This window comes from Phyllobates terribilis, unplaced genomic scaffold (assembly GCF_046119375.1).
Source record: "Phyllobates terribilis strain yellow unplaced genomic scaffold, ASM4611937v1 Scaffold_47__1_contigs__length_9908305, whole genome shotgun sequence".
Taxonomy (NCBI): domain Eukaryota; kingdom Metazoa; phylum Chordata; class Amphibia; order Anura; family Dendrobatidae; genus Phyllobates; species Phyllobates terribilis.
Genome location: NW_027362807.1, coordinates 3,157,965 through 3,218,912, shown reverse-complemented (window position 1 = coordinate 3,218,912; position 60,948 = coordinate 3,157,965). Strand labels below are relative to the sequence as shown.

General features: G+C 44.0%; 1 protein-coding gene and 1 long non-coding RNA gene across 2 annotated transcripts; both read left to right on the top strand.

The window, feature by feature from the left end:
• Positions 1-11,675: 11,675 nt before the first annotated feature.
• Positions 11,676-12,309, top strand: LOC141191546 (uncharacterized). Its single transcript, XR_012265435.1, has 3 exons — positions 11,676-11,808; positions 11,938-12,114; positions 12,198-12,309. It is a non-coding gene; the product is annotated as an uncharacterized lncRNA (long non-coding RNA).
• Positions 12,310-12,411: 102 nt separating this feature from the next.
• Positions 12,412-31,994, top strand: LOC141191542 (uncharacterized). Its single transcript, XM_073661439.1, has 2 exons — positions 12,412-12,502; positions 26,466-31,994. The coding sequence occupies exon 2, from the start codon at positions 26,615-26,617 to the stop codon at positions 27,983-27,985; it is 1,371 nt and encodes a 456-aa protein (XP_073517540.1). The 5' UTR covers positions 12,412-12,502; positions 26,466-26,614; the 3' UTR covers positions 27,986-31,994.
• Positions 31,995-60,948: the final 28,954 nt, after the last annotated feature.

Below are 60,948 nucleotides of genomic sequence, written 5' to 3'. Positions count from 1 at the left end.
AAATCTTCGGCCAGACAAGATTTTGTCCACAGCCGTTCGGCACACCTGGAGCACCACTGGAAAAAATGTGTTTGCAGCGTGTTCCAGGGTTGTCGCCGTCTGTGCCGAATTGTTCTCTGTCTAGGAGGTGCGCCTTCATCCAGGGCGCATTGCAATATTTTGTTATAATGCTTCAGTGCAGAGTCAGGGCATGAGAGGGAGGAGATTGGGGCCAATGATCATTGCAACGTTTTCATAAATTTCTGGGTGTTAATGGCATGTATATTTCTATAAGTGTGGAAAGTGGGGGTGTCTTGAGCAGGGTGACAGTTCTTGACAGAGAATGAGAGAAGGTTGTGATCAGAGAGCGGAAGAGGAGAGTTAGTAATGTCATGTATTGAACAGAGCCGGGTGAAGATCAGGTCAAAGAGTATTTCCATCTTTTAGTGTAGGAGAATTAGTAAGCTGTGAAAGGCCGAAGGAGGAAGTTAGCGATAAAAGATGAGCGGCAGATAGGTAGAGGGAATCGCCAATTGGGATGTTAAAGTCTCCCATGATGAGGGTGGGGATGTCATAGGATAGGAAGTTTGGAAGCCAAGTGGCAAAGTGATCCACAAACTGACGGGAGGGGCCCGGAGGGCGATACACAACCGCCACTGGCAGGGAGAAGGGCCGGTAGAGTCTGACTGTGTGGACCTCAAAAGAAGGGAAGAAAAGTGAGGGTACTGGGGGGATAACCTGAAAAGTACATTTTGTTTAAAGGAGCAGACCAACACCAATTATTACCAGTTGCCTTTCCTGTATGTACTGATCAAGAAGGATTGTAATGGGACCATAGGGACACTCATCTACCATAAACCTTCAAGCACTAATAAACTATTGAAGTGGGATAACCACCACCCCCATCCCCATAAAAAGAGGAAAACCCAAGGGCCAAATATTACGGTTGAGAAGGTACTGCTCGAATGTCACAGATTTTAATATACAGGCAATAGACCTGAACACCAGATTAAGGGATGAAGGGTACTCGTGGTACATTTTGGATTCCGCATCATCGTTTGCAGAAAAATGGTCTTATCCATCAGCTTATCTTTTTCTCATTCAGATCTCTAAAATACCGGATCCTCTCAGTGAAAGTCGTCTATATAAGAACATTTTCCTGATTTATCCAGGAAAATGATGGACAAGATGGTGGAGAGGATATTACACCTCACCCTAGAGATCCTCTTCCGGCTTACTGGAGAGGTGAGAGATTCTGATGGCATCACATTACATCATTCTTATCTATGGGAATAACGGATGGACAGAACTGAAGAGGTGAGGACTCTGGAAATGTCTGTAGTGAGATTTATTAATGTGTCTCTCCATAACCAGAGATTAATCACGGGGCCTCCACCTCACCCCCTGATACATGAGGACATCAATGACCAGAAGATCCTAGAACTCGCCTACAAGATGATTGAGCTGCTGACTGGAGAGGTGACACTGCTGGGAATGCTGGGACATTATACAGTAACGCTATGAAGGGATCTGGGGGATGACTGTATCATTATATGTGTCAGGTCCCTATAAGGTGTCAGGATGTCGCTGTCTATTTCTCCATGGAGGAGTGGGAGTATTTAGAAGGACACAAAGATCTGTACAAGGATGTCATGATGGAGGTTCCCCAGCCCCTCACATCACCAGGTAATAGACAGGACTAAATACACACGGCCTATAATTATCTGTATGTAAAGAATGAATTCAGTCCCTGTATGTGTTTCCTCCAGATCTATCCAGTAAGAGGACACCAGAGAGATGTCCCTGTCCTCTTCTTCCACAGGATTGTAAACAAGAAGATCCCAATGTTCCTCAGGATCATCAGGTAGATGGAGAGAAGGTGTCATGAGATCTCCCCTATGATGTGTAGACGGCTGTGAAGGTCTTGTGCTCAGTCTTGTTTTATCCACCAGTATTATATGTTTTATACTTGTGTAATGAGAACGGTGGAGATGGCAGGATTAGAGCTGATCATAGATGTGACTTCTCCATCTGTCTGTGACTTTTACAATATTTGTTTCAGGTTGAAGATCTGACCCATATTAACCCCTTAAGAACCAGAGCATTTTCCGTTTTTGCTTTTTTCCTTTTTTGCTCCCCTTGTTCCCAGAGCCATAGCGTTTTTATTTTTTGGTCAATATGGCCATGTGAGGGCTTATTTTTTGCGGGACTAGTTGTACTTTTCAACGCCATTACTAGTTTTACCATATCGTGTACGGACAAAAGGGAAAAAAAATCCAAGTGCGGTAAAATTGCAAAAAAAGTGCAATACCACAGTTGTTTTTTATTTTTATTTTTTACCACGTTCACTGAATGCTAAAACTGACCTGCTGTTCTTATTCTCCAGGTCATTACGAGTTCGTAGACACCAAACATGTATAGGTTATTTTATATTTAAGTGGTGAAAAAAAAATCCAAAATTTGGTAAAAAAAAAAATAAGTAAATAAAAAAATAAAAAAAAATAGCGCCATTTTCTAAGACCTGCAGCGTCTCCATTTTTCGGGATCTGGGGCTGGGTGAGGGCTTATTTTTTGTGCGCCGGGCTGACGTTTTTATTGATAACATTTTGGTGTAGATCCGATGTTTTGATCGCCCGTTATTGCATTTTATTGCAATTTTGCGGCGACCAAAAAACTTAATTCTGGCATTTAGAATTTTTTTCTCGTTACTCCATTTACCGATCGAATTAATTCTTTTTTTAGATTGATAGATCGGGCGATTCTGAACGCGGCGATACCAAATATGTCTATGTAGGTTTTTTTTTTTAATATTTTATTTTGAATGGGGCGAAAGGGGGGTGATTTAAACTTTTATATTTTTTTAATTTTTTTTATATTTTTAAAAACTTTTTTTTTTCACCTTTTGCTTGCTTCAATAGTCTCCATAGGAGACTAGAAGCAGCAACTATCCGATCGCCTCTGCTACATACAGGGATCAGGAGATCCCCTGCATATAGCAGAATTGGTCCTGTGCTATGAGCGCCGGCCACTAGGTGGCGCTCATAGCGACCAGCTCATGACAACCACAGGCGTCTGCTACAGACCCTGGGTTGTCATGCGCACCCATCGGTGACCCGCAGTCATGTGACGGGGTCGCCGATGGGCGGGGCTTAGGACGCGCTTCCCGGAAGCGCGCGTTAAATGCCGCTGTCGGAGATTGACAGCGGCATTTAACATGTTAACAGCCGCGGGTGGATCGCGATTCCACCCGCGGCTGTTGTGGGCACATGTCAGCTGTAAGAATCAGCTGACATGTGCTCGGTTCAGTGCGGGCTCAGTGCAGCAGCCCTCACTGAACGGGGGGATGCAATTTGTGCGTACTAATACAGCATGGGTTGCAAAGGGGTTAATACTACAGAGACATATGTGAGGGGTGATGAACGGTGTAAAGAGGAGATTCCTACATATGACTAATCCTCTTCACCCTCGTCCACAGTTTATGGACTAGGCCACAGGTCGGGTATGACCTGCCTTTCTTCCCAAAAAATCCCGACTCTAGGCCCACCACCAATGGACTTTTTTTAAGATGAGCTTCCAAAACCGCCTGAATAGTCCCTTTCACCGCCCTCAGCGCCCACCCTCTAATATGTTGGGACTGTGCTGCCAAAAAGTATATCCACGGGGTTGGTAAGGCGAGACCCCCCTCTTCTTTCGGCCTCTGGAGAGTCTCCAGCTTAATCCTGGGTTTTCCTCCACTCCAAAGCAGATCCCTAAATATTGAATTAATACGCTGGAACACCGACCAAGGAATCCACACAGGGGAGTTATGTAAAACATATAGCAATTTTGGCATCATCACCATTTTAAGAAGATGGTGCGTCTCACCACCGAGAGGCGCATTTTGCTCCACGTAGATGCTTTATCTTTTAATTTCCCAATTATTGGGTATGCATTCAACTGAAAGTACTCCTTTACTGGTAGTGTTATTGTAATTCCAAGATATGTAAACTCTCGTACTAATCTAAGTTGTGTACGTTCTACGTGTTCAACATCTAAGCCATCCAAAGTATCTATTTCCATAATATGAGATTTATCCCAATTAATTTGTAACCCAGATAACAGACCAAATCTAGTGATGATAGCTATTGCACCATGTAATGATGCCTGAGGGTCCTGTAAGAATAATAAAATATCATCTGCGTACAGCGCTGTCTTCTCCTCAACCATTCCATACCAAAATCCCTTTACCACGTCTGACTGTCTTATTACAGAAGCAAGCATGGCTCGGGGGGCTGTTCCTGGAGGCTGGGGTCTCAGTGGGACTCTATGAGCTCGCTCTACAACAAAGACCTTCGACAGTTTATCAGCTCAAAATTTTTCCAACAGCAAATTCTCAAAAAATTCTGTACGGTTTGATCCTTCTGCTTTTTCCGGGACCCCCACTATCCTGACATTATTATGTCTCGACCTGTTTTCCAAGTCGTCATTTTTAGCAATAACATCAGTTAACAGCTTGTCCTGCTTTTTTTGAGCAGCTTGTACACATATTATAGTGTCCTCAGCCGTGCTCACTCTTTCCTCCACCTCTCCTGTGTGGACATCGGCTTTCTGCATGACAGCTTTAATATTAGTAATTTCTGCTTGCACACCAGTAACCTGCTTTGACAGCTTAGTAAGCGTTTGTTTGCAATACGACACCACAGTAAACACATCTTTCAGGCTATGTGCCCACGATGCAGAAAATTTCTGCAGCATTTCTGCATCTCCCTGGCAGAAAAAACACATGCAGATTGTACATGCATTTTCCCTGCAGAATACATGTGGAATACATGCGGATTCACTTGCGTACCCACATGCGTTAACGCATGTGTTTCCGCATGCGGACTGACAAGCACTTTCCAGGCGATAGCATCACTTGGAAAGTGCTTGACAACTAGGTCACACTGTATAAATCCATGCAAAAGGCATGGATTTATACAGTGTGACCGTAAAAATAAAGCTATACTTACCCCCGATCCCCCGCCGCATGTGCTGTCGCACTCGTCCTGGCTTCTTCTGGGTTGCCGGCATCTCGCGAGACAGCCTGCGGTCACATGACCGCGACGTCATCTCAGGTCCTGGAAGGAGAAGCGCTGCAGGGGCCGGCGGACAAGTGAATATAAACTTTATTTATTATTTTATTCTTTTTTTTACAGGTACAATGGTACCCAGGTCTGAATGAGAGTCTCCTCTCCTCCAGAACTGGGTACCATCCGCACATAGAGACGCATATAATCCGCTTGTACAAATGTACAGACGCGCATTATATGCGTCTCAATGCAAGTCAATGGCGGCGCTTCCGCAAAATTAATGAACATGATGCGGATTTATTTGCGCTGCAGAATCGCTGCGGAAAAATCTGCAGCATGTGCATTGACATTGCGGAATGCCATTGGGGACCATGGGGTGCGGATTACCATGCGTTTTTGATGCGTTTCCGCTGCGGAAATTCCGCAGCTGAAATGCATGAAAAACGCATCGTGGGCACGCAGCCTCAAAGTGGGTTCTCCCACATCAGGATCAACATCAGACTCCACATTTTTGTCCTGCCCATCATCTCCAGAGCCATCAGCCTCACAGTTCACTGTACCTATTGTACTCTGCTGATCCTCCATGTCATTATCTGCCCCAGCCTCCCACTCTGAGAGTCCAGCTTTATTGTCACTTGCTTCCACCCTCGCAAACTTCTCCAGGCGTGCAGCAGCCGACATCCTCCTGGAGCATGCTGTGTTCGCTCTGGACGCCTCCTCCTGAGCCACGGCACCATCTTGGCCCCTACCTCCTCTTCCAGGGTCGGGATCCCGCTGCCTGGTGCGGGTCATTGCGGCAGTCTTGCTTTCCAGGAACGCTCCCCGGGATGTCAGGAGACTTTCCCCCAGGATCCGGCGGTATTTGAAAGGTTTTGCGGTGCCCTGGCTCAGCGCATACAGCTACGGTCGGCAGGAGAGTTCCAGACCTTTAGATGTGGAGAAAGTTGTACATGTAATTGGATGAGACCATGTAAATCTTTCTCGAGTTCCTCTACAGGTAAAAATTTTTTCCAGAGGGATTATTCCAACTGTAAAACCTCAGGACTTTTATATATGGCCACATGCACCTGTCCCCTAGATTATGTATGCATGACCAAGAGGGAGTATAGGAGGAGGATGGAGTGCATTTGGGCGAAATACTCCATGTTCGGGATACCCCATTAATGAGACACATGAACAGTGTACATTGAGGTGAAACCGGAGACATCTCCTTTTGTATCATTGAGATAGTTAAACCCAATGTGAGAGGAGGTGATCTCAATAGATGTATCCTCAAAAAGGAAAGTACCGTATTTTTCGGACTATAAGACGCACCGGACCATAAGGCTGAGTTCACACGATGCGTATTTCATGCATTTCCGCGGCGTTTTTGCAGTTTCGTAAACGCCGCGGAAACGCATGAAAAACGCATGGTAGAAGGGAAGCAATGTTCTCCAATTGAAATCCGCATGTGCTGTGCCCATGATGCGGATTTTTCCGCAGCGTAAACGCTGCGCTCAAAAATCCGCAGCATGTCATTTAATTTTGCGGAAACGCGGCGTTTTCGCCGCCATTGACTTGCATTAGAATGCGCCAATTCCGCAAGACTGCATCTGTACTTGCGTAATTGGTGCGTTCTAATGTGCAGATGGTACCCGGGTGTGGAGGAGAGGAGAGTCTCATCCACATCCAGGTACCATTAAAAAAGCTGTAAAACAAGAATAAAATAAAAAATATATATATACTTACCATCTGTCGGCCCGCGCACCGCTCCTGCTTGCTTCCCGGCACTTGAAGTGAGTTGTAGGACCTGCGGTGACGTCAGAGTCATGTGACGGGTCACGTGACGCTGACGTCGGCAGGTCTTTCAATTCAAAGTTGCCGGGAGAACGGAGTGAGCAGGACAGCGCGGGCCATCGGAGGTAAGTATATACACTCTCTCGGGTCACACTATATAAATCCATGCTGTTTGCATGGATTTATATAGTGTGACCTAGTTGTCAAGCACTTTCCAAGTGATGCTAAAATCGCCTGGAAAGCGCTTGTCAATCTGCATGTGAATCTGCATGTGGATCCGCATGTATTCTGCAGGAAAAAGGCATGCACAATCTGCATGCGTTTTTTCTGCCAGGGAGATGCAGAAATTTTCTGCTTCATTTCTGCATCGTGTGCACATAGCCTTAGAAACACCTAGGTTTTAGAGGAGGAAAATTTAAAAAAAATTAAGCAAAAAATGTGGTCATGATGCACTTTTAAGGGGGAGGGGGTCTTCTGCTGACACTGGTATAGGGGTATTGTCCCCCAATTCTGACAATATCCCCCATCCTGGTATATATGCCCCCCCTTTCCTTTTATACGTGGTCCCCATCCCCATCCTGGTATTCCTGGCATCCCTCCATTCTGGTATGCATGGAACCCCTCCATCCTGGTATGCATGGCACCCCTCATCCCTATCCTGGTATGCATGGCACCCCTCATCCCTGTCCTGGTATGCATGGCACCGCTCATCCCTATCCTGGTATGCATGGCACCGCTCATCTCTGTCCTGGTATGCATGGCACCCCTCATCCCTATCCTGTTATGCATGGCACCCCTCATCCCTATCCTGTTATGCATGGCACCCCTCATCCCTATCCTGTTATGCATGGCACCCCTCATCCCTATCCTGTTATGCATGGCACCCCTAATCCCTATCCTGGTATACATGGCACCCCTAATCCCTATCCTGGTATACATGGCACCCCTAATCCCTATCCTGGTATGCATGGCACCCCTAATCCCTATCCTGGTATGCATGGCACCCCTAATCCCTATCCTAGTATGCATGGCACCCTTCATTCTTTATCCTAACATGCATGGTCCCCCTAATCCCCATCATGCTGGACATAAAAAAATAAATAAACACTCCTACTCACCTCTCTTCTCTCCTCCAGCGCTGCGTCCTGTCTGCCCACACTGATCTCTGCATGTGAGCCGCGCATGACGTCACTGCCATGCGCGGCTCACAAGGAGAGATGAGCTGCTGGAAGTCATTGCTCCCCACGCTGGGACTGTGTGCGCGGGGAGCAGTGACTTCACTCTCCTTCATAGCCGGCACACAGCGGAGCCGCCCTACGGCTCCTGCTGCTGCCGGCTATCTCGTGTGCCCGCTCATTAAAGGGCATGAATATTCACCCCTCCCCACACCCATGGGCTTGGAGAGAGGTTGAATATTCATGCCCTTTAATAGCGGCACAGGCGATTCCGGCAGTAGCAGGAGCCACAGCGCGGCTACACTGTGTGCTGCTATTAAGGAGCATGAATACTCAGTGCTCCCCACGCCCCATGGGCGTGGGGAGCAGTGAATATTCATTTTTTTTAGCAGCGGGGACAATGTAGGCTGCAGCAGGCGGCTGCTGCCTCCTGTGCCCCGCTCCTCCACCGCTACCACTGCCCCCACACCCCATGTGTATGTGTATGTGTGTGTGTATATATATATATATATATATATATATATATATATATATATATATATATATATATATAATATAATATACACACACCCCCAACATAAGCCGCAAAATTTTGGAGGAAAAAAGTGCGTCTTATAGTCCGAAAAATACGGTAAGTGGATTTCCAGACTTGATTCATAAACACCTAAGGGACTCAATGAGCAAATTTCCTATGCCTGTTTTGTGTGAATACAGCCCCATTCTGGATTACATTTTTGGGTTTTATACTCTACCCATTGCTAGTCAGTTCCCTGTGAATGAGGTTCACATATTGTTTTACCTCATTGAGAGCTCTGAGCTTCTATATCAGAATTATTTCCACTTATACTATTAAGTAACTAACAAGTGTGGTGTTCCTTGTGTATCTCTAATTATGCAATAGGGGTCAAATATGACCATTTAGGAGTTTACTGTGGGCCACCATCCCATATATTTTGTAGTGATAAAGTAGATCTACATGCCTATTACATGATGGGAGGATGTGCAATACTTGTTTTTAGTCTCCCATGACGCTGATCTCAGAGATAGGATTTTTCATTTGGTGGAATGCAATCCAATACCATATGTGCTCCCGTGTGGAGCGCAGACATCTGGGCATGCGCAATCGCGGACAATATGCGCTCCGGTGTGGAATTATAACTACGGCCATGCACAGTCACAGGTACGAGTGGCGTGGCGGCAATCAGTTTATCTGGCATTTCAGTGTAAAGCACGTCACTTCCGGACATGCACACTAGGGAATGGACATTATCGAACCTCTAGCTCATGAGAAGTAGTGCAGGTGCAGTACATTATTGTAGACAGACTCCATTCTGTATATCCTGTGACAATTCACCTCTAGGAATGGGAATGGGCCTCCTAGTCTGGGAGGGGTTTTGGATGAAGTGGGATATTTAAACATGGACACCTGGCTATTAGGCAGACTATGCTGAACATCATGAATTATCATCCCTGTATCAAGCCTCCTAATGAACCTGTTGGGGAATTGCGTTGAGGTGGATTATTGAAACATTCTCTGAGTACCATACCCTTTCCTTTATACATATTGTAGGGGTTTTACTCACTTGGATGCGACGGGAGGAAAACATGAGGCATGTTCCTTTAAAAGTTCATGTGGGTTTATTACTTCATAAACCCAGAAGCCAAACATAAAAGCAAATAGCCTTTAGATCAGGCAAACAAAGTAATTGTCCTTAGCATGTGTCTGCTCAGCCAGGCCTGTGTGGCACACAAGCTGGGGTAGCGTCCAGTGTCCTGGCTTGGTCTGAAGACAAACATACACAGGAGGCTGTCTACCTCCAAACACACAGACCATGTGCCAAACAACAGCCTTCATTTTATAGGCTGTTAACCACACCCAGAGGTGAGGTATGTGGGTAGCTGGACTCACCCATTCTTTTCTAGTTACCCGTAACCCGGCTCCCAGGTGCACCAACCGATCCTCTTAGTGCTTATGTGCCCTAGAGAAACACTCCAGGCCAGACCAGCCATCTCTGTGACACATACCTCCCATCGACTACGCGACCATTAGCCACCTTACAATACCCAGATACGTATCTGGTTTTATGACTACCCCACGGCTGATTAAAGGGAATCTGTCACACCCTGGGACTTATCTGACTTCTACTATGGGCATACAGGTCATAGCAATGTGAATCTATACATCTATGCCTCATATTAGAGTTTCTTTTGCTGTGAAATGGCTTTTTATTATTCAGTGAAGATTCCAATGCTTGCTGGCCGAGGGACGGGAAGAAATCCTCGCCTACTGTGTTAATTAAAATATTTCCCACCTCCCCTGCACGTCACAGTGCCCTGTGACGTGCAGTCACCATGTCCAGATCCCGCAGCTGAGTGATTTTTACGGTAGTGACGAACTTGTACTGTGTACTAAGCAGTTATAGTACTGAAGGGATCTTGTGCCCAGGCGCCGGGAAGTCACCGTCACTCACCGGCACCTGCACACAAGATCCCTGCAGCACTATGATTGCCTACTACACAGTACAACTGCGCCTTCCATAAAAAGTGAAGTGCGCGGGACCTGGACATGGTGACTGCACGTCACCGGGCACTTCTTCCTGTCCACCGGCCCACAAGCATCGGAATCTTCACTGAATAAAAAGCCTTTTCACAGCAAACAGACCTCTAATATGAGGTATACAGGTAACTATAGATTCACATTTCTATCACCTGTATGCCCATATTAGAGGTCAGATAAGTCCCAGCGAGTGACAGATTCCCTTTAATCAGCCGTGGGGTAGAAGGTGGAGTGAATTCCCTTTAATAAATATCCACTTAGCCCCATTCTTGGTGCAGGTACTAATGAATCCAAATGATAGTTGGATAGTTAGGGGTGTATCATCCATAGCATCGGCCCACACGGCCACTATGGTGCCTGTGAAAAAACACAGATTTTGAGTTTGGTTTAAATTGGTATCCATGCGGCACATAGACGCATGTTTACTATGGCCATAAATCAGAAAAAAAATATAAAGAAAATTGATCATAAACCCTGCTGTAAATAAATAAATAAAAAGTAAAAGTGCATTTAAATAAAATAGGGTTCTTAGTAACACTGTTTTTGATCAAAAATAGCATGAAAGCTATCCCACCATGGCATGGTGAACCCATTCGAGATAGTCCTATTCTGTATAATATTAAAAACCTTACCATGTGTGAAAGCCTCAAACTTCTGCGCGTTAATCAGACATGAGATCTAACGTGATAGAAGATTACAGTCCGGGGAAGACGGGAAACATTCATATAGACGACCGGTGGAGATGTAGTCAGTGAAGCACTCTGGCCAAATATGTTTCTAGAGCCGTAGTAGAAGATGAAGATGTCGTCCTATTCATGAAGTAATTATTTCTCATGTCACGTGTAATGAATATCTCCTGCAGTATTGCTAATGCCGATTGCAGTGTCGGTAAATGAGACGAGAATTAGCATTATGGAAGGTGAGTCTTTGAGAAACGAGTTCAGCTACAGACTCCGAGGAAGAAACTGCTTGTTTTATATAGGTTTTATTAGTAGATGTAAAGAAGAAAACTAAATACTGTAAAATAATAAATCTCCTCATATGTTTTCCCTTATTATCTCCAGTAATTGTATTATTACACAGGATTTTTATGATGTTACATCGGCTCATCATCTTCTCATTCAGGTCCCTACAATATCGGATCCTCTCAATGAAGATCTTCTATTTAAGAGAATTTTCCTTATGGAACCATCAAAGATGGATATGGACAGAGACAAGATGGCGGAGAGGATATTACGCCTCACCCTAGAGATCGTCTTCCGGCTTACTGGAGGTGAGAGATTCTGATGACGTCACATTACATCATTGTTATCTATGGGAATAACAGATGGACAGAACTGGAGAGGTGAGGACTCTGGAAATGTCTGTAGTGAGATTTAATAATTTGTCTCTCCATAACCAGGATTACACAGTAGTGAAGACCTCTAGTGAGTGCTGTCAGGCCCCTGTGTCTGATGGATGGGGAAGACCACAGAGCTCAATCACCGGGGCTCCATCTCACCCCCTGATACATGAGGACATCAATGACCAGAAGATCCTAGAACTCACCTACAAGATGATTGAGCTGCTGACTGGAAAGGTGACACTGCTGGGAATGCTGGGACATTATACAGTAATGCTATGAAGGGATCGGGGGGATGACTGTATCATTGTATGTGTCAGGTTCCTATAAGGTGTCAGGATGTCGCTGTCTATTTCTCCATGGAGGAGTGGGAGTATTTAGAAGGACACAAAGATCTGTACAAGGACGTCATGATGGAGGTTCCCCAGCCCCTCACATCACCAGGTAATAGACAGGACTAAATACACACGGCCTATAATTATCTGTATGTAAAGAATAAATTCAGTCCCTGTATGTGTTTCCTCCAGATCTATCCAGTAAGAGGACAACACCAGACAGATGTCCCTATCCTCTTCTTCAACATGACTGTAAGCAAGAAAACCCCAATGTTCCTCAGGATCATCAGGTAGATGGAGAGAAGGTGTCATGAGATCTCCCCTATGATGTGTAGACGGCTGTGAAGGTCTTGTGCTCAGTCTTGTTTTATCCACCAGTAGTATGTGTTTTATACTTGTGTAATGAGAACGGTGGAGATGACAGGATTAGAGCTGATCATAGATGGGACTTCTCATCTGTCTGTGACTTTTACAATATTTGTTTCAGGGTCAAGATCTGACCCATATTAATACTATAGAGGCATATGTATGGGGTGATGAGCGGTGTAAAGAGGAGATTCCTACATATGACTACCCAGGTGAGTAGTAACCACTAGTAATGAGCGAGTGTATTTGTTAATATTCGCTTTTCACACGGATAGAACGGTATTCGGGTTACTCGTTATTCTGCGAGTATTTGTGTACTCTCTTCGCTATGTTCGGATGTCCCGCCCTGTAGTTTTGGCGCCTTCTTTGCTGCCACTAAGCATGCTGGGCTTCTTAACCAATCACAGTAATGCCGCAGACATCTTGGTTGTGGCATTACTGTGATTGGCTGGCTGCCCAGCGTCATTTGGTCTATTTAAGCCCTGCCGCCACCATTTTGTGCACATTGGATCTGGAACCTGCATTGTAATAGCCTAGGAAGAGATCGCTGAGCTGCTAGGGAGTGTGTTTAGGCCTCTTGATAAAACAAAAGCCCTTGTAAGGGCTACCTGGAGTGTATACTAGTTCTGCGTTTAAAGGAGCCGCTCACTAGCTCCATAATACCATTAAAAATAGCTCTTTTCAGAGCTGAAGGCACAAAAACTTAATCAGAGAACAGGGAGGGAGAGATTGTGTATTAGGTAGTGTTCTTTCAGTGTCCATCTTAAAACAGCTCTTGTCAGAGGCAAAGCAATATTTTTCCAGCACACACAGAAGTAGCATTTTGTGCTGCTTTTTTTTTTTTAGCACCGGTCTATTTTCCCTGCTGTTTCAGGGGTCAGAGCCTGGCTTCTGCAGTCCACATTAGTCCACTTAAAAAGGTGTTTGGTGCCCTACGCAAAGCAGTAGTCCAAACATTTCCTACTGCCTGCTACAAAAGAAGCATGCACCAGCCCATTTTAACCGCTATTTTGGGGTGTCAGCCTGCCTTCTGTCCCTATTAGTCCACTTTCAAAATCATTGAGTGCCCTGCACAAAGCAGTAGTCCATACATTTCCTACTGCCTCCTACAATGCACGCACCAGGCCATTTTAACCACTATTTTGGAAGCACCATCCCAAGGACCACCAATCACAAATAGTAGTTAGGCTGGAGTAGGAATACTGTCCTGGTTTGTCCACTGCACATTCTGCATAGGGTTTGTAAAATTTAGCCCTATGGGCTGAGTCATGGTTGACGCAGGAAGCCACCATCCCAAGGGCCTCCAATCACAAATAGTAGTTAGGCTGGAGTAGAATACTGTCCTGGTTTGTCCACTGCACAATCTGCATAGAGTTTGTAAAAATTAACCATATGGGCTGAGTCATGGTTGATGAAGGAAGGAAACGGGTTCTTATGGGAAGGGGTTGACGTTAACAGCAGTAGCATGAATCTGCATTTTTGGTGAAGTTAGGTTGGCTTGCTCTCATCTGGAGGGATTACAAACTGTGGCGATATCCAGTCCTTGTTGAATTTAATCAGAGTAAATCGCTCTACATTTTCTGTGGAGAGGTGTGTGCGCCTATCAGTGATGATTGCCCCAGCGGAACTGAAAACACGCTCAGACACCACACTAGCAGCCGGGCAGGCCAGCACCTCCAAGGCATATAAGGAGAGGTCGGGCCAAGTGTTTAGCTTAGACACCCAATAATTAAAGGGAACTGAAGCGTCAGAAAGGACACACGGATGGTCACTTAAGTGCCCCTTGACCATGTTCTGCAACTTATTCCTCCTTGGCATTGTTACAGGCACAGATAGCCTTTACTGTTGTGCTGGTCTATATAGATAAAAATTATTATTATTATTACTGTTGGATAAAATGTGTATCACGCGAGGGTCTTGCCACAGACACCTATACATGAACTGTGCAATGTGGGTCAAGCTGCAAAAAGGCAAATGTTCAGTGTCCCCAACAGTAGAAACAGTACCCACCCTCTTCTCACGCTGACTCGCTTCCTCCTCCTCCACCACCTCCTCCTCTCCAGCCCATCCAGGCTAGGCAGACATGAAGCTTGGGTTGGGTGTCCCCTCTGTAGTATTACCCCTCGGTAGCACAGAAAAACAAGTCCTCTCCCTCCTCATCACCCAATGTTGCCTCAGAATATTGGCTGGGCTGGGTAGTATCACCCATTGGGAAATCTGGCTCCATACCAACATGCTGGGCACTCAAAGATTCCTCTTTGAGATTATGCAGTGATTGTTTCAAGAGACACAGCAGCGGGATGGTTACGCTGATAATAGCCTGATCACCGCTCACAAGGCTGGTGCAGTACTCAAAGTTCTCAACAACCTCACAAATGTCAGCGATACACACTCCCTCAACAGATTTTATGTGTGGTGGCTGACTCTCAGTCTGACCTGTATGCTGAAGCTGGTATTCAGCTACTGCCCTCTGCTGTTCACTAATCCTCGCAAACGTATGATAGGTGGAGTTCCACCGCGTGGGCAGGTCGCAAATGAGTCGGTGACTTGGCAAATTCAAGCGCTTATGCAGCACTGTAAAAGCAGAAAAAGTTGTAGAGGAATGGTGGAAATGGGCGCTAATATGGCTCCCCTTCTCAAGTAGGTACAGCAAGTCACGGAAAGTTTTCAGAAATTTCTGAACTATGTTCAGCACGTGAGCCATGCATGGCACGTGTACCAGCTTGCCGATCTTTAAAGTCGCCACCAGGTTACGCCCATTATCGCAGACGACCGGAGGCCACTGATTGGTCTGTTGTTTTAAAGCTTGCCGCAGCTCTGTTGCAGTGTGTGCTTTCTGACCTAAACAGATCAGCTTCAGCAGAGCGTCTTGCCACTTTGCCGATGCGCTACTGCACAGGTCCCAGCTTGGCAGTGATGGGGAGGATAATTCAGCAGAGGATTAGGAGCAGGAGAAGGGGAGAGAGGAAGTGGAATTTGAAGAGGTGGAGACCCTGACAGAAGTTGGACCCGCTATTCTTAGCTTGGGTGGGATGTGTGATCTTCCACTTTGCGCCTTTGTCCCACCCTCCACCAGGTTCCCCCAGTGTGGCATGACAGAAATGTATCATCCCAGTACACAACAATTTGTCCAGGTGTCTGTTATTAGGTGGACCTTCTCGGTTATGGTGTTGGTGAGAGCACGGTTCAGATTGTTTAACACTTGCTTGTGTAACGCAGGGACGGCACATCGGGCAAAATAGTGGTGGCTGGGAACACTGTACCGTGGGGCAGCCACAGCCAAGAGATCACAGAAGACTGTGTTCCCACAAGCCCAACATCTCCATAGCTAGCAATTTGGCAATGTGCGTGTTTAGTATTTGTACCTGTGGGTGCGTGGCTGGGCATTTACGCATTCTTTCCAAGCTCTCAGGCACGGACAATTGGACACTTTGCTGGCACAAGGAAGTGGATGTGGTTGATGTTTGTTGTGTGTGAGCAACCGCTGCTTGTGGGCAGCAAGTATGAGCACCTGCTTCTTGAACAGCAGATTCTGAAGGACATAGCCCAGGCGACATGGCATAAGTTTCCACCGAACCCAAAAGCACTACAGATACTGGCTGGTGATCAGCTTATGCAGCCTTTGTCTATCCCTTATCCCCTCAAGATGACTGGACTATCATTGTAAATAAGTCCCTGTCCTTTGTGTCACCCCCACCTCATTGTAGATCGTAAGCTCTTACGAGCAGGGTCGTCATTATTTTTCCTTTAATTATTATAGTAATTATATTATTATTATTAATATAATATTATTATTTTTATTATCTTTAGCTGTGTTACTTATGACTGTTGAAGATGAACCTCTGAATTGTAAAGCGCTGCGGAATAGGTTGTCGCTATATAAATAAAGAGTATTATTATTATTGGTTTGACCCGCAGACACAGATTTGGTACCTTGGTGTTCCGCCCACCTACTGGGCTGCTTGGCTGCCATGTGGTTTCTCATACTCATGGTGCTCAGGTTGCCTTTTCCATGGCCTCTGCTCAACTTGGTATGGCAGATGCTACAGACAACAATATTTTTCTCTGAAGGACTTTCAGAAAAAAAAATTCCACACAGCAGCTGAACGCCCTCTTGCCCTGACTTGGCGCACAGCGGGGGTTCTCTTGGGAACAGTTGACCCAGTTCTCACTCTGGGCAAACCACAACCCCTTGGTGCCTATGTTGGTCCATCTTCCTCTGTGTTGCTGTCATGGCTATGCGTGCCAACGGTCCAGGTCGGATCAGTGGACTCATCATCGACCACCTCGTCTTCTATCTCATCCTCCTTCCCAGTTGATATTGTAGGCTGACCTGATGGCAACTGTGTCTCATCATCATCAGCCTCCACCTCTGGAGACAGAAAATGACATTCCTCCAAGTGGCTGTCTTCTGGTCGTAGGTCCTAAAATACTTGAGCATCAACGCACGCCACCACCTCTTGTCCCTCTTCAGTGCTGCACAGTGATAGTCCAGAGCCAACCAAAGGATACTTACCAAGCAGATCCTCGGAGTGGCCAAGCTTGGGGTCATATGTCTCCTGTGACTGATAATGGTGGGAGGAAGGAAAACCAGCTTCAGGATTGGAAGGGCCAGCCTTCTGTGTATCCACAGTAGACTGTGTGGTCGTGGAAGTTTTGGTGCTGCTTGACAAATGCGTAGAGGCCTTGTCTGCTATCCAAGACAGAATCTGCTCTCACTCTTGTGGCTTCCACACACGTTTACGTTCCAGACCGGGAACTTTTTCCAGGAACATTGTGGATGCATCAAGCTTCTTCTGACCTGACACAGACTGAGTGCCTTCTCACGCACCACTGACAACACCACGTCCACATCCCTTAACAACAGGCTTTTTTGGTATTTTGGGTTTTGTTGACAGATTTTCAGATGTTGATGGCACAAGCCAAGCTAGCTGTCAAAGGCACAGCCAAAATAATGAGTCAACCATGACACAGCCAATAGGACTAATTTTTACAAATCCTATGTACATTGTGCAGTGGACAAACCAGGACAGCATTCCTACTCCAGCCTAACTACTATTTGTGATTGGAGGCCCTTGGGATGGTGGCTTCCTGCGTCAACCATGACTTAGCCAATAGACCTAATTTTCACAAACCCTATGCACATTGTGCAGTGGACAAATCTGGAATGTACAGTAGTCCTACCAAACTAATATTTGTCATTGGAGGCCCTTGTCACAGGTTGTGCCACATTGTGAGATAGGGAATACATATTCAATAGAAATTTACACTGACTGTTGATGACCGACTGATGGCCCTCTGAAAATTTAAACTGAGGATCACAACTACTACAATACTCCATCGTAGATAATGTTTGTCAAGGGAGGCCCTTGTCATGGAATCTTCCTGCACCTATGACACAGCCCCCAGCCCCAGAAGTAATTTTTGGAAATACGATGCACATTCTACTGGACCAAGTAGTACAGTATCAAGAAGTCTTCTCCTGCTATATAACCTGGGGAATATTGACAATCAAAATCTGTAAGCAAACCTCTAAGAAGCTTCACCAATCCATCCTGGAGGGGGGGCACCATAAATACTTTGTCCAGTGACTTGCACAAGTGATATATTTGAGCTCGTCATCGAGTTGACTAGTGCAGTTTTATTTTTCCGGTTCACTGAGTTCAGCCATACCTGAGGGTCGTAGTTGGCACTCACTGCTACTTTCTAGTGCTCCATGTATCTTGCCCATTTTCTCTGTAGTCTCTGCCCTTAAATTAGTTAAATAATAGTGAGGGCCCTACAGTATGAATAAGTGAGGGCACTCTCAAGTGTACACAAGAGGCACCTCCAAAATTTCTAGAGGAGGGCACTTCAAAATGTGTGTTACAGGGCCACACAAGGGCTCTCACAAAACTCAGCTTTCCTGCTTACTGCAGGCAATCTGAACATTTGAATTTAGGGCTCGAGTCTCACATGGTGGTGGAGGAGGAGGGTCAAGCCCAATGCTACAATGAGCATATTGTAAACTGCTATGAAATATGTATTCCACTATCTGAGTGTAAGTGATGGAGGGACCGCCCAAATGTCTAAGTAATAGCTGTCCATCCAAAACGCATGTTACAGAGCCACCTGAGGCCTCTCAGGTCAAAGATCTACATACATACTGGTACTTTCTAACTGCTTTTAAAGTGCTGGGGAATAGCGAACTAAAAATGATGTATGACAGACGGACCTACAAAATGTATAAGTCAGGGCCCTCCCAATTGTAAAAGGCGAAAAAAAGCCACAACAGTATGTGTGAACAAACGCTAAGGCTGTGTGCCCATGATGCGTTTTTCAAGCGTTTACGCTGCGGAATTTCCGCAGCGTAAATGCTTGGGAAACGCTTGGTAAACCTTCCCCCATGGTCTCCAATGCAATTCCGCACTTTCAATGCCCATGCTGCGTATTTTTCCGCAGCGTTTAAGCTGCGCTCAAAAATCCGCAGCATGTCCATTAATTTTGCGGAAGCGCTGCTTTTTCGCCGCCATTTACTTGCATTAGAACGCGCTAATTCCGCAAGACTGCATCTGTACTTGCGTAATTGGCGCGTTCTAATGTGCGGATGGTACCCGGGTGTGGAGGAGAGGAGAGTCTCCTCCACACCCAGGTACCATAAAAAAAAGAATAAAATAAAGATTATATTCACCTTCCGACGGCCCCCAGACTCCTTCTCTTCGCTTGCCGACAGATCGCGCAGGACTGAAGGACCTGCGCTGACGTCACAGTCATGTGACGGCAGGTCTTTCAGTACAGTGTACCCGCGATCTGCCGGCAGCCAGCACAGGAGCGCAACAAGTCTCGGGGCCCATCGGAAGGTAAGTATAGGTTTATTTTTTTATTTTTAACCATTCTCTCGGGTCACAATATATAAATCCATACCATTTGCATGGATTTATATAGTGTGACCTAGTTGTCACAAGCACTTTCCAAGTGATGCTAATCGCTTGGAAAGCGCTTTTCAACCCGCATGCGGAAATGCCAGTGAAGACCGCTTCATTTCCGCATGTCCCTGGCAGGAAAACGCATGTACAATGCGCATGTACAATCCGCATGCGTTTTTTTCTGCCAGGGACATGCAGAAACGCTCAGGAAAAAATCCTGAGCATTTCTGCATCCTGGGCACATAGCCTAAAAGGGGTATTTTTGGGTTTCTCTGATTTATTTAGCCTTATATACAAGTGATTGTGCAGGAAAAACTGTTTCTTAACCTTTTTGGCCTGTTAAATGCAATTTAGGTTAGGTTTGGTAGTTGTTCTTGTGTGTCTGTAAAAGTGGGGTAACACAGCGACAAACTTATTCCCTGAAACCATTTGTGAGTCTGAAATGCATGCAGGCACATTCCCCAGGCTCTTCCCATTCTGTTTCATCACTTTCCCATCCATTTCAGCCTTTTCCTTAGGCCCCCAGACCTCTTTGTAGGGTCCAGCAGAAAATTACTCGCATTTCCTATTGACTTACATTGTACTCGCTATTCGTAACGAATACGCGATTATTACAAAGAACTATATATTTAGCGAGTATAGCGATTACGAATATTATGGTACTCGCTCATCACTAGTAAACACTAAATGCAGAGAAGTCACAGATTCTTCTCGAAAATATAAGAAATATTGTATCTGGACTAATGTCACTTTGAAAAATGAAGGTTTTTTGCGCATAATTTGGCCAATTTATGTGTGCCCATCAACCATGACAAGGTCACCTTCGTATGATGGGAAACTACGCTACACTACCACTGGATATGCCACTCTTGGGCTGTAAGCCTGTATGGACAATATGTCTCTGCTTGGGCTTTTAACCTACAATGTATGGGCTGGTAGAGCTAGTTAAAACCACCTGTGACTGAATGGGAGGGACACATGGTCAGAAAAAAGGCTGTCAAACTTCTAATAGTGTGAACACGTACCTGCTGCAATGCTCCAGGAGCGGGATCCCAAAAATGATTAATAGAAAAAAAGAGAGGGGTCGCTCACTGGTCTATTCGGGTGCTCTGAAGAAAAAAGTAATCTCAATTGCAAAAAGAACTTCGGCACTCCTCACATGAAAATATAAGAAATATTGTATCTGGACTAATGTCACTTTGAAAAATGAAGGTTTTTTGCGCATAATTTGGCCAATTTATGTGTGCCCATCAACCACGACAAGGTCACCTTCGTATGATGGGAAACTACGCTACACTACCACTGGATATGCCACTCTTGGGCTGTAAGCCTGTATGGACAATATGTCTCTGCTTGGGCTTTTAACCTACAATGTATGGGCTGGTAGAGCTAGTTAAAACCACCTGTGACTGAATGGGAGGGACACATGGTCAGAAAAAAGGCTGTCAAACTTCTAATAGTGTGAACACGTACCTGCTGCAATGCTCCAGGAGCGGGATCCCAAAAATGATTAATAGAAAAAAAGAGAGGGGTCGCTCACTGGTCTATTCGGGTGCTCTGAAGAAAAAAGTAATCTCAATTGCAAAAAGAACTTCGGCACTCCTCACATGAAAATATAAGAAATATTGTATCTGGACTAATGTCACTTTGAAAAATGAAGGTTTTTTGCGCATAATTTGGCCAATTTATGTGTGCCCATCAACCACGACAAGGTCACCTTCGTATGATGGGAAACTACGCTACACTACCACTGGATATGCCACTCTTGGGCTGTAAGCCTGTATGGACAATATGTCTCTGCTTGGGCTTTTAACCTACAATGTATGGGCTGGTAGAGCTAGTTAAAACCACCTGTGACTGAATGGGAGGGACACATGGTCAGAAAAAAGGCTGTCAAACTTCTAATAGTGTGAACACGTACCTGCTGCAATGCTCCAGGAGCGGGATCCCAAAAATGATTAATAGAAAAAAAGAGAGGGGTCGCTCACTGGTCTATTCGGGTGCTCTGAAGAAAAAAGTAATCTCAATTGCAAAAAGAACTTCGGCACTCCATACATGAAAATATAAGAAATATTGTATCTGGACTAATGTCACTTTGAAAAATGAAGGTTTTTTGCGCATAATTTGGCCAATTTATGTGTGCCCATCAACCACGACAAGGTCACCTTTGTATGATGGGAAACTACGCTACACTACCACTGGATATGCCACTCTTGGGCTGTAAGCCTGTATGGACAATATGTCTCTGCTTGGGCTTTTAACCTACAATGTATGGGCTGGTAGAGCTAGTTAAAACCACCTGTGACTGAATGGGAGGGACACATGGTCAGAAAAAAGGCTGTCAAACTTCTAATAGTGTGAACACGTACCTGCTGCAATGCTCCAGGAGCGGGATCCCAAAAATGATTAATAGAAAAAAAGAGAGGGGTCGCTCACTGGTCTATTCGGGTGCTCTGAAGAAAAAAGTAATCTCAATTGCAAAAAGAACTTTGGCACTCCATACATGAAAATATAAGAAATATTGTATCTGGACTAATGTCACTTTGAAAAATGAAGGTTTTTTGCGCATAATTTGGCCAATTTATGTGTGCCCATCAACCACGACAAGGTCACCTTCGTATGATGGGAAACTAAGCGTAGTTTCCCATCATACGAAGGTGACCTTGTCGTGGTTGATGGGCACGCATAAATTGGCCAAATTATGCGCAAAAAACCTTCATTTTTCAAAGTGACATTAGTCCAGATGCAATATTTCTTATATTTTCATGTATGGAGTGCCGAAGTTCTTTTTGCAATTGAGATTACTTTTTTCTTCAGAGCACCCGAATAGACCAGTGAGCGACCCCTCTCTTTTTTTCTACAGATTCTTCTCGGTCACCGGCTGTGGCTACTTTATCAGTGGTGTAGTCCGGCCGTATCACAATCGTGTGATCACCATTTTGCCTCTAGACCACAACATTCTCTTCCACCCAAAACTGTTCAAATGATTTTGGGCATTGCAACCCTTTTCTATAGAACTTACAACCTGGAGGATCCACCTACCCCCTGGGATTAGGAAACGCTGACTGTTACCTGCCCAGATCTGTAAACTATAAAGCCAAATGACAGCGTACGTAGAATGTGCTGACAAGTGAGAAAATCACTTGAAGAAAAATATTATGATGGGCCTGTAAGAGAAAGCGGAGGATAATGATGCTGTTGGCTTCCTAGATTCCTGTTATCTTATTGGATGAATCTACCTTCTCTCCCTTCTGTGCTGCTGAATGTCCTCATATGGTCCCTACAAGACCAGGTCCAGTCTTTCTGACCAAACTTCACTTTTATGATCGACAACATTAAATGTGCAGTGAGGGCCAAGTGTGAATTTCTGTACAATAACAGCAGAGTTTCCCTTTATCCTGATTTTCAATATCTTTTAAAACCAACTAAATTCAAACAGGATTTCTATAACCTATACAGAAAACATTACACCTGTGCCATGATATATCTCTAAGCTAAATTTAAGACACCTCAGCTCTGCACTATTATAAAAAGTTCTCTTTAAATGTCTAATATTTCTTCTTGAAACTCATCTGACAGAAAATATTGTCCCTTACGATAGTTTAGATTGCCAAGAGCCACCGAGCCCCATACTCCAATTACCCCAGAGAGGTTTCACCACTAGTTACTCATTTATTACTGATGAAGACTGTTGAGATTGGTCATTTCAGTAGATGTGTTATTGTCTATACTCACAGTTTTGACTATAGTAGTTAGTGCCCAAAATACTCTGATTTAACCCCTTCCTGCAGCCAGTTTTGTGTTCCTATCTGGACCCATTTTTCAAATCTGACGTGTGCCACTTTATGTGGTGATAACTTTGGAATTCTTCACAAAGGATAATAGGAAACAAATGGATCTTACAAATTATTTTCCAATTTCTCTTGAATCTGACAATACCCTATATACGGTTGTACACTACTGTCTGGGCACATGGCAGGTTAAGAAGGGAAGGAGCGACATTTAGCTATTTGAATGCAGATCTTGCTGGAATAGTTTGCAGACACAATGTATTGGGGACACTGTTCATGGTCACCTGGCAGCTCAAAAGATGGCTACCACAAACAGGCTTGGCCGTCATCTACTCCATTTTCCAGATCCCAGGGTTTGCCTTGCTCATCACCATTTAACCCCTCTACATGGATTTGGACTTAGACAGAGACCCCTAGGCTTGGGCCACAGTGTCACCTGGCGTTCTATTAAGTGAGATGGGAAGAAGAATAGTCCGATAGCCGGGTCAGAACACAGAGGATAGAGAAAATACAAAATCAGAAGACACAAGAGTAGTCAGTAAACGGGCCGGGATCACAGCAGAAAACAAATACACAAGCCGGGAGCTGAGCACAGAGGACTGAACCAGAGGAGAACAAGGCTGGATCTGGCAGCTTCTGGTAATATGCACAAAAAGCAAAGCTACACTAAAAAGAATTAAAATTCCCCCAATATTCAAGAAAAAACACAGCAAAAAAGGGCAGCAGTGTTTACCTGACCAGATGTTCAGAACTAAATGCACTACCAGGGTGCAGTATACCCACATACAGATGGCGGCTACACAGGTGCAGAATACTGATGAGACAATCACTCACAACCAACCTACAATCACTCACAACCTACCATTTCATGGAGGGGTGACTGCTTGGTATTTGAATTACTCACAAAAAGGTTTGTATAGGGTGCTGTTCACACTTAGGTAGTGCACAGTATCGGCTTACAGCCTATTAGTTACGCCCATACTATTAGATTATGCGGGCTGCCCGGTACTATCCATATATTATATATATGCATTTTTGCACTTTTTTATTCCAGGGTGCAGCCAGGCCCATCAGTGCGGGCATTGTAAACTGTGTCTGTTCCCATGGAGTGCACTTGGATAGTACTGGGCAGCCCGCCTAATCTAATAGTATGACCGTAACTAATAGACTGTAAGTCGGATACTGTGCACTATCCAAGTGTGAACAGCTCCATATACAAGCCTTTTTGTGTGCAATTCAAATACTACGCAGTCACCCACTCCATGAAATGGTAGGTTGTGAGTGATTGTCTCATCAGTATTTTGCACCCGTGTAGCCGCCATCTTTATGTGGGTTTGCTGCATCCTGGTAGTGCATTTAGTTCTGAAGATCTGGGCAGGTACACACTGCTGCCCTATTTTGCTGTGTTTTAGCTTTTGGCAATATGCTTCCAGCTTTAGTAGGGTGCGGTACTTTCCAATTGGCTAAAGCACGGAGCAGATTACTCCAGCTGGACAGCACACACACCCATACTGCCAGACTGGATGGTACTACTGGTCCCAGGCACCCTAATCTTAGTGGCTGGACAGAGCCTCCGCCGCCCAGAGCTTCTGGTTCTGACGTCTCTTCCATCACCAGCGCCTCCTGCAGGATGAATAAGGCGGCTCCTGGTGACAGAAGCAGACATCCCAGGAGCAGATCCCAGAGGAGATGGGACCCACCATTTGCAGAAGCCCTAATGTGGCCAAATTGCAGAAAACCAGAACAGTAGAAATCCCCATAAAGTGACTCCATTTTGGAAATTATAACCCTCAGTCAATTAATCTATAGGAGTAGTGACTATTTTGATTCCACAGGCACTTTCTGGAAATTAGCCCGCAGTGGATGTTGGAGAGTGAAAATTAGGGTGAAATTTGACTTTGGGGGAGCAGATATTGCTGGATTGGTTTATAGAAGCCATGTTGCTTTTCAAGAGCCTTTGAGCCACTAATAATGTGGAAACCTCTGTTTTTCCGTTGACAGATGATGGACCTGAGTGGGGACTTGTTTTTTGTGAGATGAGTAGAAGTTTTTATTGGTATTATTTTTACCTACATAACATTGTTTGGTGGCTTTTTATTCCATATTTGGGAGGCAGAATGAACAAACAGTTGAACACTACGATCCACTGGTTCATCCTATGAGGTTTTCTGTTAGACTGTGAACTGTTATTGTCTTGGTGAATAATGACGGCTAACATAGGGCAAAATGAAAAAAAATCACAGAAAAAGATACAGCCTTATTAACACATCATATAACAAATGCACTAGCAGGATGCCACAGACCCCCATGATAAAGGTGGGGGCAGCGCAGGTGCAAAATACTTATGGAGCAACCACTCACAAACCTACCAATTCATGGAGAGGGTGATTACTTAGTATTAAAGATGCACACAGATGAAGCTTGTATAGGACGCCAGTCACACAGGTAGGTGTGATGCCCAGTGTCTGGCTTAGGATAGTGATGATGCCCATACTATTAGATTAGGAGGGCTGCCCAGCACTATATAAGTGCACCCCACATGGACAGACACCCCAGTACACCCAACCAACACTAAAATGCTAATGCATTTATCTGATTTGGTGTTGGTAAGACTGATTTTTTTCTGTGATGTTTTCTTGGTAAATAATGATACTTTTACATAAAGTGCATTTTTACGGAGAGTTTAATTAGAAATATTCAACAATATAAATTTTAAGGATATGTTATTCATAAATAATTGGTTTTATTCTTGGCAGATGTAAATTGCCTCTTCAGAGAAAAAGAGGACTTGAACTCTATAGCGCCACCTATTGGAAGCAGAAATCCTTCTAGTCACAATCAACCCTTTAACGAGTCGTGCAATATGACTTAGGATAAAAGCCAAATCAGAATCTCAATTTGCAGACGCGGAGTTTCGGGCTGTTGGCCCTCGTCAGTGCAAAGTATGAGAACTGATTTGGCTAGGTGAGAGGCTCTGGACTGAGGTCTAAGGGGTAACCTTTCTCCTTGTAGAGAGTAACTAGTGATGTTGCCCATACTATTAGATCAGGAGGGCTGCCTAGCACTATATAAGTGCACCCCACATAGACAGACACTCCAGTACACCCAAGAAACATGAAAATGCTAATGCATTTGTTATCTGATTTGTTGTTAGTAAGGCTGATTTTTTTTCTTGGTTTTCTTCTTGGCAGATGACTGTACCAGGAGATCAGAGGGACAGCTGACATCTTCAATTTTTAAATCAGATGACCTTGAGATCACACAGGATACAATTGAAGTGAATGCCATTACTCCAGATATACCATCATCCCTTCACAGCAAAGATCTGTCATCTGATCCTATGAAACAGGTCCTGTCTTCTGATTCATTACCGACTACTAAGGAAAATCAAAGTCACGAAATAAGCATTAAAAAACAAACTGCTCCTAAAGCAAAGAAGCCATTTTTCTGTTCAGAATATGGAAATAGTTTTTCCCTTGAAAAGTCTTTTTTTAAACATCAAAACATTCACACAGCAGAGAATATATTTTTTTGTTTCAAGTGTGGGAAATGTTTTAACCAGAAATCAAATCTTGTTAATCATCAGAGAAGTCACAAGCAGAAGAAGCCATTTTCTTGTTCAGAATGTGGAAAATATTTCACAGATAATTCAAGTTTAATTAGACATCAGAGAACTCACACAGGGGAGAAGCCTTTTTCATGCTCAGAATGTGGGAAATGTTTTAAACAGAAAGTGCATCTTGATAACCATCAGACAACTCACAGAGGAGAGAAGTCTTTTTCCTGTTCAAAATGTGGAAAATGTTTTAGCCAGAAATCAGATTTGGTTAAGCACAAGAGAACTCACACAGAGGAGAAGTTTTTTTCCTGTTCAGAATGTGGGAAATGTTTTAGCCGGAAAACAGATTTGGTTATACACCAGAGAATTCACACAGGGGAGAAGCCTTTTTCCTGTTCAGAATGTGGGAAATGTTTTGGCCAGAAATCAGATTTGGTTAATCACTGGAGAACTCACACAGGGGAGAAGCCTTTTTCCTGTTCAGAATGTGGAAAATGTTTTGGCCGGAAATCAGATTTGGTTAATCACTGGAGAACTCACACAGGGGAGAAGCCTTTTTTCTGTTCAGAATGTGGAAAATGTTTTGGCCAGAAATCAGATTTGGTTAGGCACCAGAGAACTCACACAGGTGAGAACCCTTTTTCCTGTTCAGAATGTGGGAAATGTTTTTTCCAGAAAGCGCATCTTGATAGACATCAGAGAACTCATACAGGGGAGAAGCCTTTTTCCTGTTCAGAATGTGGAAAATGTTTTAACCAGAAATCAGATTTGGTTGATCACCAGAGAACTCACACGGGGGAGAAACCTTTTTCCTGTTCAGAATGTGGAAAATGTTTTAGCCGGAAATCAGTTTTGGTTGAGCACAAGAGAACTCACACAGGGGAGAAGCCTTTTTCCTGTTCAGAATGTGAGAAATGTTTTAACCAGAAATCAGTTTTGGTTGAGCACCAGAGAACTCACACAGGGGAGAAGCCTTTTTGCTGTTCAGAATGTGGAAAATGTTTTAGCTGGAAATCAGATTTGGTTATACACCAGAGAACTCATACAGGGGAGAAGCCTTTTTCCTGTTCAGAATGTGGAAAATGTTTTAGCCAGAAATCAGGTTTTGTTACGCACAACAGAACTCACACAGGGGAAAAGCCTTTTTGCTGATCAGAATGTGGGAAATGTTTTAGCCGGAAATCAGATTTGGTTAAGCACCAGAGAACTCATACAGGGGAGAAACCTTTTTCCTCTTCTGAATGTGAGAAATGTTTTACACGGAAATCAAGTCTTAACAAACTTCAGAGAAGTCACACAGGGGAGAAGCCTTTTTCATTTTTAACTGAAAATTGTATTTTCTTATAGGGATTGTCCACTATTAGGACAACTATTTCTCATTCCTCATGTTTGGCCTTGATAAAATAAAAACACTCATACACAGCTCCCGTTCTGGTGCTGTTCCATTGGTGTCACAACACGCGTTCCCGGGGCTCACATAAGGTTGTTACATCACACAATCCTGCTCCCAATCAATGCCGCCTTTGGACGTATTGAACATCAACAGGAGGGACATGGCATGGACATAGCACTGAGAGAACGCACACACTGAGAGCACTCTCTTCAGACCGTGTTCCTGGGGGAATTATAAACAGCCTCAAACATGACTTCCGATATGGGAAAGAAAGAAGAGATCCGAGGTTAGTCTGAGGTTCTCCACCTCCGTCAGCATGTCTGACATGCAGTGTTTCTTATTGAAAGTCTTATCTTCCTGCTCCGGAGCCATTACTGCCTCATCTCAGCTTGGAAAAGGAAGCAGTCATAACCCTCATGATGCCAGACAGCTCCAGCCTGTAAGTCCTGCACCATCTTCTCTCTTAATGTAGGCCTCACAAGAAAACAGCTCCACAAATCTCCCTCTACTCTCACCGAAGCCCCCATGCTGAGCAGTGCTTGCTTCACAGGGAAATTTACTCCCAACCCTGAGCAAAAGGGGATTCTGATATGGGGAACGCTATAATTGATTTTTTATTTCATATTTTGCGTCTATCCCTACTAAACAATAGATGGAGCAATATATACAAACGCTGGAGACCACATAAAAAACTGAAATACGTCCCCTCACTTCTAGCCTATCACAGCTTACTGACAAGGTACAGAGATTAGAGGCTGATGTCGTACAAGTTAGAGGCCATCAAAATGCTCAGAAACTAACAATGGATCTTCACAGCCAGTAAATAAACCATCTGTTTAATATGGTTGATGATCAAGAAAATCACAATAATATCTGGATAAGGTGTATATCTGAAAGCATCAATGCACAAGAGATCATGACAACACTATAGACATTATTTAATAATATCCTTGGTGACCCTATTGATAAGGCTGAAGACTGACAGGGCGCACCGTACATTAGACAATCATGGCCCAGATCCTGAGCGTCCAAGGGACATTATCTGTCACATACATTTTTGTCCTGGTGATTTCAATGAACAAAGCATACAATTGCTCACAGATCTATCCTGAATGACACTTGCTAAAAGAAGGGTATTGAAACCACTACTTGATGCTGTATGGGAAAATGGCCTGCTGTACTCCTGTGGTACCCTTTCCAGCTGCAAGTACGAAAAAATTGAGCATTGTATACTTTTAAAGATCCAAGCGACATGAGACCATTCTGTGATGTCCTGGATATTACCAGAAGTATTATTATTATTTATTATTATTGCGCCATGGCGCTTTACATGTGAAAAAGGGGTACACATACAAGAACAATTACAATAATCTTGAACAAAACGTGACGGAATCCATATATCTGACAGGCCCCCTGCTCCACCATTGTCACAGAGCGTTCCTGCACATCTTAGAAGGCGTTCAGTTGATAAGGATTCCCCAGACGGGAATGGAACCTGCCAGTCAAAAGAGCTCCTGAATTTAATCTTGTCTCCCTGATGAGAGACAGTTTGCAGATGCTTACTTATTTCTTTAAGCATATAATTAGATATATCTAAATAGAGTTTTAGGTGCCACTCTTCCACTATACAGAATGTTTCAGTTCATATATTAGACCGGCATATAAGTTGACGTCACATTATTTTACTGTAATATCAGGCTGTATTACTTTGCTTGCTATATATTCCATGGTTCCCCCTAATAGGAACCCTAGGACTGAAGGTTTGACTTGCGCTTCTAACGACAACCCCCAGTTTGGGACTTGCATTGGGATCTGCTTGTTTCGCAATTTCCTACTTTTTTTGATTTATTCATAATCTATACTTCTTAGACACTGAGAGGTAGACGTTACTATCTACCGTCTATACTTCCTCTTTGCTCTTAAATCTTTCTCTCCTTCCCTCCTCCTTTTTTCATATAATAAGGCACAACTCAAAACTTGTTCATTGAATGTCAGGGGACTTAATGGGGTTGTCCACTACTTTGACATTGAAGTCTTATCCATAGGATAGGGCATCAATGTACTGTATGATCGGCCGGGGTCCCGAACCCCCGCGGACCAGCTGTTATCGGTGCCGGCGGCAGCAGCTGCCGGCGGGAAGTCCTTACCTGCGGTGCTTGGCCGTCAAGTTGTAGTGGCCGCCACTTGTAAGTGCACATCCGCCTCCCATTCAATTGAATGGAAGGCGGATGTGCAGTACCCTGCGGCGGCCACTACAGATCTACTACTTTCTATTCCAGACATAGATCGAGATCTTAACAAACACATACCTCCCCTCCATGTCAGACCGTGTTTCTACAATAGTATGATAGTATGCGGCAGTGATCTCTGTCAGTTGACTTTGGCAAACTTCTATCTCCCTTATTGTGACCTAATTAAGACATGCTGTCAATTCTTAAACAAACTAAAACATTTTGTGGAGGACCTTACCATCATTGGAGGTGACTTTAATATTGTCTTGGGTCCTTCTTTAGACGCGTCCCTGGGCCAGAGTCAGAAATCTAAATCACTCAAAAGCTTTGCTAAACATGCTCTGGTCTTTCCAACTGGTCGATGTATGGAGGATACTACATCCAGACGTAAAGGATTATTCGTATTATTCTCCTTTACATAATACGTATAGCCGTAGAGACTTTTCATTAATTAGCCATCACCTGCTTACATGGCAACCTACATCTCAGATAGGAACTGCTATATGGTCAGATCATGCTCCTGTATATTGTAACCGGACTACACCTGACTCCACCAAGGCTTCAGCTGTGGGAACTCAAATGCTAATCTGCTGAAAGACTCACTCTGTGTCTCAGACCTTCTTGAGACTATAGATTCCTTCAAATATATAAGCATGATGAAACTGCCTTACCATTTCAATTGGAAGCACTCAAATGCATTCTCAGAGGGATACTAATAAACATGGATCCAGGTTAAAAAGAGAGAGCAACTAAAGTCTCCCATTTGCTTGAGCGGATTGATCGCCTTAACAAACAACATAAATAATCTGCTTCCCTCCAGTTATACGCAGACCTGCTTAACACTAGAAAGGAGTTAAGATGGTTTCATGGATGGGGTACTTGCAAATATTGTGTAATTTCAGGGCACATACTTATGGAAGGAACCAAGTGGAAGCTTCCATTCTCGGTACTAGATTTAGGGCCTCCTCGAGAAAATGACTTAAAATGTCCTACACTAAAGTTAATATTAAAGGTGTGGGATAGGGGTAAAAATATTCTGGGAATTGGAAAATACACAAACTGTTCTACTTTATGGCCCAACTATAACTTACCAGAGCTACAGAAACTAAAAGATGTTAGTGAGTGGGAGGACAGGGGTATATGCGTCAGGGGTATGTCAGAAGTGACAGACAGTCGCCCTGCAGTTGGTTGCAGAAGATCTCTTCATTTGGCATTACAGACACCTTCTTAGATGTCTCACTCTAGGACCCAGCGGCTACCTCCCTCTAGCTAATTGACACCCAGGCTGGGTGTTTAAATACTGACTATTGCTAGAGGGAGGGGCCAGTGATATTCACATGACCCCTTGTGAAGGCTTGGAGCTGGTGCAGTCTGCTTGCTTCCTCCTGGAGCTGAGAGGACGTGTTGCAATCTCTCTGAAGTTGACTCAAACTAAGCTAATTCCCCCGTGTCTGTCTCCCCTTGCTGTCTTTAGTGTTTAGTGGGAACTGACTAGCACTCATTCCCCCCTTCCCTATACAGTGCCAAGAGCTAGGGAAATACAGGTTTTAGGCTCGCGATTGGTGAAGAACCAATATAGGGATGTCAGTGGAGACAGGGTGATATCAGGTCAGCCTATGAGGTCTCCACTCCCCCCTTTCCCTAGAGTCTGGACTCCCTTTGCCCCTTCCCTTTGTGTTGCACTAAGTCTTTCCCACACCTTGCGTGACAATATGTTTGGTATCACAACTCTTGAGGGATGGATTATTCAAGAGTTTTGAACAAATAAAGGCAGATTTTAACTTTCCACATGGGGTGTTTTATCAATATCTGCAAACATGTCATGCATATAGCACACAACTTAGAATAAACGCCATACTGATTTATAGACATCACCCAATAGATACCATTGCTAAAGCAGTGGATACAAAAGGTCTATTAACCCTTATTTATAGGCAGTTACTGGCCCTATATTTGGATAAATATCCTTTGATAATTAAGACAAAAAGGGAGGAGGATGTGGGTCCCTTATCTGAGGAGCAATGGAGGGAAACTTGGATTTGACACTGAAACTTTCATTGTCAGAGTAACAAAGATTGTCCCAAATTCTTCTCATTCAGAGAGCATATAGATCCCCAAGTATTTTATTTAAAATTTGAATACGAACAGATGACACATGTCCTAGATGTGGTCAAAATGACGCCCACCTGATGCATATGATGTGGGAATATTGTCGACTACTGGACGGGGTGATCGCTCTTGTACTATCTGTATTTGGGATACAACTTCAGTTGGAACCTAAAATCTGTATCCTAGGACTCCTGGGAGAGGACGTCGACCCAGACTCCCATATGGCAATAGGTAGCTCAAGAATATTATTCCAAGCCAGAAAGTTGTTAGCACTATATTGGATAGACAATTCTCCCCCAACGATAACAGATCTAAAATCCAGGATAAATAACACTCTATGCTTGGAAAGTGGATTTTATATTAAAGGAACACTCAAGAAATCCATACACATGGGAGCAATGGTTAATTACCCCAGGTATTGCTTCAGAAAACCTTCTCAGAAATACTATAGTCCATTGCCTTACAGTAAGAGTTTTTATCCTTATACCCAAAGTGTCAGAAAATAATCATAGTCTCAGTCCACACAATTGCCCTGTTATGTTCTGCTACCAGAGCTAAGGAAAGAGAGGAGATCTGTCCCTACGATAGAACTCAGCTTAATCCCTACGATGTAACAGGGAACTTGATCCTGCGATCAGACCTGCTAAAGTCCTAAGCTAGTCTGTACGGAGACCTATAGATGTGGGGAAGGAATCCCTACAAGTACTAAGGACTGGGAGGAATATGGGACACCTACTAACAGAAATAGTAGCAGACAGACGAACAAACAAAATATATAGAACATAGAGGTCAGTAGACCAAGCAAACTAACAGAGCAAGACACAGAGCACAGGCTAGCTAGAAAGTAGATATACAATGAAGTCCAGCAAAGCCAGAAGGGCGGAGCAGGATTAAATAGGCCAACAAGGTCATGTGACCAGCAAAGGAAAAAAGACCTAAGAGCAAGGTTCTAACAGTACCCCCCCTTCTAAGAGGATCCTCCGGATCCCCTAGGACCAGGCTTATCAGGAAATCTCCTGTGAAACGCTCTGATAAGTCTGGACGCGGAAACATCATCCGACCTCACCCAAGAGTTATCCTCGGGACCGAAACCTTTCCAGGCCACAAGATACTGCAAACTACCTCTGTACCGTCTAGAGTTAAGGATGCGAGAAATTTCATATTCTCCGTCCTCCACCACCGGAGGAACAGAGGCAGAGGCGTCACAATCCGATACAACAGTTTTTTTCAACAGAGAGACATGAAATACCAGATTAATTCTCCAGGAGGTAGGAACCTCCAACCTAACAGCAGATTGGTTGACAACCTGAAGCACCTTAAAGGGCCCTACAAACTTGGGACCCAATTTCTTTGAAGGAATCCTCAACCGCAGATTCCTAGAGGACAACCAAACCATGTCACCAACAGCGAACAAAACCTCCTGTCGTTTCCTATCAAAGTAGTCTTTAGATTTTCTGTTGGCCTCCTGAAGATTACCACGCACATCCGTCCAAACTCTCTCCAAATCACCGGAAAAATTCTCCTCCTCAGGCACGGCAGATCCCAACTTGGAGAACGACCCAAACGACGGATGTCTCCCAGAACAACAAAAAAAAGGCGAACAACCAGCAGAAGAAGATGTATGATTGTTCAGAGCAAATTCAGCAAGTGGCAGAAACTCAGACCACCCCTCTTGATTGTCTGCCACAAAACAACGCAAGAACTGCTCAACATCCTGGTTTTTCCGTTCTGTCTGGCCATTAGATTCAGGATGATATCCGGACGAGAACGACAAATGAATTCCCAACCTATCACAAAAGGCACGCCAAAAACGAGCCACGAACTGAGGACCCCTATCAGAAACAATGTCAGTAGGAACGCCATGAAGTCTGACAATTTCCTTGACAAAGGCCTTAGCGAGAGTTTTAGCGCAGGGCAGTTTGACGAAAGGAACCAAGTGACACATCTTGCTAAAACGGTCCACGACCACCCAGATGACAGTAAAACCCTCAGAGGGGGGAAGGTCAGTTATAAAGTCCATAGCCAAATGTGTCCAAGGAGCACTGGGAACCTCCAAAGGACAAAGCAACCCCGCAGCAGGAGTATGTGAGGACTTAGATCTAGCACATATAGTACATTGACGCACCCACTTAATGACTTCCTTCTGCCATCCAGGCCACCAAAAACTGCGACCCACCAGTCTCTTGGTCTCAGAGATTCCGGGATGACCTGCCAACCGAGATTCGTGACACTCAACAAACAAATCTCTCCTAAAGGTCCCAGGCACAAACAACCTCCCATGAGGAGTGTTAGAAGGGGCATTCTCCTGTGCTTTAAGAATCTCATTTTCCAAAACGGAGTCCAAAGCAGCTATCACAACACCTTCTTGTAAAATGTTCTCCTCTTTCTCAGCACCGACTATGGGAGAAAAACTGCGAGACAAGGCATCCGCCTTAACATTCTTAGTACCAGGGATGTAAGTAACGGAGAAATTAAACCGCGAGAAAAACAGTGCCCACCTAGCCTGACGGGCATTCAGGCGCTTGGCAGCATCAAGATATATCAGATTTTTATGATCCGTAAGAACCTGAACGGGAAATTCCGCACCTTCCAAGAAGTGACGCCAGTGTTCAAATGCGAGTTTAATAGCCAATAATTCCCGATTACCAATATCGTAATTCAGTTCAGTCTCCGAAAATTTTTTTGAAAAAAAGGCACAGGGATGTAATCCATCCCCGTTATCCTGAGACAATACTGCGCCAACCCCCACAGAGGAAGCATCAACCTCAACCAAAAACGGCCTAGTAACATCAGGCTGCATAAGGATGGGAGCAGAGGTGAACCTCTCCTTGAGATACACAAAAGCTTCAATGGCCTCAGAAGACCACTGAACCGCATCAGCACCTTTCCTGGTGAGATCAGTCAGAGGTTTGACAATACTAGAAAATTTTTTTATGAATTTTCTGTAGTAATTGGCGAAACCCAAAAACCTCTGTATCGATTTCAAACCAATAGGCCTAGGCCATTCCTGCACAGCCTGAACCTTAACCGGATCCATCTCAAAACCTTTGCTGGAGATAATGTAGCCCAAAAAACTAATTCTCTGTACAGCGAACTCACATTTCTCCAGCTTAGCAAAAAGCGAATTGTCCATTAATAACTGTAATACCTCACGCACGCTCCGCCAATGAGACTCCAGATCTGGCGAATAAATCAAAATGTATAGAACATAGAGGTCAGTAGACCAAGCAAACTAACAGAGCAAGACACAGAGCACAGGCTAGCTAGAAAGTAGATATACAATGAAGTCCAGCAAAGCCAGAAGGGCGGAGCAGGATTAAATAGGCCAACAAGGTCATGTGACCAGCAAAGGAAAAAAGACCTAAGAGCAAGGTTCTAACATGCCCCTTCTTAGATATATTCTTTTTCTTTTGATGTCTCAATAGGGAAAAAAATAAGCAGTCAGGAATATTCAGATATTTATGTACAAATGTAAAATTACTATTCCAAAACATTGTACTATAGAGCGATATTGGGATTTATATCATTGTAAACCGGTTGTTATATTGTTTACTGGTTTTTCTTTCTTTTTATTGTTTTTCTCACAATGTTTGTATGACAAAAACAAAATATTGGTAATTCTTTGTTTTGCTCAATAAACACGATCTGGTTGGAAAAAGAAAGGAGCGAAGGTTTTTAATAGATCAAACGTATACAAAATGCCAAGATCACATGTGAAGGTACTCGTAGGAATTCACAGATAAATGTGGTTGCTCATTGGCAAGGAGGTTACATCTACACGTGTAAAGGACATACGTATCCAAAATAAAACAAGCACCCGGGCAAGAAACTCATAACCCCACTGACATAGCGGAAGCATTTCATTGCTGTTATAGTTCACTATATAATATTCATGGATAATACCACGACATGCCACCTAATATTCTTGAAACAAAAATTTACAAATATATTATGGACACTGCCGTTCCTTCCTTACAGACCCCTGAGCAGGAGACACTAGACAAAGCTTTCACTGAACAAGAGATAGGAGAGGCCAATAAATCATTCCCTATCGGGAAGAGCCCTGGGCCAGATGGATTCAATAATAGATTTTATGAGATATTTGCACCTCTGTTATTACCATTTTTAGCCAAAGTGCTCAATAATATTTCAGAAGACTCCCCCTTTACCCCCCAATCACTTGAGGCTCATATAATGGTTTTATCAAAGCCTGGAAAAGAACCAAATACCTGCCCTAATATTCATCCAATATCATTAAATAATGTAGACGTCACCATATTCTCTAAAATAATTGCACCATGGCTCTCCCACTACCTACCCTCAATTGTCAGCAACGATCAGGTTGGCTTTGTTAAGGGCAGAGAAGTGCGAGATAATACAGATAAAACAGATGGAGACAGAAAGGAAATGTGTGTGTTTATGTAATTATATTTTCTGTATGTTTAATGTCAGTTAATTCATATGAACCCAATTACGTCTCTATTGCTGAAGTCTCAACCCTTGGCAATATAGATTACGCGATATATAGGAAAAACAATTTTAACCCCTTTACAGCCCATGACGTATTAATACGCGTCTGTACCCTGGGACTTAAGAGCCTGACCCGTATTAGTACGTCATGGCGATCGCGCACGCACACAGGCTGTACGGGCGCGATCGCCGCCGGGTGTCAGCTGATTGTCACAGCTGACACCCGGTACTATGTGCAGGGAGCGGTCCCGCACCGCTGCCGGCACATTAACCCCCGCAATGCTACGATTGAAGCCGATCGCAGCATTGCGGTTGCTAAGGGGAGGTGATCGCAATACTCACCTCCTCTTCCGGCCTCCAGCGCTGTCTGCCGCGGCTTCCCGGGTGTTGCCATGACGACCCGAAGTCGTCATGACAACATCTGGGTCACCAGACAGCAGGAAGATTGTTTGCTCATGCGCAGTGCATGAGCAAACAATCGTCTCACTGTGCAGCACTGACTGCCTGCATAGCTCAGGGATGGTGCTCCATCCCTATGCTATGCAGGCGATCACAATAAAAAAAGTGAAAGTCTCATAGTGGGACAAAGTAAAAAAGTGTAAAAACTCTCAGAAAGTGAAAAAAAAAAAAAAAATTGTAAAAATATTTAAAAAAAAATAAAAAAAATAATCCAACAAAAATAAAAATATAATGTACCCATCAATAAATATTATTATGAAAAAACAAAAAAAAAAACAATAAAAGTACACATATTTGGTATCACCGCGTCCGGAACGACCCGACCTATAAAACTGTCCCACTAGTTAACCCCTTCAGTGAACACGGTAAAAAAATAAAATAAAAAACAAAGCAAAAAACAATGCTTTATCATCATACCACCAAACAAAAAATGGAATAACACGCGATCAAAAAGACGAATATAAATAAAAATGGTACCGCTGAAAACATCATCTTGTCCTGCAAAAAACAAGCCGCGATACAGCTCCATCATCCGAAAAATCAAAAAGTTATAACTCTCAGAATAAAGCGATGCAAAAAAATAATTTTTTCTATAAAATGGCTTTTATTGTGTAAAAGCGCCAAAACATAGAAAAACAATATAAATGTGGTACCACTGTAAACGTACTGACCCGAAGAATAAAGCTACCTTATCAATTTTACCACACGCGGAGTAGAATAAAAAAAATAAAAAAATAAACAATTCCTGAATTGTTGGTTTTTGTTTATTCTGCCTGCCAAAAGCTGGAATAGAAAGCGATCAAAAAATGTCACGTGCCTGAAAATGACACCAATAAAAATGTCAACTTGTCCCGCAAAAAACAAGCCGTCACATGACTGTCGGCCAAAATATGGAAAAATTATAGCTCTCAAAATATGGCGATGCAAAAACTAGATTTTTACAAAATATGTGTCTTTTAGTGTGTGACAGCTGTCAGTCATAAAAACCTGATATCATTCTGGTATCTCTGTAGTCGCACCGACCCAAAGAATAAGGTTGTCTAATCACTTATACCGCACGAGGAACGGCGTAAAAAATAAACGCTAGGGCTGGGGTTGGGGTTGTGCTAATGTTAGGGTTGGGGTCTGGGTTTTTTTTTTTTTTTTTTTATAAAAAAAAAATAAAAAATGACTATATGGCAACTAGTGTTGAACACAAGTGCTCGCTACTTGAGTTTGCATCGGGTGCTCGGGTATGCATTGAGTATCGCGGGTGCTCGAGTCTCCGCCCCATATGCTTCGCGGACAAAAAAACCTCGCGGGGATTGCCTGCCATGCTCGAGCGATCCCCGCATGTTTTTTTTGGGGTGTCTAATAGCCATGAAACATGCGGGCGGGGACTCGAGCATTTCACTTGAGCACCCGTCATACATGATGCATACCTGAGTACCCGATGCAAACTCAAGTAGATAGCACTTGCGCTCAAGACTAATGACAACTTATTCAATATGATGACCTAATGTCATCAAATTCTGTGTCGTACCTCTGGGTTCAAAATGTTCACTATACCCCTTGATAAAATCCTTGAGGGGTGTAGTTTCCAAAATGGGGTCACTTGTGGGGGGTTTCAACTAATTAGGCACATCAGGGGCTCTTCAAACGCGACATGGCGTCCGCTCTCGATTCCAGCCAATTTTGCGTTCAAAAAGTCACAGTGCTCCTTCCCTTCTGAACTCTGCCGTGCACCCAAACACTGTATTTTCCCCACATATGGGGTATTGGCGTACTCAGGAGAAATTGCACAAAAGTTTTTGGGGTCCATTTTCTCCTCTTACCCTTGTGAAAATAAAAAAATTGGGGCTAAAACATCATTGTTGTGGAAAAAGTTTGATTTTTTTTATTTTCACGGCTCCATGTTATATACAGTACTTCTGTAAAGGACTCGGGGGTTCAGGGTGCTCACCACACATCTAGATAAGTTCCCTGAGGGGTCTAGTTTCCAAAATGGTGTCACTTGTGGGGGGTTTCCACTGTTTAGGCACATCAGGGGCACATCCGCTAATTATTCAAGCAAATTTTACAATCAAAAAGTCAAATGGCGCTCCTTCCCTTCCGAACCCTGCCGTGCGCCCAAACAGTGGTTTTCCCCCACATATGGGGTATCTGCTTACTCAGGAGAAATTGAACAACAAACTGCATGGTGCAATTTCTCCTGTTACCCTTATGAAAATGCAAAAGTGGGGGCCGAAAAACATTTTTGTGGGAAAAATGTGAAAATTTTATTTTTACGGCTCAATGTTATAAACTTCTGTGAAGCACCTGGGGGTTCAAGGTGCTCACCACACATCTAGATAAGTTCCCTAAGGGGTCTAGTTTCCAAAATGGTGTCACTTGTGGGGGGTTTCCACTGTTTAGGCACATCAGGGGCTCCCCAAATGCAACATGGCGTCCGCTAATTATTCAAGCAAATTTTACATTCAAAAAGTCAAATGGCGCTCCTTCCCTTCCGAACCCTGCCGTGCGCCCAAACAGTGGTTTTCCCCCACATATGGGGTATCTGCTTACTCAGGAGAAATTGCACACAAATTTTGTGGTCCATTTTTTCCTGTTACCTCTGCGAAAATAAAAAAAAATTGGGTCTAAAGTAACATTTTTGTGAAAAAAGTTAAATATTAATTTTTTTCTTCCACATTCCAAAAATTCCTGTGAAGCACCTGAAGGGTTAATAAAGTTCTTGAATGTGGTTTTGAGCACCTTGAGGGGTGCAGTTTTTAGAATGGTGTCACTTTTGGGTATTTTCTGTCATAAAGACCCCTCAAAGTGACTTTAAATATGATGTGGTCCCTAAAAAAATGGTTTTGTAAATTTTGTTGGAAAAATGAGAAATCGCTGGTCAACTTTTAACCCTTAAAGCTCCCCAATAAAAAAAAATTTTGGTTCCAAAATTGTGCTGATGTAAAGTAGACATGTGGGAAATGTTATGTTACACAAAATAGTTAATAAATATCTCTCTGATTTAAGGGCATAAAAATTCAAATTTTGAAAATTGCAAAATTTTCAACATTTTTGCCAAATTTCCGTTTTTTTCACAAATAAACGCAAGTGATATCGAAGAAATTTTACCACAATCATGAAGTACAATATGTCACGAAGAAACAATCTCAGAATCAGGGGCATCTGTTGAAGCGTTCCAGAGTAATTACCTCATAAAGTGACAGTGGTCAGAATTGTAAAAAATGGCCTGGTCATTAACATGCAAACCACCTTGGGTTGTAAAGGGATTAATTCTATTTTTTTATTTTATTTTTATTCATTTATTTTATTTTTTTGCACAGTGTTATCGCATTTTTGTATGCACTATATATTGAACAGATGGATTTTAGTAATTTAACCTTTCCTTGTGGCTGAAAAATATAAAACAGGATGAGGGTTAGGGTGCCACAGTGTAAATATGGTTCCAAACAAAAGTACAGAGCAAGGATTAAATAGGCACATGATTAAACCTTCCCTTCCCCTGCCCTCTCCCCCTCCCCCCTGTTCCCCTCCCTTATCCATTCCTCCCACTTTCTGGTGGTGGAAGATATAAAGTTGGATAAGTATATTTTTATTATGCACCTGATGAAGGCTGTAAGCAGCCGAAACGCTTTGTGTAAACCAGTGTTTTAATAATATTTTATTTTTAAATTAATGCTCATTGAGGAAATCAAAAAAGACACCGTCCTTAATTCAATCGTGGCAACAGAAAACAGTGCTGATCCTAGTCTCCATTTCTGATTCTTCCACTCTGGGAAACTCTTGACCAGGTCAATTTTTACAATTATGACCAGTGTCACTTCATGCGGTAATAACTCTGGAACGCTTCAACAGATCCCAGTGATTCTGCGTTAGTTTTTTCGTGAGATATTGTACTTCATGATAGATGTAAAATTTCTTCGATATCACTTTCGTTTCTTTGTGAAAAAATTGTAAATTTGGCAAAAATGTTGAAAATTTTGCAAATTTCAAAATTTGAATTTTCATGCCCTTAAATCAGAGAGATATGTCACTCAAAATAGTTAATAAATAACATTTCCCACATGTCTACTTTACATCAGCACAATTTTGGAACCAATACATTTTTTTTGTTAGGAAGGTATAAGGGTTAAAAGTTGACCTGCAATTTCACATTTTACAACAAAATTTACAAACCATTTTTTTTTAGGGACCACATCAAAATGAAGTGACTTTGAGAGGCCTTTATGAGAGAAAATACCCAAAAGTGACACCATTCTAAAAATTACACCCCTCAAGGTGCTCAAAACCACATTCAAGATGTTTATTAACCCTTCAGATGCTTCACAGGAATTTTTGGAATGTGGAAGAAAACAATAAACATTTAACTTTTTTTTCACAAAAATGTTACTTTAGACACAATTTTTTTTATTTTTGCAAGGGTAACAGGAAAAAATGGACCTCAAAATTTGTTGTGCAATTTCTCCTGAGTAAGCCGATACCCCATATGTGTGAGAAAACCACTGTTTGGGCGCACGGCAGGGAAGAAGCACCATTTGACTTTTTGAATGTAAAATCTGCTTGAATAATTAGTGGACACCATGTCACGTTTGGAGAGCCCCTGATGTGCCTAAACAGTGTAAATTCCCCTCAAGTGACCCCATTTTGGAAACTAGACCCCTCAAGGATTTTATCAAGGGGTATAGTGAACATTTTGAACCCAGAGGTACGACACAGAATTTGATAACATTACTTCATCATATTGAATAAGTTGTCATTAGTCTTGAGCACAAGTGCTCGCTACTTGAGTTTGCATCGGGTATTCAGGTATGCACCAAGTATCGCAGGTGCTCGAGTGACATGCTCGAGTCCCCACCCCACACGTTTCATGGTTGTTAGACACCCAAATAAAACATGCGGGGATTGCCCGTTCATGGCAGGCAATCCCTGCGTGTTTTTTTTGGCTGTATAACAGCCGCAGAGCATATGGGGAGGAGACTCGAGCATGTCACTTGAGTATCCGCTATACTCGGTGCATACCCGATCACCTGATGCAAACTCAAGTAGTGAGCACTTGAGCTCAACACTAGTCGACATATCGTCATTTTTTTTTTTTACATTTGAAAAAACGCAACCCTAACCGTAACAAATAACTCTAACAATAACCCTAACCCTAGCACAACCCTAACCCTAACACAACCCTAACCATAGCGTTTATTTTTACACCGTTCCTCGTGCGGTATAAGTGATTAGACTTTATTCTTCGGGTCGGTGCGATTACAACAATACCAGATTCATATTGGGTTTTTATGTTTGGCAACAGTCACACACTAAAAGACGCTTTTTTTGCAAAGACTTTTTATTGGTACCATTTTCGGGCAAATTACATTTTTTGATCGCTTTCTATTCCGATTTTTGGGAGGCAGAATAAACAAAAAACAACAATTCAGGAATTGTGTTTTTTATGCCGTTCTGCGTGTGGTAAAATTAATAAGGCAGCGCAAAAAAAAGGAGCATGGACCGCACCTCCAAAAATCATACATTTGATCTAATGCCTCTCGGCAAAAATATATATAACTGAACATGAGGTTCTAAGTTTAACATTCTAATCAGACTGTATGAAGCCCACTGCCACGTCACGGCAAACCTCGTAGTGGGTCCTAACATTTCCTACCTGAACGGGAGCGGAGCCGTGCGCCAACCACCGCCACAGCGACAATGCACCAGCAGGGCGGGCGGCCCGGTGCCTCACAGCACCCATGCTGCAAGACCGAGTCCCCATGACTCCAGGCCACGCCGCCCCACAAGCACACAACTATAGCAACAATGGCCGACACACTGCACCAACACCACATGAAAGGAGCATTGTGGCTCACCTTCCTCAAGCTCTCAAGTGAGAGCAAAAATAGGCTGGACCCTCTTTGCAGACTTCTGCTAATTAAAATCGCCTGTGCCAAATGGGAGGAGTGCTGGTCCAAGAAAGGGGAAAGAATATGCAATGCAAAAAAAAGGAGCATGGACCGCACCTCCAAAAATCATACATTTGATCTAATGCCTCTCAGCAAAAATATATATAACTGAACATGAGGTTCTTAGTTTAACATTCTGATCAGACTGTATGAAGCCCACTGCCACGTCACGGCAAACCTCATAGTGGGTCATAACATTTCCTGCATGAACGGGAGCAGAGCGTGCGCCAACCACCGCCACAGCGACAATGCACCAGCAGGGCGGGCGGCCTGGTGCCTCACATGTTTTGTGCTTGTGGGGCGGCGCACCCTGCTGGTGCATTGTCGCTGTGGCGGTGGTTGGCGCACGGCTCCACTCCCGTTCAGGTAGGAAATGTTAGGACCCACTATGAGGTTTGCCGTGACATGGCAGTGGGCTTCATACAGTCTGATCAGAATGTTAAACTAAGAACCTCATGTTCAGTTATGTATATTTTTGCCGAGAGCATTAGATCAAATGTATGATTTTTGGAGGTGCGGTCCATGCTCCTTTTTTTTGCATTAATAAGGCAGCGTTATTCTTCAGGTCAGTACGTTTACAGCGATACTACATTTACATTTTTTTTATGTTTTGGCACTTTAAGGCTATGTGAACACGAAGCGTTTTTACTGCGTTTCCGCGGTGGTATTTTCCGCCGCAGAAACGCTGAGAAAAAGCTTGTTAATAGGTCTGCCAGGTATAGCAATGGTAATCCGGATGTGCTGTGTACATGATGCGGAAATGTCCGCTCCAGATTACCATTGCAGTAAAAACCGCAGCATGACCAATGTTCGGGCATTTCCGCCGGAAATTTGCGTCCATTGACTTGCATTGAACTGCAGTAAACCCGCAGGTATATCATCTATACTTGCGAATTTGCTGTGTTTCAACTAAAGCCAATGGGCGCAAATTCGTGCTGGAAACACGATGCGGGTGAGGAGGACTACAACTCCTCTCATCCGACCCTCGCTCCCACTGAGGACAGCGAGAGCGACGTGGCTGGGAGGAGCAGTAGTCTGCTCTGCCCAGCCCGCGGTCAAAAAAAAAGTAAAAATAAAAAAAAACCTTATACTCACCTGTCCGGTGGCTCCCGGTGTCCTCCTGGTCCCCGGCGGCGATCCGATTCTCCTGGCGGCCAGCGGTACACTGTGGGAGCCCGCTCACTCCCAGCAGTGTACTGAGTTGCCAGAACCTGCGGTGACGTGACCGATCAGCTGATGCTAACGTGACCTCCCCGTGGGAACATTCTCAAGAATGCTCCCACAGTGGTAAGTTCACCGGGGCTGATCAGCTGATCAACTCCAGTGACCTCCTGCAGCCGCATGTATACTGACAGGAGTGATTTTACACAGTGATTGCTGATGTCACTGCTGTAGAAGTGAACCGGATCACCGTTGGACAATCGTTGGCGGTGAGGGATATGGTTGTTTGTTATTTTACGTTTTTTTCAGAAGATAGATGGCTTTGCGGACAGAGGGTAATAAAAAAAATTGTAGAACCGTGTGTTTTTTATTTAATTAAAATACTTTATTCTGGCCATGTCTTTTATTGAAAAAGAGGCAACCATTTTATTACGCAGTTAGCAATGGGGGCGTCTTATAGACGCCCTCCATTACTAACCTGGGCTTCCCGTCAGCCACCGATACAAGGCTGCCGTGAACCCCAACCCCATTACCCCACTCACCACCGGTACAGGGCAGTGGGAAGAGCGGAGGCTAAGCGCCAGATTTGGCACATCTTATGGACGGGTGATATTAATAACCGCGGAGGGGGCTAGTATTCATGCCCCTTCCCTGGCTATTAATATCAGCCCTCAGCTGTCTGTTTAGCCTTTGCTGGTTAGATTTTATAGGGGGACCCCACGTCAATATTTTTATGGAGTCCCCCTGTAATCTAGCCAGTAAAGGCTAAACAAACAGCTGTGGGCTGATATTAATAGCCAGGGAACATTGTTGGCTAATGGCCCCTTCCCCGGCTACTAATATCAGCCCCCAGCGGTTGGCTTTCTCTCTACTGGTTATAAAAATTACACGGGAGCCCACGCCATTTTTATTTTAATTTTAGGTTCTGTGCCCACGATCCGGATATAGCAGCGCTTTGGACGCATACTTTTGCTGCGTCCAAAGCGTTGTATTCTATTGAACGCAGGTAGATCTGCATGTGTTCACTGAACCATGTGGATTTACCGCATTCTATACATTCTAGTGGTCAAATTTCTGTTGCGGAGACTAGACTTCAAACCCGCAGCTGCTCCTAATCGTGGCCACATACCCAAAGTCACCCGCAACCTGTCAATTTCTGTAGCAGACACGCCAGTCTCCACTGCAGATTTTGACCGACTGAAGTGTCATTATATGCGGTGGATTCACATGTACCGACATCAAAAGTGCGGCATTAGAACACCGCGTTTTGGGCGCAACAAAAATATGCTGCGTCCAAAGCGCTGCTGAGTGCTGATTGGGGGGGACGTAGCTGCTAACGAACCAGCTGTGAGCAGCCGCATAAATTATTTGAATAGAAATGCTAATGAAGATTGGTTGAATGGGATTAGCTGACACCTAGCTCTTTTCATGACCAAACCTAATTAAAGTAAAGAGTTAAATAAACACACAGACACAGAGTAAACACTTTATTTGAAATACAACAGACACATTCTTTAATCATTTAAATTAACCAATATACTCACCCAAGTTCTCAAGGTAACCCAAGGGTTTTAGCAAATAACTTTATTTAGCTCCAAAAAGCATTCATTGATGTACAAAAACGCTTCAAATAATACGTCAAAAACACGCAGAATTTCCGCATGTATTTTTCCTGCCAAGGAGATGTGGAAATGCACAGGAAATTTCTGCTTCAAATCATGATCTTGCGCATATAGCCTTACACCATAAAAACTATTTTAGAGAAAAAATTTTTTTTTTGCACAGCTTTCTTCTGAGAGCTATAACTTTTTTATTTTCCGGCTGATGGAGCTGTATGCCAGCTTGTTTTTTGGGGGACAAGATGACGTTTTCAGTGGTACCATTTTTATTTACATTCATATTTCTGATTGAGTTTTATTCCATTTTTCGTTTGGCGGTATGATGACAAAGCATTGTTTTTTGCTTCTTTTTTTTTTTACAGTGTTCACTAAAGGGCTTAACTAGTGGGACAGTGTTATAGGTCAGGTCGTTCTGGCAATACCAAATATGTGTACTTTTTCTTTTTCATAATATTAATTTATGCATACAGTATATTTTTATTTTTTTTGGATTATGTTTTCATTTTTTTATATACTTTTACAATTTTTTTTTCACTTTTTGACACTTTTTTGCACTTTTACACTTTGTCCCACTATGGAACTTTCATTTTTTGCTGGCTGATCGCTTGCATAGCATAGGGATGCAGACGCATCCCCTATGCTATGCAGGCTGTCAGCACTGTAGACACAAATTAGATCGTGCGCAGTGCACAATCTATCTAACTTTCTAGTGCCTGGTTACCGGATGTCGTCATGACAACATTGGGTCACCATGGTAACGATTGGACCCCGTGCTCACAGCACAGGGTCTCCGATCCAAGGTAAGAGGGGCGCTATTATCTCTGCCTGTCCCAGAAATGCTGCGATGGACTTTGATCGCAGCATTTCGGGGGTTAATGTGCTGGGTAGTGGTAGTGTCTGCTCCCGCTGTGTCCCTGTGTAAAACTAAGAATAAAATGATAAAATCCATATACTCACCTCTCCTAGGTGTCCCCCACTGTAATCCTCTGACGCCGAGGAGCCGGGGAGAATGAGTGGCTCCGGAGCTGAGCTCAGAAGCCGTGTCCTGTCACTCACTGAGCGCAGCTCCGAAGCCGCTCATTCTCCCGTGGAGCGCACTGACACATGGTCTGTGGAAACACATTGAGATGTGCACAGACCAATTCATTCATCGTGTATCGATGTCTCCAGCACGTGTGGAAACTGTCACCTCTCGTACTGGAGATACTGACATGTGAAAGAGCCCTTATAAGCAAGAGCAAATTTTGGTTGCAGAGAAAACACTGCAAAAACGTAATGTGTGATCATAGCCTCATGATGAATAAAAAATAATAAACGCACCAAAAATGTAGCTTTTCCATCATACTGTCAGAAAATAGAATAAAAAATTATCAAAAAGCCATATACCAAAAATGGTATAGCTGAAAATGTCAGAGAGAGGAATAATCTGCAGGTATATAGTGTTACAATGTTTCCTGGCAGCTTTACTAAAAGTTCAGCTACTGGGAGAAACTGAACTATATTTCTTTCAAGAGCCATCGGCTTTCAGTCATGCAAGGAGTTGCTTAAGCCTGCTTACTACACTATGAGTAGTTGCTGTAAGCACGCTCCAGCACTTGGATTGCCAGCTCAGTGTGCAGCGCATCTGTGCGGAGAAAATCAAAAGTTCTGGGGCGTGCTTACAGTATAGTGAGCAGTGCTGTGAGCGATGAATGTAGCTTCTATGACTGAAAGCCCATAGCTCCCGGGAGGAAATAAGTTAATTCTTTCCTGGTAGCTGCACTTACAGTAAGACGGCCATGTAGCATTGTAAAGATATTTACCTGCAGATTAACCCTATATCTCCAGGTAAATAGCGTTTTCTGACATTACAGGTTCTCTTTAATATTGACATGTATGGCATTGCTATGGTGAAACTACATAAAGAGATTCTGCAGGACTTAAAGGGATTGTCCATTGCTTTTATATTGATGGGCTATCCTTTATAATGGCTGCAACTGGGTAATGCAAATCTACGCCTAATCAATAAGAGTAGATATGAAGTGCCCAGCCGTGGCCACTATGCAGTTGATGGAACTGTGTAGTTCCTCTCCGCAAGTGAGCACATACCACGGGCACCGGGAACTGCTGATCAGTGGGGGGAGCTGGATGTTGCATCCCACCGATCAGATATCGATCACCTGTTCTAATGATAGGCCATCAAAATAAAATTGTCTGACAACCCCTTTAATGATTAAATGGCCACTTCATTGAATAAATCAGTGATATGAAATCAGTGGGGTGCGGGCGCCCGGCACACCCCTTTATCAGTTGAAAACTGCTCTGGCAGTGAACTAAGCGATGTATGGGCAGAACACAGCAGCCTCATATATTGCTGACGCCCCTTTCACATTGTGTTCTTGCCCATGTGTGTTGGTCCCGTCGGGGCTTATGTCCGAACCAATATAAAATGGGATTTGGACATATGTGCCAACGAGGGCCATAGAATATATAATGGTGCTGACAGAGTCAACGTGTGCTCTGTCCTGCATCATTTTCGGGCGTATACACCTACTGGACGCAGTCTACTATGTCCGAGTGTCTGCCTCAAGTAGGCGATGCACGACAGAGCGCATGTTCACTCGGCCAGCACCATTATAGTCCATACTCTGCATACGCCCGCAGACTATGATGCATTTCTATGGGAGCAGGACGGAGTTGCTAACAGACATATTTTTCAATACACAAAGCACCTGTTTAACATCATAAATGGCATCGTCATCAAAAAAGCGCAAGATTGCTGATGAAAAACGAATATTTCAGGAAAAGTGGGAAAACTTATATTTTGTCACAGAGGTCGGAGAGAGAGCCCAGAGTCTGATTTGTCTTCAGTTTGTCGCAGCTTAAGGACTACAATGTGCGTTGTCATTACATGACGCAGCACGGAGGACAGTATGGAGCAATGTCTGGCAAACCGAGAGGAAAAGCTTCAGCAGCTGAAAGCGTCTCTTCAAAAACAGCCAAACTTCTTCCCAAGTATTAACGGGTCAAGTGAAGCTTCTGGAAAAGCGAGTTACTCAGTAACATGAGAGCAAATCATTCACCACCATTTACTGAAGGTAACAGATACTCCATACTGTGCTGTGTTCATTCGTGGGGTTGAAAACCTAAACATAACCGAGGAATTATTGGATTTATTACCAATGAAAGGCACAACGACCGGTCGGGACATTTTTAAAGAGCTTGAAGGTTGTATTAACCCAGCAGGACCGCCATGGGATAAACTGGTGTCTGTGGTAGCGGATGGGGCACCAGCAATGTGTCCTGAAAACATTGGTGTTGTGGGATTATTGAAAGCAAAACTAAGCCAGCGTTCATTGTCAGGTCCTTTCAGTGCTATACACTGCATTCTGCATCAGGGGGCGCTGTGCGGAAAAAGTGTACAAATGAAAGAAGTTATGGACTTTGTGCTTAAGACTGGTAACTTTATACGGGCAAGAGGTCTTAACCATAGGCCGTTCACTTCATTCCTGTCTGATATGGACAGTGAATATGGAGACTTGCTGTAGCATACCGAGGTCAGATAGTTGAGTCGGTGAAGAGGGTTGGAAAGATTTTTTGCTTTGAGACAGGAGATAGATTTTTATGGCGCTGAAAGATAAAGACGCTTTCCAACTTTCCTTCCCAGCTTTTCTATCTGACTTAGTGTTTCTAACAGATGTCACAGAACACCTCAACGCACTCAACTTGAAGCTCCAGGGCCCAAAGCAGATGATTACAATGATGATTGCTGGTATAAAAGCAATCAGATGTAGCTGTCTATGTGGCCCAGCAGCTGCAGTCTGGCAATTTGGCTCATTTCTCAGCTGTGCAGTCGCAGGTGCGAGCGGAACCCGAACGCTTGAACTACTCTTCCAATATAATTTCTCAGTTACTACAAGAGTTTGATAGACGTTTTCATGGGTTTCAGGATCTTGAAGCTGAATTTACACTCTTTGCCACTCCGTTTGCGGTAGACATTGCTTGTGTTTCAGAAGATCTGCAGATGGAGATTGTGGACTTGCAATGCGACGCTGTTCTTAAACAGAAGTATATGGACATTGCTGTTCCAGATCTCTATAGGTTTGTCGCACGAGAAAAATTTCCAAATCTTCTTAAAGCCGCTGCCAGGATCATGGCCATGTTCGGAAGTACATACGTACAGTACAGACGAAAAGTTTGGACACACCTTCTCATTTAAAGATTTTTCTGTATTTTCATGACTTTGAAAATTGTACATTCACTCTGAAGGCATCAAAACTATGAATTAACACATGTGGAATTATATACTTAACAAAAAGGTGTGAAACAACTGAAAATATGTCTTATATTCTAGGTTCTTCAAAGTAGCCACCTTTTGCTTTGATGACTGCTTTGCACACTCTTGGCATTCTCTTGATGAGCTTCAAGAGGTGTGTCCAAACTTTTGGTCTGTACTGTATAAGAACAGTTTTTCTCTTCAATGAAGCTTAACAAATCAGCATTATGGTCAAGACTTACAGATGAACATCTTCGTGCAACATTGCGATTGGCCGACACTCATGATTTCAAGCCCAATCTTGACATTCTCGTATCTGGCAAATGCTGCCAACTGAGCAGCCAGATTGAATTCTGCGACACTTGAAGTGGAAAACTGGATTGTTAAAATAAGCATGTGGAGTAAGCCGGCAAATTTCCGTTAAGTTTAAACCTAGCAGTATTATAGTAACGTAATGGAGAATTGTTATAGTAGATCAAATAGATAATTGTTTAACAATAATTTTGTACTGTATTAAATTTGAAAGGAATGCGGCCCGCCAGCTTACAATTTTTTTTAAGTGCGGCCCATTTACTCTATCGAGTTTGAGACCCATGTACTAGTGGAAGTCACGAGTGCAAGGGTTCAAGGGCGCCAGTAGAGGAAGACATAGTGCGCGAAACCGAAGAACAAGTAAGCAGACCTGCTGATCAGCACTGCAGTGCTGAGGCCGAGTTATGGCGAAATAGGGAGCGACAGTGCGCCTCACCAGTCCTGGAGTATATTACACAGGAAGGATACTGTGCGGAAAATGCTTCATACTGTAAAGGAAACCTCCAGAACACTTTGTGCCCCCCGATATCCCTTGTATGCCGGGACGTTGCTAGGGTCCTAAAAGATCAGGGGCCAAAGCCCCAAAGTAGGTGTTTCCCCATACAACCTCCCCGCCACTTAAAAGAGGACCTATAGATATATAATTACAGTACACCATTGTTGCTAACTTAAAATACACAACTGAAAGACCAATATTCCCAAAATTACTTCCACACAATGCAATAATAATCCCGCTACACAATGCCCTCTACCATCAACACTACACAGTGAGTACATAGTATTATGATATGACCATTGCCTCTACATAAAAAACACACTGTACAAAGACCATCTGACTTCTCACATTTCTATTCCCACCCTGCACAACCTCCCCATGCTGCCTGCTCTTCCGACATGGAATAGGAACCTCAATACTTCAAAAATTATGTCATTACTATGATTACCCTCCACCAATTAATGCTACAAAGACTGTGTGCCAGATAGAGGGGACCTATAAAAATAATAGCGTCCCATAGAAAGTAGTAAAGACCCCACTGTGCTGCCTAGCAAGTAATAATGCCAGATATGCTCTTATGAAAGTTTCAATATCTGAAGTGTTCCCTCCAAGCAACAAATACCGTTGAGTATCCCCTTTAAGTAATAATGCCCCCTTAAATCCACAATCAAACTACACCCAACTACAAAGTTCTTCTTCAAGTCTATGGACGATGATTTCTGGGAGGTGAAAGAAGAAATTTCTGATGATGCACCCATTTAAAATAAATAATGTCCTTAGTGCCCCCATAGCACCCTGTATATTGTATGATAGTCCAACAGCTCACTACACACTGTATGATGGTCCCCACAGCTCCCTATGCACTGTATGATGGTCCCCACAGCTCCCTACGCACTGTATGATGGTCCCAACAGCTCCGTATGCACTGCATAATGGTCCCCACAGCTCCGTATGCACTGCATAATGGTCCCCACAGCTCCCTATGCCCTGTATGATGGTACCCACAGTTCCATATGCACTGTATCATGGTCCCCACAGCTCCCTATACCCTGTATGATGGTCCCCACAGCTCCGTATGCACTGCATAATGGTCCCCACAGCTCCCTATGCCCTGTATGATGGTACCCACAGTTCCATATGCACTGTATCATGGTCCCCACAGCTCCCTACGCTCTGTATGATGGTCCCCACAGCTCCCTATGCACTGTATGATGGTCCCCACAGCTCCCTATGCACTGTATGATGGTACCCACAGCTCCATATGCACTGGTATCATGGTCCCCACAGCTCCCTACGCTCTGTATGATGGTCCCCACAGCTCCCTATACACTGTATGATGGTCCCCACAGCTCCCTAGACACTGTATGATGGTCCCCACAGCTCCTTAGACACTGTACGATGGTCCCCACAGCTCCCTAGACACTGTATGATGATCCCCACAGCTCCCCCATGCACTGTATGATGGTCCCCACAGCTCCCTATGCATTGCATAATGGTCCCCACAGCTCTCTATGCTCTGTATGAGGGTCCCCACAGCTCCCTATGCTCTGTATGATGGAACCCACAGCTCCCTATGCACTGTATGATGGTCCCCACAGCTATCTAAGCTCTGTATTATGGAACCCACAGCTCCCTATGCACTGTATGATGGTCCCCACAGCTATCTACGCTCTGTATGATGGTCCCCACAGCTCACTATGCACTGTATGATGGTCCCCACAGCTCCTTGCTCCTTAGATACTGTATGATGGTCCTCATACTTCCCTATACACTGTATGATGGTCCCCACAGCTCCCTACACACTGTATGATGGTCCTCACAGCTCCTTAGATACTGTATGAGTGTCCCCACAGCTCCCTAGACACTGTATGATGGTCCCCACAGCTCCCTATGCTCTGTATGATGGTCCCCACAGCTCCCTATGCTCTGTATGATGGTCCCCACAGTGCCCTATGCACTGTATGATGGTCTTCACAGCTCCCTATGCATTGTATGATGGTCTCCACAGCTCCCTATGCATTGTATGATTGTCCTCATAGCTCTCTACGCACTGTATGATGGTCCCCGCAGCTCCTCATGCACTGAATGATGGTCCCCATGGCTCCTTATACACTGTATGATGGTCCCCATGGCTCCTTATGTACTGTATGATGGTCCCCGCAGCTCCCTACGCTCGGTATGATGGTCCCCACATCTCCCTATGCACTGTATGATGGTCCCCACAGCTCCTCAGGCACTGTATGATGGTTTCCACAGCTCCCTATGCATTTTCTGATGGTCCCCACAGCTCTTTACGCATTGTATGATGGTCCCTGCAGCTCCTTATGCACTGTATGATGGTCCTCACGGCTCCTTATACACTGTATGATGGTCCCCACGGCTCCTTATACACTGTATGATGGTCCCCACGGCTCCTTATACACTGTATGATGGTCCCCACGGCTCCTTAAGTACTGTATGATACTCCCCACAGCTCCCTACGCTCTGTATGATGGTCCCTACAACTCCCTATGCACTGCATAATGGTCCCCACAGCTCCAAATGCACTGCATAATGGTCCCCACAGCTGCCTACGCACTGCATAATGGTCCCCACAGCTGCCTACGCACTGCATAATGGTCCCCACAGCTCCCTATGCACTGCATAATGGTCCCCACAGCTCCCTATGCACTGCATAATGGTCCCCACAGCTCCCTATGCACTGCATAATGGTCCCCACAGCTCCCTTTGCCCTGTATAAAGGTCCCCACATCTCCCTATGCACTGCATAATGGTCCCCACGCTCCCTATGCACTGCATAATGGTCCCCAAAGCTCCCTATGCACTGTATGATGGTCTCCACAGCTCCCTATGCATTGTCTGATGGTCCCCACAGCTCACTATGCACTGTATGATGGTCTCCACAGCTCCCTATGCACTGTATGATGGTCCCCACAGCTCCCTATGCATTGTATGATGGTCTCTATAACTCCTTATAACTGGCATGATTGTCCCTACAACTACCTATATCCTGTATAATGGCCCTCACAGCCCCATATATACAGTACTGTATGATGGCCCCCGCAGCCCAATATATACTGTATGATGGCCCCCACACCCACTTGTACACTATATTATGGCCCTTACAGCTCCCTTTATACTGTATGATGGCCCCACAGCCCCTTATAAACTGTATTCTGGCACCCACTCCCCATTTTATATAATATGATGGCCCCACTGCCCCTTATATATAGCATGATGACTCTCATAGCCCCTTATAGTATGATGACACTCACACCCCTTATATATACAGGTGCATCTCACTAAATTAGAATATCATTAAAAAGTTTATTTATTTTAGTTCTTCAATGCTGAAAATGAAACTCATATATTATATAAAGTCATTACAATCAAAGTGATCTATTTCAAGTGTTTATTTCTGTTAATGTTGATGATTATGGCAGGGGCGCACATAGAAATCATGAGACCGCATAGCAGAAGCTCTAATTGGACCCCCCCACCAAAAAAATAAATGAATATTTGTCTGTGTCACAGAAGAGCCGATCTCACAACTTTCCAGCCTTTACTTCGTTTTTCTAATGTTCCTCCTACTGAAGTCCTAGATCCCTCTTTCATTGCCCCCATGAAGTATGATGCCAATAAAAGTGCCCCCAAACACAGTATGATACCCCCATGGTGCATTCCTCCACATTAGCCTCTACATGAACAGTATAATGACCTTATTGTACCCCACTTCAACTCCCAAGGCAAAGTATGGTGACCCTAACACAGTATGATTCCCCCAACTGTGACTCCCACACAGCCCTCCATACAGTATAATGGCCTACATACAGTATAATGGCCCACACTAGCCCTCCAAACAGTATAATGGCCCCACACAGCCCTCCAAACAGTATGATGGACCCCACACAAACCTTCACACCGTATAATTGCTTTCATACAGTATAACGGCCCCCCACATAGCCCTCAAAATATCATAACGACCCCACATAGACTTCCATATAGTATAATATGCCACCCATAATCCTCCATATAGTATAATGCACCCTCCAAAATCCTCCATATAGTATAATGCACCCCCCATAATCCTCCATATAGTATAATGCACTCCCCATAGTCCTCCATACAGTATATTTCACACCCCAAAGGGTAAAATGCAGCCCTCATATAGTATAATGCACCACACAGTCCTGCAGTATTATGGGCACCACATACTCACTGATTTTAAAATACCGTATGTTTTAAATAAGACGACCCGAGTATAAGCTGAGGCCCCTAATTTTACCACAAAAAAACTAGGAAAACGTATTGAGTTGAGTATAAGCCAAGGGTAGGAAATGCAGCAGCTACTGTAAAATGTCACCATCCTGGTATGTATGGCTCCATCATCACCAATCCTGGTATGTATGGCACCCCTCATCCCTCAATCCTGGTACATATGGTACCCCTCATCCCCCAATCCTGTTATGTGTGGCCCCCTCATCCCCCAATCCTGGTATGTATGGCTCCCTCATCACCAATCCTGGTGTGTATGGCACCCCTCATCCCCCAATCCTGGTACATATGGCACCCCTCATTCCTGAAAACCCCTTTAATCTGACTTTATAGAAAAAGTCTATATCCGGCTACTGTCCTCCCCTCATGATTCACAAAATATGCCAAGTGTGAACAACTTCTGTCCCCAAATGAGGACTTGCAGGCGATCAGTTGATAGTCGGGGATCTGGCAGTGAACACCCTCAGGCCACACCACTGCTATGTAGCACGTGAGCCTCGGGGGAGCGAGGAGGATAGGTGAGTATTGGGGGGTGGGAGGTTGCGGCGGCAGAGGAGCGGGCACACTCAGTAGCGGCTGCTGTAGCTACCACGTGTGCCCGCTGCTAAAGGGACATGAATATTACCTCTTCTCCACTTCCATGGGCGTGGAGAAGAGGGAATATTCATTCTCTTTAGTAGCGGGCACGGAGGAGCGCTGAGCCGTGGCTCCTGCTTACAGTGCCTGCTACTAAAGAGAATGCATATTCACGCTTGTCAATGCTCATAGTCCCGGCGTGGAGAGGAGTGAATATGCCAACAGGTGAACGGCTCAGCGCTCCTCCGTGCCCGCTACTAAAGAGAATGAATATTTCCTCTTCTCCACGCCCATGGAAGTGGAGAAGAGGTAATATTCATGTCCCTTTAGCAGCGGGCACACGTGGTAGCTACAGCAGCCGCTACTGAGTGTGCCTGCTCCTCCGCCGCCGGAACCTCCCACCCCCCAATACTCACCTATCCTCCTCGCTCCCCCGAGGCTCACGGGCCCCATAGCAGTGGTGTGGCCTGCCATCATTGGCGGTACGCCACTCATTATGGCTTATAGCCAATGAAATCACAAAAGTCATTATCTCAGTAAATTAAAATACTTTATAACATCAGCTTGAAAAATGTTTTTAAAATCCGAAATGTTGGCCTACTGAAATGTATGTTCAGTAAATGCCCTCAATACTTGGTCAGGCTCCTTTTGCATCAATTACTGCATCAATGCGGCGTGGCATGGAGGCGATCAGCCTGTGGCACTGCTGAGGTGTTATGGAAGCCCAGGTTGTTTTGATGGCAGCCTTCAGCTTGTCTGCTTTGTTGGTTTGGTGTCTCTTATCTTCCTCTTGACAATACCCCATAGATTCTCTATAATAGATTCTCTATGGGGTTAAGGTCATGTGAGTTTGCTGACCAATCAAGCACAGTGATACTGTTGTGTAAACCAGGTATTGGTACTTTTGGCAGTGTGGACAGGTGCCAAGTCCTGCTGGAGAATGAAATTTCCATCTACAAAAAGCTTCTCGGCAGAGGGAAGCATGAAGTGCTGTAAAATGTCCTGGTAGACGGCTGCGCTGACTTTGGTGTTGATAAAACACAGTGGACCTACACCAGCAGATGACATGGCTCCCCAAACCATCAGTGATTGTGGAAACTTCACCCTAGACCTCAAGCAGCTTGGATTGTGGCCTCTCCACTCTTCCTCCAGACTCTGAGACCTTGATTTCCAAAGGAAAATTGGAACTCTGGGACCTTGTGGATGGTGTCAATGACTGCCTTCTTGGCATTTGTCAAGTCAGCAGTTTTCCCCATGATTGTGGAGCCTACTGAAACAGACTATGGGACATTTTTAAACACTTAGGAAGCCGTTGCAGGTGTTTTATGTTAATTATTCTAATTTACTGAGATAATGACTTTTGTGTTTTCATTGGCTGTAAGCCATAATCGTCAACATTAAAAGAAATAAACACTTGAAATAGATCTCTCTGTCTGTAATGACTCTATATAATATAGGAGTTTCACTTTTTGTATTGAAGAACTCAAATAAATTAACTTTTTGATGATATTGTAATTTAGTGAGATGCACCTGCATATGATGACTGTTGCCCCCAGTGGAATATGTGCGGTGTCTATTTTGGGATATTTTAGTATACCCATGATGATACTATAGACAGCCATTATACCTGGAATGGCCCCTTCCTTGCGTGCCTTGCTTTTTTCGGTTACATGTCTAACAATCACATATGTGTTGCGTCTCTTCCCCCATCATCCTATTTTTCTATTGCTGAATAGATATGATAGATTTTATACTCCCTGGACTCCTTTGATGGTCTTTTACCCTGCGGGGTTTTCTTTCATATATGGACTCACTGTGTGGTGGTGATGGTAGAGGACATTGTGTAGCAGGATCATTTTGGCCTTGTATAGTAGTAATTTTGGGAATATTGGTCTTTGTATAGTGTATTTTAGATTAGTAACAGTGGTATACTGTAATTATATATGTATAAATCCTCTTTTAAGTGGCAGGGAGGTTATATGGGGAAACATGTACTTTGGGGCTGGGGTCCCTGATCTCTTAGGACCCCAGCAACGCTCCTGCACTGGGGAAAAGCAGGGTCTGGAGGCCACTTTAATATCATCATTTTATGGATATGACGCCAAAGAAACTAATGAAGTGCTTTGCAAAGTGCCATAATTAAAAAAATAAAATGGCGCAATTTTACAAGACCCGTAGCGTCTCCATTTTTCGGGATCTGGGACCGGGTTTATTTTTTGCACGCCGAGCTGAAGTTTTTATTGATACCATTTTGGGGTAGATCCGATGTTTTGATCGCCCGTTATTGCATTTTATTGCAATGTTGCGGCGACCAAAAAACATAATTCTGGCGTTTAGAATTTTTTTCTCGTTACGCCGTTTACCGATCGGATTAATTCTTTTTTATATTGATAGATCGGGCGATTCTGAACACGGCGATACCAAATATGTGTATGTGGGTGGTATTTTTAGAATTTTATTTTGAATGGGACGAAAGGGGGGTGATTTAAACTTTTATATATTTTTTATTTTTTTTTAATATTTTCAAAAACATTTTTTTTGTACACTTTTTGCTTGCTTCTATAGTCTCATTAGGAGACTAGAAGCAGCAACTGTCCAATCACCTCTGCTACATAGAGGTGATGAGCAGATCAGCTCTATGTAGCAGAAATGCTCCTGTGCTATGAGCGCCGACCACTAGGTGGCGCTCATAGCGTCAGTACATGACAATCACTGGGGTCTGCTGCAGACCCAGAGTTGTCATGCCCACCCATCAGTGACCCGCGATTACGTGACGGGGTCACCGATGGGCGGGGTAAGTGATGCGCTTCCGGCGCAGCGCTGTTAAATGCCGCTGTCAGAGATTGACAGCGGCATTTAACATGTTAACAGCCGCGGGTGGATTGCGATTCCACCCGCGGCTGTTGGGGGCACATGTCAGCTGTATAAATCAGCCGACATGTGCCCGGTTCAGTGGGGGCTCAGCGCCGGGGGTGATAGCCTAGTGCGTACTATTACGCCCCATGCTTTAAAGGGGTTAAATGGAGTATAATATTTGACAGTTCCCAAAAATTTCAGGATGTTTACGGCAGTAATATGGGATCACGTCTGATGACCACGGTTTTAGGCACTGGCCTTGTAGTGTGGTATTGGTCTGCGACCAAGTGTGAATAGGTTCAAGAAAACACAGCTGGCAGACTTTAAATGGAGAGTAGTATTTGGCACGCTCCACAAAATGTCACGGTTATTAGGTAAGGTGTGTATAGGAAAATGTTATTTAAGGAAATAAAATGTACATTTTATTGGGGATTCCACCGCAGTCAGTGATTTTAGTCCAGTCTTTTCCTGTAACTCACATAGCAGTAGAAGACAAAGACAGAAACACAATACACAAATCCCCTGCAGTAAAATAAACCGCAATAGTGCATGAAAATAACAAAGGGGACTTAGTTAACAGAATTGTGATCAAAATAATGTGAAAGCCATCGGTAAAGTTTTAAATATTAGAGTTAGGACTGTCCCATAAGGGTCGCCGTGACGAGGCGGGATGGCTTTCGCATTATTTCAATCAAAATTATGTTAACCAAGTACGCTTTATTATTTTCATGCACTATTGCGATTTATTTATTTACTGCAGGGTGTTTGTGTATTGTATTTCTGTCTTCGTTTTTTTTCTGGCTAGTGGCCATGTGTGAACATGCTCTTACATGCTGCATGCACGACAATTAAAATTCCAGTTCAGGTCTCGAGTGTTTTTCATATAGCAGTAGATTATATGGATTAAAATAAAGGTTCATTTAAATAGCTGTCATGAATTATAACATGGGGCTGTGGGATATTTGCAGTCTGTGACTTTTTTGTTTAGTAATTTATTTCCTGAAGTGTAAACTTGATACATAAAACAGCAGTGTCCGTTATGATGACATCACAAAGCACATGACAGCACCGAGAACATGACATCATAGACCTCACATGACATCATAACTGCTACAGAATGTACAAAGTTCTATTCCTGAGCCATCTTGTGTCACAGCTTGAAGAGGACCAGTCCAGGTAAGTAGCTCATCACTGAACGCTGGGGATCGGGTCACATCGGAAAGGGAGGAGGACTGGCTGCACAGCATTGTGTCACAGCACAAACAGCAGAGTAGGATCAGGAAGAGATCTGCAGTGTGTGCTGTATGGACTGTGTCCTCATCCCCATGATATTTCCAGATGATTATTAGCTGCATTGTTTTCTTTCTTCCTGACCTTCCTCAAGGCTGTTCTGAGATCTGTGGAGTAACTATCATACGTCTGGCAATTATCAAGTGAGTAGACTTTTTGGGATTCAGCAAGAAGGTAGGTGTGCGTGCATGTGACTGTGTGTGTAGGCACAGCATTGAAGGTTTGTGTGACCCCAGATCTAAAGGGAAGTGTGTCTGTGACCCGAGCACTAAATGGGGTGTGTGCTTGTTTCCTCAACACTGCAGCACTGAAGGGGTGTGTGCACGTGTGTTTGGCACACGTGTACATCTCCCCTGAAATGCAGCACTGAAGGGCTGTGTGTGTGGCTCCAGCACTGAAGGTGTGTGTCTGTGTCTGTTTGTGTGACCTCAGCACCAAAGGGATGTGTGTCTGTGACCCCAGCAATGAAGGGCTGTGTCTCTATGGCCCCATTAATAAAGGGGTGGCTGTGTGATGGTTTGTGTGTCCCTGCACTAATGGGGTGTGTGTTTGTGTCCTCAACACTGCAGCACTGAAGGGGAGTGTGCACGTGTGTTTGGCACACATGTACATGTCTCCAGAAATGTAGCACTGAAGGGCTGTGTGTGTGGCCCCAGCACTGAAGGTGAGTGTCT

What these genes read in the sequence shown, in the direction of transcription:
- LOC141191542 (XM_073661439.1), top strand. Translation starts at nt 26,615, where the DNA reads ATGAAACAGGTCCTGTCTTCTGATTCATTACCGACTACTAAGGAAAAT.